The 72,089-nt window shown below is 49.6% G+C and overlaps 1 protein-coding gene across 1 annotated transcript; it reads right to left on the reverse strand.

The window, feature by feature from the left end:
* Positions 1–403: 403 nt before the first annotated feature.
* Positions 404–26,701, reverse strand: LOC119972960 (dendritic cell-specific transmembrane protein-like). The gene is made up of 4 exons (XM_038810487.1): positions 26,594–26,701; positions 11,890–12,926; positions 8,898–9,185; positions 404–767 (listed from the first exon to the last, which is right to left on the reverse strand). The coding sequence occupies exons 2-4, from the start codon at positions 12,904–12,906 to the stop codon at positions 702–704; spliced, it is 1,371 nt and encodes a 456-aa protein (XP_038666415.1). The 5' UTR covers positions 12,907–12,926; positions 26,594–26,701; the 3' UTR covers positions 404–701.
* Between the last annotated feature and the right edge of the window lie 45,388 nt (positions 26,702–72,089).

Raw genomic sequence — 72,089 nt, forward strand, 5'->3', positions numbered from 1 at the left:
ACAAAACACAAATATTTATCACTCACAATTATGCAGCAATCACTTGACTTCATATCTAAAGACAGTGCATGAAATGTTTTTCACGTAAGAAGAAGAATTAGTTCACAAATGTTGTTTCCACCACTTCATCGCAACTCTGGGCTTCAACTGTGGCATCTTGGCTGAACGATTAATGCAAAATTCCTGAGTGTGGTATTTAAACAACCTCATTAATCAGGGGCTGGTTTAGCTCACTGGGCTAAATCGCTGGCTTTTAAAGCAGGCCAGCAGCACGGTTCGATTCCCGTACCAGCCTCCCCGGACAGGCGCCGGAATGTGGCGACTAGGGGCTTTTCACAGTAACTTCATTGAAGCCTACTCGTGACAATAAGCGATTTTCATTTCATTTAATCGAATTGGGCAATCACTTTTTAAATAGCACACGGAGGAATTTTACACAACGGCATGAGCCAAGAGGCTAAAATTGAAGGTCAGGGCAGGATGTTTCGGCCGCGCCCGCCGCGAGATCGCCACAGACAGGACGGGTCCCTGTAAAGGTCCGTTGACCTCGGCGGGAAATTTCTGATCTCTGGGGGCGCGGCCAAATAATTCCGCCCATAATCTCACCGACTCTCAGCATTTTCCATTTAAAAGCTGACAGGTGCTTTATTGCCCGGTACACAGGCTTTCATCAGTCAGCTGATGCCGTCATCCTTGCAGTCCTATTGATTATTTTCTGTCTGTTCAATTTTCAGCTTCATTTTGAAGATGGGAAACCAAAAGGAGACCTGTTGGATTTTTAAGAAGTCAACATTTATGATTAGCCGGCTTTCTGAGACATCAATGCATTACAATCCAGCATTACGAGTCAGGCACTGAAACATATAATTTGGAGATTAAATAAGAGAGCAGGAGTATTCCTTTGTGAGGTTGCTGGAGGCCATCAAAGTCAATCAGTTTCCCGCTGCATCACTTTCACTGGAGTATTAAAGTGTGGCTTGTGGCGGAGGAAAATTCAACTGTTGCTTTCAAAAGGAGATTGAATGATTATCTGAAAAGATAATCATTTTCAAGGCTCTGGTGAAAAGGCAGGGGAGTGGAATTCGGTGAGTTGCTCCCGCAGAGAGACAGCACGAATAGAGCATGCTGACGGCGGAGTGAGCGGGGATCGCAAAACCCTGCAGACAGCGATGGGACTGGAAGGGAGGAGGGAGGGTTGGAAAATCCCACCATGAATCCTTGAACCCACAGCACCGAGGGAAGACACAACTTTTCACCAAGGCACACGAAGGGTGTTGCTCCCCATTCCCTTCCTGGTACCTCGCCTACCCCTGTCAGGTTATTGAACATTTTTCTGCGCAAGACTCCAGTTCAGGAGCTGAGAGAGGAGGAACTGCCAGCTCACTCTAAATGACAGAGTTTCTGAGGTTTCCTTCCGAGCGGAATGCACCATTCTGTCCTTTTCCTTTTCTGCATTTCATCCAGGAGAACCTGAAGGTCAGGTACTGCATCCCAACCTCTGAACTGCCGTGCACACTACTGTTGGAGATTTAGGGCACGATTTAATCACCACATTGCACCCAGCGCAGATCGGGGTGCGCCGGATGAATAGCGGGAAAGGCCAAAATTGAGAGGCGTGCCGGACACAAACCATTTTGCAATTCACCTGACACGCTCCCAACTTCCGGATCTCACCCAAAGGTGACGTGAATATCATTAATCCTCATTTGCATTTATTTTGTTAGTGAGATTGAAGTCGAATGCAGCAGCCTCCCGGGAATTTCCCCACTCCCCAACGAGAAATCACTTTGATGCCGCAACTCAAGGAGTGACAGGACCATAGAGAATGTTACCAACAGTCAAACACTAAAGAGCTGGGGATCCTCTCATGACCAAAGGGTAAGTGTTTGGATCAGGGGAGGGCACCGGAGCACGGTCTCCCTACTGTTCCCGGCAGGGGTCTGGGGTCTCGAGGTTCCTCATGTGGCTGGGAGTGAGGGTGCAGAGCAGGTTTTGCCAGTACTCTTGAGAAAAGGTGGGTCATGTAAGGGTGTGTTTGGGGGACTTGGGGGTCCCGGGATGGAACCTTAACTTATTGTCGCTCTCTCGCCTTCTCCAGTTTCTTAGAGATATAACGATGTTTGCTGGTGTGGATCCCGCGGAGGCTCTGCTCACGATGCTGGTGGTCGTTGAGGTGGGCCAATGCCAGAGAAGGCAGCAGCGACAATACAGGCTGGTGGTGGCACCTGAAGACCCTGCCGCCCATCAGGCTGAGGATGGACCCAGCGATGGCCGAAGGTCTACAGGCATCGTTGGTCATTCAATGAGATGATGGACACCATGTGCTGTAGAAGACTCCGCCATAGAATAGAGGCAGTATGGCACCTGTGCTATATCCTCGTGGACCTGGTACTCTGTGGAGGAGGAGGACACCCATTTCCGATGGCCGTGGCGGTCACACAGCTCTCAACATTTATGTCACCGAATCATTCCAGGGCTAGAACGGGGACCTGTGCTGCATTTCACAATCTACAGCCCACAGGTGCATCCAGTGGTCTGATGTTCTGTGTGCCCCGGCATTGGACCTTATCACCTTTGAGCTGGACCAGACCCACCAAGATGCCCGGGCTGCAGGATTTGCTGCCATCGCCGGGATGCTCCAGGACCAGGGGGCAATCGATGGCAACATGTCGCCTTACAGGCACCGGACAGTCATGGAGTGCCCTATCTTATCAGGAAGGGTTTCCACTCATTGTTCAGATAGTGTGTGCAACCACTGCCTCTGCATCATGCACGTGTGTGCCTGCCACCCGCGGAGGTGTAACACAGATACACCCTGGGGCACTCGGAGATCCCCGATGTCTTCGAGGACCATTCCAGAATAACGGGTCAGCCCGTGGGAGACAAGTGATACCTGCTGAGGTCACGACTGATGACACTAGTGTAGAGGCCTGAGACCAAGATGGACACCCTCTATAATGAGCTCACTGTTGAAAATGCAATTCCGATGCCTGGACCACTCTTGTGATGTTGTGCAGTACACCCCCCCCAGAGGGTCTCCTACTTTGTGGTGGTCTGCTCTGCCCTCCACAACCTAGCGATATGCTGGGGGAGGAGGGACATGAGGTCTTGTCTGAGGAGGGGGAGGAGAAGGCGGACCAGGAGGGGTTGGAGGCTCAGCCCGAGGTGAAGCTGGAGAATGAAGGATAGGTGGTGGCAAGGGTCCGACATGCCCGGAGGACCAGGGAGGACCTCACCACCATTTCCTACCTTATCCACACCCCCTGAATCTCCCTTCTCCCTTCCCCCAATCCTCTCCCCACTGCATTTCCATCTCCCCCCCCCCCCAATACCCCCTCTTAACCAATTTCCCCCTCCCCAGTTCCCTCCTTCCCCCATTCCCCCTCCCCCAAACCTCCGCCTCCCCATTGCCTGGCAAACCCCATCACATTGCCGGCTCCCTGACCATCCAGTTCCACCCTCCAAGGGCCGGTGTAACATCACTCCAGTGTGATGGGCCATTGTTGGCACTGTCAGCAAGTCATTACACAAGGCAGGACAGTGATGATAACCCTCTGTGAGAAAAGCTCTGGTGTTCCTCAATTTCTGCTAAAGTCTGACTCCTGCCCTTCTGTTGACAGCGTGCTCACACCCATCCTCTGAACGGGATCATACATAGAAACATAAATAGAAAATAGAAGAAGGAGGAGGCCATTGAGCCCTTCTGACCTGCTCCACCTTTCATTATGATTATGGCTGATCATCAGCTTCAATACCCTGATCCCACCATCCCCCATATCACTTGATCCCTTTCACCCAAACAGCTATATCTAATTCCTTCTTGACATTACACAATGTTTTGGCCTCAAGTACTTTCTGTGGTAGTGAATTCCACAGATTCACCGCTCTCTGGTTGAAGAATTCTCTCCTCACCTCAGTACTAAAACGTTTACCTACTTAACCATGATTTGCATTGGCACTGAGGGGGGCAGGGCCTACACACGTCGGCAGGTTCAGCTCCTCAGAGATTGGTGCACCATTTTTAGCGTGCACCCCGATCTCAAAGTTAAGTGACAGGCCCACTTCCCCCTCCCCGCAGGGATATCGTGACCCCACTATGGACAAGGGGAACACCCCAACCCTTGGACATAGAGGGGAAACTTCCCTCCCACCATTAAAAGTTCCATGGGCATCATGGCGATCCAACCACCTACTCATCCTCGCCGGCATCGGCCACCCCCACCCGTTCCCACCAAGTGAGTGACACTCTGCTACGGGGTCGCCAAAGGCCTTGCCCCCCTCTTCAGGCCCCCTTCAGTCCCCCCCTGGATAGTGCCAACCTGGCAGTACCAACCTGGTCTATTGTCCGTTTGTGGAGACCAGTAGTGATTTGTGCCAGCGTCACAGCACGTCGATGGGTGGGAACTTAATGATTACCTAGAAGATTTGACATCAAGCTGACTTTACATCTATTTAAATGCATGGTGATCAGGTTCACGACCTCGCTGGGCATAAACCTGATAATGCCTGCTAGTTGGTCTTTGGAACATCGACAACCGCTTGACGCCCACTGTAAATCCCGTTTCAGGACTCTCCCGGCATTTTCCTGAAATAGCAGTGGCAATCTGTGCCGGGGGCAGTGCCAGGGAAGGGCCCGAATGGGAGCTCCATGGGGGGAGGGCTGGCGGTGATGATTGTTTGTGATGAGGTAAGGGGGTGATCTGCCAATGGTGATTGTCGAGGGGTGGGGGACAGGTGGTTGGTTGGCACGTGTGGTGGGGGGCATCTTCTGGTGGTGATTGTTGGGGGTGGCAGCCCCGGAGACCTCGTGGATGTAGCCTGGATGCCGTTCGGCTAGAGCATTGGTCAATTTGCCATCTGCTTTCTGTTAGTATCCTGCACTAAGAGTCTGCGCCCTGCCAGAGTGACAGTGTTAACTACGCCCACTCACCACCCACAAGACTCGCGATTCTATGAGAAAAACCCCCACCACGTTTTTCTCGCCGGGCATGACACTTCGCCACTTTTTGGAAAGATTCCGCCCAATGAATGAAATTAAGAGAAGAACAAAGCTCTGGAAAACAGTTTGGAAGGGGCGTGACAAAGCCATAAAGCGGCAAATGGCAGCAAAGGGAATAAAAGACAATCTGGCTTAAAGATAAACTGTTGGAGGGAAACGAAGCCAGGTTAAATCTGGAGAGTGATGAGAAAGGATGATAAAGTTACAGCGAAATGAGAAGAGTGAAGAGCAATGACTTTGGAAAGTTGAGCAAAAAGTTAGATCAGAGGGATGGACAGGAGAGAAACAAGCCCGATGAAAAATGTAGAGCGATAAACAGAACTGTGAAAACAACATGAGTTAAATGAAATATGATGGACAGTAAGAAAAAACAAAATTGAAAAATATACAAAGGAGAATCCAGCTGGTAGAGGGATGAAAAGTTCATGTAAAAGTGAGAAAGATTCTGTGAGTGAAATAAAGGCTAATGTACACTGGAAAGGAAATAAATAGCAGCGAAAAACATGGTGATTGATCAGTAAGTTCCCCCTGCCAGCAAGTTGCTGTGTCCTGTCTCCTTGTGAGAAATCCATCAGGATTCCTGCTGCTTACTTCATGGATCAGGTGGCCGAGGACATCACAAAGGTAAATCAAGGGCGGGATTCTCCGTTCCCCGACGCCAATTTCGTAATCGGCGATCAGGAGAATCCCTTTTTACAAACGAATTGGGGGCGGTATCTGTTTTCGGATGCTCCACCCCCTCCAAAATAGCGTCATCGGGGGTACGCCGCACACCACTGGGACGGCCTCAGGACATTGCCTGAAGGCCCACCTCCAATGCTCCGCCCCCGATGGGCTGAGTTCCCGGTGGCGCGGCACACGTGTGCTCTCAGTTTTCGAGAACCTGGCATGGCAGCTGCGGACTATGTCTACTGCCGCCACAGTCGGGGGGGGGGGGGGGGGAGCCGTGCCGCTGGCCAGGGGGCACTTCGACAAGGGCTGGGTGACTGGTGGGGGTGGTCCGGGGGTAACGAGGGAGTGTCGGGGGGGGGCACTATCTGGCAGGTCGGGTCCGCACGAGGCCATCGGCATGTTGTAAGGGGCGATCGCTGCAGGTCGTCACCGTGGGCATGCGCGGCCACGGATCCAGCAATTCTCCAGCCATTTATTTTGTAATAGCCATGTGTTTTATGTGGCATGACTGCTAGCCCCTCACCGGTCGGAGGGTCGGTGCAGGAGCCTCGCCGATTTTTTCATCATAGAACTAGACACTTACTCGGGACATAGCCTCAAAATCGGAGAATCCAGCTCCAAGTCTATTCAACACCACTGTAAATGTTGAGGATGGATAGAGGGAAAATTGGTATGTGCCGTAACTCTGATCTCCAAAATGCATTTGATAAGGTCATACACAAAAGCTAAGAGTTCCTGGGGTTGAGGGTAATTTATTAGCAGGGAAAGCCACTGGTTAACATACAGGAGGCAAAGTGTCAGGATAAATGGGATATTTTCAAGTTGGCAGGCTGTGATGAGTGGAGTGCCAAACGGACCTGTGCTGGGGCTGTAGATATTTACAACCGGTCCCAATTTTTGTCAATTGCTGATGACACAGAGCTAACTAAGTGGGAATATTTCACAAGTACCATTAGTAAAAATAGAAAAGGGACTGTTGATGTCTACTCATACAAAGAACACAAAGTTAGCGTGCAGATACAGCAAGAAATTCGGAAGGCAAATGACATTTTATCCTTTAGCACAATTGCATTGGAATACAAGAAGTCTTGTTACAATTGTACAGAGCTCTGGTGAGACCACATCTGGAATACTGTGTGCAGTTTTGGTCTCCCTATCTCAAGAAGGAGGCGGTACATCGAATGTTCATGAAATTAGTTCCTAGGTTGAGAGGGTTGCCCTACAATGAGATGCTCAGTAAATTGGGCCTATACTCTCTGAAGTTTAGATGCATGAGAGGTGATATCATTGAAACATACAAGATCCTGAAAGAGCTTGACAGTGTAGAAATGGAAAGGTTTTTTCACTGGCTGGGGAATCTAGAATATGGGGGCAGAGTTTCAGGATAAGTGGTCGATCATTTAAGACGAAGGCCGGGATTCTCTAGCCCCATTATCAGTGGGCATTGTCACGGGTGGGATAAGAAACTTTGGCTAAATTTAACCGGCTTTGGGCTATACTCCAGGTTTTCCCATCCACCTCACGACAATGCCCTCTGCTGGCGGTACTGGTAAATCCCAGCCAAAAATGATGAGGCATTTCTTCACCCAAAGGGTTGCGAATCTTTAGAATTCTCTGCATCAGAAGGGTATGGACATTCCATCATTGAATACAATTAAGGCTGAAGTAGACGGATATTTGCTCTCTCAGCAATGTGGGAATAGGTGGAAAAGTGGAGTTGGGGCAGAAGATGAACGATGATTGTATAGTACGATGGAGCAGCCTCAAGGGGCTGAATGGTCTGTCCCCGATCCTATTTCTTAAGCTGTAATGTTGAACAACCTGCTGACTTACTGCCAAAGTTGATGTATGAATAATGTTCATTGAGAGTTAGTTATTGATTATTATTCCCCAATTCTCCCTGATATCATCAAAAGGTAATTGGCACGATTCGGCGGGCTCGAGTTAAAGTCCGCCGAATAGCGTGTTTAGCAGAATGTTTCTCTACGGAAAGACTCCGCTATTCAATGGCACTTTACTGTTTTTTTTCTGGCCTCAGGGTGGAACTCCTCATCGAGGCCACTCTTTAAATAATTTCCTGCACTGGCGTACTGAGCTCGATAGTATAGGAAGACTACTCACGGATTGAGGCAGCATTTCTTTTTTTTTAAATTTAGAGTACCCAATTCATTTTTTCCAATTAAGGGGTAACTTAGCGTCACCAATTTACCTACCCTGCACATCTTTGGGTTGTGGGGGTGAAACCCACGCAAACACGGGGCGAATGTGCAAACTCCACACGGACAGTGACCCAGAGCCGGGATCGAACCAGGGACCTCGGCGCCGTGAGGCAGCAGTGCTAGCCACTACGCCACCGTGCTGCCCTGAGGTGGCATTTCTAAAGGCAGCCCCCGATCTTTCAACCCTGCCTCTGTGGCCCCACCACGACTTCAGGACTCTCGCACTTCACCCAATGTACGTCTTAGGAGCATAGAATTCATACTTTTCAGAAAGAGGCCATTTGTCCCATCGAGTTTGCATCAACCCTCTGGAAGACCACCTGGGCCCGGCCCCTGGCATGGGCAACCTGGCATCCAGGCACTGCAAGCCTGGCACCATAGCAGTTCCCTTCCAGCCTGGCCATGCTAGGGTGGCACTACCAGGGTTCCCAGGTGACACTTTTAAGGTGCCAGGCTGGCAGATGGAGGCCCGGTGCCAGGGGGACCGTCAGGGTAGCATCCTGCCCTATCCCTGACCATCTAGGGGCCTCAACCTCCCAGCAAGACACCCCCCCCCCCCTCCCCCCCCCAAGGTGCCATGACAACTGGTTCACGACTTTGTGAACCACTTCCAAACGGCGGCCAGTTGAGGTCCTGGTGGCGAGGCTGGTGAATCCTGAGCCCCGGATGAATTGGGTGAGCGCATATTTATGCTCATTTAAATATGCAGACCTGGATCTCGCCCAGCGAGGGCGAGATCCAGATCGCGACATGCTACGTGATTCCATTGAATCTCGCAAGATGTTTTGAGCAACGCGAATCTCAATCTCGACCTCTTGCAAGATTCAACAGCCTCATCCCAACATCACGTTGGGCGCGTCAATGCTGTTGAATCGGGCTCAACATTCCGGAATTGGAGGAGGTAAAAGGGAGGAAAATAAACCACACAGCAAAGTTCAGGGGAAGAAAAATCAAACAGCGATTAAACAGTAATAAATAGCAACTTTGCATTTTTATAACTTTCTTACCGAGTTAACTGCAGCCTTCAGTGACTTCTTGGTATTGCATTTTAATATTCCTGAAGATCTTTTCCTTGTTATCCTATCATACAAAAAGTACACTCGATCCCTTTGAGCGTCTGGGTAAAATGACGACAAGACCAATATTTTTAGCGTTAGAAGTTTAGTGGAAAGCAAAGTGAGCAACACAAGGACTGAGCTTATTTGAGCAAGTGGGATCCATACTCCATCAATAGTAAGGGTCGTGTGGGGAAAGCAGTCACTCTTGAATAAAGGTCCTTCATAAGAAACACCTGCCTGTTGAAGATAAAGGGAACAAGCAAACCCATTAATTTACAGATATCCCAGAGTATCCTCAGCAGGAAGTATAGAACATAGAACATAGAACATAGAACAGGCCCTTCGGCCCTCAATGTTGTGCCGAGCCATGATCACCCTACTCAAACCCACGTATCCACCCTATACCCGTAACCCAACAACCCCCCCTTAACCTTACTTTTTTTATTAGGACACTACGGGCAATTTAGCATGGCCAATCCACCTAACCCGCACATCTTTGGACTATGGGAGGAAACCGGAGCATCGGGAGGAAACCCACGCACACAGGGGGAGGACGTGCAGACTCCACACAGACAGTGACCCAGCCGGGAATCGAACCTGGGACCCTGGAGCTGTGAAGCATTTATGCTAACCACCATGCTACCCTGCTGCCCCAATGTGAATGCTTTGGAGAGCGTGCAGAAGAGATTCATTAGGAGGTATTATGAGTTATGTAGAAAGGTTGAGAGGGCTAAGAGGAGATTTGTGAGAAGTGATAGGTTTAGATAGAGTAAATTAAGAGAAACTGTTTCCAATGGCTATAATGAAAGGATGAAGATTTATTTGATTGGCAAAAAAACAGAGGTGACATGAGGTAAAATGTCCTGAGCAACAAGTAGTTTGCTTTTTGAATGCAATACCTGATAGGGGGGAAGTTCCAGGCTCAATAATAGCTTACAAAAGGAAATTGCATGAATATTTGAATGAGGCAGAATTTCAGGGATTATGGGAAAGAATAGGGAATGGAACCAATTGGATTGCTCGTCGAAAGAACTGGCACAAACCCAACAAGCCTCTTTCTGACAGGTAGTGGGGGTGGGGGGCAAAAGAGCCAGCCACCTGAATTGAGGACAGAGACCCATTCAAGCAACACTGATCCCTCAGAGTGGCAATGATTGTGACCCCTGTTTTAATCCCTCATTCGCAGCCTTGACATGGACATTCACCAGAGCATTGCGTAACGACAAAACTATTGCGCAACCGGACAAGCTTGAGGACCCTCCTTTGAAACGTGGCCCACTCAGAGGAGAAGCCACCCAAAATCCTAAATTCATCTCATGTACTCACTGAACATTCACCCTTATGTTTAGCCCAAACAGCACAGCCTTGGACAGCCTTGGAATGCAGCTAATGATGATCACACCCCCTGGGGTGACAGCAAAACACTCAGTCACCTGGCCGATGCTGCTGCAAGTTGGTCGTGTGAGCCAGGGAGGGGTTGGGGTTTGTGGTGAATGTTCATGCACATCACACACTGGGCGTCATTTCAGGGCCCCAGTGCTCTCTGGAATGCGTAAAAAGGCCTTGAACCCACAATCGCAAACGGAAAGTAGATGTTTGGCGGCTAATTCTGACTCTTGCATGTTTCTCATTAACACTGCAGTGAGGAGACCATCAGGAAGATAGAGCCCGGTGTTAGCACTGCCTGCATTATTGTCTGGGTCACCAAACGGACCAGCAGAACCCTCAGGGCTAAGGGGCAGCAGATCCTCCTGCGGACACAGAGGATGATCCTCGGAGAGCTGTAATGTGTAGGTGCCATGCTGGACCCTACGTGTACAGACATTACATGTGCTATCTGCAGAGTGAGACCCAATGTTTAATCATCATAGTTTAATCATAGAATTTACAGTGCAGAAGAAGGCCATTCAGCCCATCGAGTCTGCACCGGCCCTTGGAAAGAGCAGATGGTTCTGCATGGCAAGAAATCTGGTGACTCACATTTTCCACATTCTGTACGATTTGGCATCTCAGGGACTTGGAGAGCATCCTTTGCCAGGGGCTGTGACAGTAACCACTGCCCTCAATTCCTACCCCAGTAGCTTCTTCCATTCACGTGGCACCACCCCTCACTCCAATATTAAAATTGGGGCTGCAGTTTCTCATGGATATTAGAATGAACTGCCATTAGGAGCAATAATTGCAATTCTTGTATGCAGAACATTGTTTATCCGATTGAAAATGTGCCGGCTCCGAGATAAATTACATTGAAACATAGAAAATAGAAGCATTTCAGCCCACCCTATTGTTGCTGGCTGAAGACGAGCTACCTGTCCTAGTGCCGCTCTGCAACACTTGGTGTGTGACCCTTCAGGAGCATATCCAAGAATGTTTACATGTGGTGAGGGTCTCTGCCGCCACCAACTCAATCAGTCGGTGAGTTCCAAATCCTTTAGGTGGAATACATTCTCCTCAAATCTAATCCTTCAACTAATCACTCTAAATCTATGTGCCTGAGGGATATTGTTCCATCTCATCCACTCAACCCAGGTCCCTATAATTTTACATACCTGAATTAAATCTCCTCTCTGCCTCTTCTGTTCACTATTCAATCTATTCTCGCCGCCAAGGTAACTCCATTCCTGGCAACATTTTGTTCATGATCTTGAGACAACAGCGTGAAATGGCTGATCTTGGGCGCTGAATTTCCCGCCCGCCATCGGCCTATGCCAATGTCCGGGAAAATCCCGCCCTTGCAATTGAAATGGGAACCATTCAGATTTTTTGGGCTCCCCCTCACAAAACATGAGCCCATAGAACCATTGGGTCATCTTTCCTGGCAGGCGTTGGCCACCTTACAAACTGTACAAATTAAATAGATTCTTATTTTCAGAATACATATTTCAAGCAATCGCCACTCAAAACGCAATCTGGATTTTCTACTTGTTCTAGATGCACTTACTTGTAAGGAAAGACCAAGTGTCATGTTGGGTAGAGATACAAAATGAATTCTTATTGAAGAAATGAGCAGGTACAGTCCATAATCAATCAATATTATTATCGCCCAAAGAAGCGAGTTAGCAAAAATAGGAGTGAAGAATTTCAAGGTGATTTTCTGTTCCTTTGTTGTTAATCGCCACGATGGGATCTTGATGAAACATTTCTTCTCCTTTTTAGTGAGTGGAAACAAAGGAGGCTCCCCTTGGTTACATTTCCTTTCATCCATCTCCACAAATTGTTTCGTAATGAATATATTTTCAAACTCAATATTGTGCAAGTACTTTCTGATATAGAGACCAGTGCCTACTAAAACGAACAAAATACCTAATGCGGTCACAGAAACCTTGGAAACCATAAGCACCGTGTCAAAAGTCAATATCAGACGTTGACTGAGGTTCTCCAGCTGATGGCTGGTTACATTGAGATAGTTTTGCAGTTCTTCATCCATTCCCTGTGTTACAACAGGGTTAGGAATTTTAACATGCACTTTTTTTCCTGCATCCCTTAGTTTTTGGGGTAACCATTCAATGATTTCAACATATCTTTCCAAAAGAGATTTGATAGATGAGATTTTATCCACCAGGTAGCAGACAATGCACTGTGCCAATCCCCTTAAATTGTGAAAGCTGTTTTGAGCGCAATTGTAAAGCACCACGCCGGTGCCTGCTGTTATCAGAGTGTTGCGGCCTTGCTTTGTCCCACAGGAAATGAGGAATATCAGAATGAAGCACCTGAGATACTTGGAAAGAAACAAAGCTCCGGGAATGACTGCAGCAAAGGCTCCACACGCTGACAGTGCCACCAATAGGCTGCATTGCAATGCTCGCAAGGACATGTAGAGGATGCCACTGGCCCCCAGTCCCATCAGAAGACAAAGTGAAATAAGACATAGAACGTTCTTCAAACCAGATTTTCGTTCTGATGCAAACAGGCCCCAAAGAATTTCTAACTGTTGTTTTATTACCTTGAGCAGACTCATTTTTGTTCAAATGATGTTCTCTGTAAATCCAACAGAAATCACATTAGAAAAGGCATAAAATGAAAAATTAAGCACAATAGTGTAATTTTTTGTGAATTTTATGAATACTCTTCTAGTTCCAAATTGATTTCCAGTGGGCACACACAGCTCTGATGTGAAGCCTTATTAATAAAAGGGTTCAATACTCTTTGTTGTTCATATTGCTCAAAAGTGCACTGAGCATGCAAACCATGATGTCAATCAGTGCTCAATGCCAATTTGATGCCAGTGCTACCATCTTGGAGCTCCGTGCACCAATCTACACTCTCACCTAACCTCATTTGGCTGAACATGCATTTGAGCAGCATTAAGGAGTTCCAATTGCTTTATTTAAAAGGAGAAGCAACTACTTATACTGTAGTCAGGTGCAGGTTGATTTATTTTGGCTGTTTCTACAATTCTACCCATGGTTTTGCTACTTTCCACCGTTGATGCTAAAGGTGCAGTAATAATAATCTTTATTGTCACAAGTCGGCTTACATTGCAATGAAGTTACTGTGAAAAGCCCCTAGTCGCCACATTCCGGTGCCTGTTCGGGTACACGGAGAGAGAATTCAGAATGTTCAAATTACCTAACTGCACGTCTTTCAGGACTTGTGGGAGGAAACCAGAGCAGTGAGCCTTGTTTTTGAATAATGTACGACAGACAATGAGACTGATGTCACACAGAGCTGGACAAGCTGCTTGAAGAGGGAGGAGTAGGATGAGAAGGGTGCGGTGATCTTTGCGAGGCCTTTCCAGGATGGAAGGCGTAGTGATCACAAAGACACACAAAGCTCTTTTGAAGAACCAAACTAATTTTATTAACACTACTAAATTTGAGTTTGACACTTATTCTAAATTGCAAACATACATATAAGAATTAAGCTACACTCACTAACACTATCTACTAACTATAACTATTATATCTTAACTAGCTCTGCGATCCATTATGAACCGTGGCTTTTTCAGCTCCATCTAATCTCCTCCCCCAAGCTCAAGAGCCAGTGCAATTTATAATACTGTTCCTTAGCTCCCTCTAGTGGCTAGCCTTAACATAACATTAACTCTTCACATGCTGTACATTTGTACGATGTCACAAAGGGTCTCAGCAGGAGGTCAATGAGGCTGTTGAGAGAGTGTCTCTACCTGACCTTTAGCAGTGACTAATGTTTGAGGTCATGAGATCATTAGTGAAATTTGCCAACTATTGCAGGGCAAGGGATCACATTAACAGTGGTTGTAAATATGACCACAGCTCTGAACCTTGATGTGTCTGGTGCCTCCCAGCCTGTCGCTGGAGATAGTAGTATCATCTCACAATTTGTACTCTAGCAATGCAGAAAGAGTTCTCTCTTCAAAAGGAGATAAAAGTGGGACTGAAGGGGTTAAGCATAAAAAATAGTTGAAGGCAACTCGGCAATGACACACAACAGGAATAGGAAACAGTTCAGGCAAGCAAACCACAAAGATTCTTAGTGGGTGTTTGAAACAATGATCCCATACTGCATGCTGAGAAGGATGTGGCCCAGCAAATGTGAAACCAGGAAAGAAGGAACTGAGGCCGAAGACATCTGCTAAGCATGTAATCGTGAATAAAACCTGGGGGCGGCACGGTGCCGCAGTGGTTAGCAATGGTGCCACACGGCGCCGAGGACCCAGCTTCAATCCCGGGTCACTGTTTGTGCGGATGTGCGGAGTTTGCATGTTCTCCCCATGTCTGTGGGACTCACTCCCACAACCCAAAGCTGTGCTGGGTAGGTGGATTGGTCATGCTAAATTGACCCTTAGTTGGAAACATTAAAAAAAACTTAAGATCCTAGTTTCTAACTGTAAAAGTTAAGAAAGGGCATAATGGTTGTTCTACTTACTCAGTTTTATGGGCAGTACGGTGGCACAGTGGTTAACACTGCTGCCTTTCAGCTCCAGGGACCCGGGTACAATTCCGGCCTTGGGTGACTATCTCAGTGGAGTTTACGCTTCCTCCCCATGTCTGCGTGGGTTTCCTCCGGGTGCTCTGGTTTCCTCCCACAGTCCAAAGAAGTGCAGGTTAGGTGGATTGGCCATGCTAAATTGCCCTTAAAGGTTAGATGGGGTTACTGGGTTACGGGGATAGGGTTGACTTAAGTGGGGTGCTCTTTCCAAGAGCTGTTGCAGACTTGATGGGCCGAATGACCTTCTTCTGCACTTTAGGGATTCTATGAAGTGCAAAAGAACTGTGTAATCAGTGGGCTGCATGACAAACCACTCTGTATATTGTGCGATATAGAATGTATATACGTTTGTAGCTTTGAGTGTAAGCTAGCTCGGACTGTCCAAGGTAGTCTCTACCTGTGTAAGCTTGAATAAATTATCAAAACCTGTCCTCCCTTCTGGTGGTGACTGAGTTGACCCACAGCAATCTCACAACTTGCAGTCTACTACTGCAGAAGGAAGGTCACCAAAGTACCCCATTCAAAGAGAGGTCATTTAATTCCCTTTTTCCATGGAGAAGCAGAGATAGCAAGTACCAGAGTTTGCAAGATTTGTAGGCTGGTCCATGGTGTAGAGAGCCATTGACTGCACACTGCTTCATTGGTGTAATACATCAACTACCGTGTGCTGGAACCAAAAGGGATGCTACTCTCTCGAAGTGTAGCTTCTGTGTGACGGCAGGCAGGACAAGGCCTCTTCTCCTGGCAACAGTCATTGGTCTTTCTTTATGTGGCAATCTATCTTTCAGCCAGCACCATAAACAACAGGGTGGCTACTGGATGACAAGAGCTATTTGCCGACAACATGGCCCATGTCTCCAGATCACGACTCCATGTGCATGTGCCTGGAATGCATACAATGATAGCCATGCAACACGAGAAATAGAAGAGAGCAGACCAATGATATGTTGAAGCATCCAGTTTGGCTCTCTCTGGAAAGCTCTGCATTATTTGGCTGGGCAGGGCTCAACATCTATGGTAGGATGTTGCATAAACTCGCCATCATGAGGGAATAGTCCTTGCGACCAACTACAGCTGTGATGCTGACGTGTAGGAGGACGAGGAGGAGAAGTTGGAAGAGGAGTGGGTAGTTGGGGAAGCTGGAACCCAGATTGCCCAACCTGCACGTGAAGAACAAATTCAAGTGCGATACCAGTAACCTCAATTCTCAATTCGTCAGTTGTCCCACGTTCCCCACCTTCACTCTGTCATTGACCATTACACTATCCTCTTGACCGCAATCTAAAATGTAAAACCAACATAAAGTAAACATTCCGAACTGAAGTTATAAATTGTATTATGCTTCAATGGTCAAATGGATCAAATCACCACTGTATATCCCCATGTACCTGTCTAACATTTGCCTTTGCCTGTACCTTGGCCAATGAAAGACACTGGGCGGATTCTCCTTTTGTGAGACTAAATATACGCTGACGTAGAATTGGTGGACTTTCACGACAACACAACTGGCGTCCAACTAGGACTGATTCCGCTACTGTTAAGGGGCTAGCACCCAAGCCACATGGAATACAATCGATTCTAATGAGAAACCGTGCTGGTTTCGCCAGTTTCGCAATAGACACTCAGGAGGCTGACCAGCTGCAGCCGCATATACACACTTCACTCCCCACCCACACCACCCAGCCAACAAGATGGCAGCAAGACGAGCGGCACCAAGATTTGGGGATGCCGAGCTCAAGACCCTCCTGGACACCGTGGAGGAGAGGCGGATAACCTTGTACCCCAGCCAGGGAAGGAGGCTGCCAGCTGCCGCTGTTCGCTGACTTGCGCAGGTGGCAGAGGCTGTCAGCACTGTGGGCAACGTTGTCCAAACTGGCCACAGTAGTGCCAGAAAAAAACTGCACAACCTCCTCAGGGCGGCCAGCATGTGTAGGCAGCATTGTGCCCCTGGCACCAACCCCCGTCCCACACACCCGTAGCCCGACTCTTCCCCCCCCCCCCCCCATCACCACCCCACCCCGACCCGGAGGGCAGGCAATTCGCCCTGCAACCCCCCATCCCGGCCGCCATGGCCGGGTGCCCTTACCACTGAGGCCACCAGCTACCCACTCCCTGGGCTGCATGCATCGGACTGTCTAACACTGTTGCTGTTCCCCCGCCCCAGGAGAAGGCTGCGTACAACTGCCAGGAGCAGGACTGACAGACCTGCGGCCCCTCACTGTGGCTGACCAAAGAGTCCTGGATGTGGCCGGCAGCCCAGAGGAAAGGGAGGTCGTCGAGGTGGAGTTCGGCCGCGGGCGACAAAGTGAGATCCTGCTGGTTGTGGTTCCCCGTGACACGTGTCTCAACCCCCACCAATACCACCCCCCCACCACCCTCACTACCCCCCACCACACCCTCTCACTACACCACCCCAACGCCACCCCCCCACCACCAACCTCACCCCCACACCACCCTCACTACCCCCCACCACACCCTCTCACTACACCACCCCAACACCACCCCCCCACCACCAACCTCACCCCCACACCACCCTCACCCCCCCCCCACCACCCCAACACCACCCTCGTCCTGCACCACACCCACCCTCACCCACATGCTCACCCCCCTCCCCCCCCCCCCCGGCCCGCGGTCTAATCATGCGTCTCGTCTTGTGTCTTGCAGGACCTGCTGGTGATGGAGCCGGTCCATTTGGTGTCCCCCATCCCCAGCCAGTGCCAGAGCTGGAGCAGGATGAGGGTCATGGGGAGAGGGTCACCGGGTGGGGGTGGAGAGGGGCCAGAAACAAGGATAGGAGAGTGGCGTTCAGCAGCACGCTTTTTTAAATCACGGAATTTATTGTTTTGTGCATTCCTGCACATGTAGCTGCTTCTCTTTGTGTCTAGCTCTGAGTTGTCATATATTAGAACATTAATATTATCTAACTGCCGGCAAAACTCTGGTGATAATCAAATACTTTCTCTTTGTCAGAGAATGTTCAGAGCTTTTTGAAAAGTACATAGAACATACAGTGCAGAAGGAGGCTATTCGGCCCATCGAGTCTGCACCGACCCACTTGAGCCCTCACTTCCACTCTATCCCCGTAACCTAATAACCCATCCTAACACTTTTGGACATTAAAGGCAGTTTATCACGGCCAATCCACCTAACCTGCACGCCTTTGGACTTTGGGAGGGAACCGGAGCACCCGGAGGAAACCCACGCAGACACGGGGAGGACGTGCAGACGCCGCACAGACAGTGACCCAGCCAGGAATCGAACCTGGGACCCTGGAGCTGTGAAGCAATTGTGCTAACCACTATGCTACCATGCTGCCGTGCAAGTTCTATTTAACCCCTGAGCTACTGAGGGCATGTGGGCTCAGGGTTAATTGGCTTTAAGTGGTTCATGAATTAACCTAACTGACACCCCACTGCCAGTGGGTGAGATTCCCGCCTTGGGCCATTCCTGCCCAGGCGTAATTGGGAAGTTTTCCAGAGACTGGAAATCCAACGTGGATACCATCCCCTGATTCTCCCGGACTCTCTGTCACATCACGCTCATTTTGTCAGCCTCCACTGAATTCAGATCCCCTGAACCAATATTGCTACAATTTTCTGTGGCTTTAAAAGAACAGGGGTGCGATTTAACCACCGCATTGCACCCAGCGAGTGTCTGGACGTGGCAATAAATAGCAGGAAAGGCCAAAATCGAAAATGGCGCCGAGTGCGATTCAGCTTGCTATCGCTCCCAATGACGAGTTTCGGATCTCTCCCAAATATGGCGAGCATATCATTGATATGTCCTGAATGATGACAGCAATGCTGAGGCTGAGACCCAATATAACGCAGCCATGTTGCCACCCATGCTATCATTGAGCGGTGCATCACACGGCTCAAAATTCGGTTCTGCTGCCTGGACCACTCTGCTGGTGCCTGTAGTACACTCCCGGAGGCTCTCTCGCTTTGTCGTGGTCTGTTGTGCACTTCAAAACCTGGCACAACAGCTGGACGATATGCTGGAAGAGGAGGTGGAGGAGAGACATGCGGCCTTGCCTGAGGAGGAGGAGGTGGACCAGGATGAGACGGAGGGCGACCCTGGGGAGGATCTGCAGGAGGACAGCTGGTGGCAAGGGTTCAGCGTACCAGAGGACCCAGGAGGCCATTATCCTCACCCAATTCTCATAGGAAGAGGCTCTAACACTCCCCACTACCCGCTCCCCACTGCCCCCCCCCACAATACCTCCCCCCAAGCACTCTTTCCCACACAGTTCCCCTCAATCCTGTCCCCCAATTTCCCTCCCCCTCAATGGCTCCTCCCCCAAATGACCTCCCCAATCCCTCCTTCCCCAAATCCTCCCTATCTCTCCCAATTCCCCACTCACTTCCTTACCAACCCCGCCAATCCGAGACTGATGCACGATCAATTGCTCTAAAGACTCAGATTGGTACAACTGTGGCTTTATTACAGTCAGATGCGTGGCCTCCTACTGCAGCTGGCGAAATGGCAGATCAGAGGAGGAGACGCATATTCATATGGCTCCTTGTGGACGGAGCTAGCCGGCACCGCCTACCGATGAACCTGTAGTGCAGGTCCTACCTTACATCCCCTAATACAGGTGCACACAGTGGTTCACCACATTCACCCCTTGTCAAAAATGAGTCCAGCGGGGGTGGCAAGGAACTATATACAATGTTGCAAATAATTTACAGTGGGGGAGGGAAAAAAATGTCCATTTTGACGGTCCGGTGCCCGTCAGAGGTTCAGTCGATCCGGTGATTTGACGCCACGCGGGTAGTCCCCTGCACTCTGGGGGCCCCCTTCGCCCACAGACCGTACTGAGTGGGTGCTTGCAGCGGTTCCTTGTTTCGAGCCCTTGGTTGTGGCACTTTGTGGCCCTGTTCCTTTTCTGGCCTCTTTTGTCCCTTTGTCCCTGCATTTCCCCTCCCTGGTCTCTCGCTCCCTGTGTGCCCCCCCCCCCCCCCCCCCCCCCGTCTCTTAGGTTTGCACTGAGTGCTGAGCTTGTGGCATTTGAGTGCTACAGTGAGAGTTTGGTGACTGAGGGAGTATAAGGGTTATTTAAAGTCTAGTATTTCTTTTATTTAGTTAATTAACTTAAAAGTTGCTGTTTGGTCTATAAGAAGGTGAATTTTGAATCAGCTTTAAACAAGGTTCTACTTGGACTTACTTGCAGCTGGAGCTTGTTAATTAGTTAATTGCATTAGGCCAGTTTTTAGAAGCTAGAGTCACAGTATAAATAGGGGCTAGATACAGTGCAGACTTTGTTTGCACTGAGTGCTGAGCTTGTGGCATTTGAGTGCTACAGTGAGAGTTTGGTGACTGAGGGAGTGCTGAGCTTGTGGCATTTGAGTGCTACAGTGAGAGTTTGGTGACTGAGGGAGTGCTGAGCTTGTGGCATTTGAGTGCTACAGTGAGAGTTTGGTGACTGAGGGAGTGCTGAGCTTGTGGCATTTGAGTGCTACAGTGAGAGTTTGGTGACTGAGGGAGTTAGGTGAGGAGGGAGTAAGGTACTCCTTTCATTTAATTTCCTATATTTATCAAAGAGCGTGAAGGGAACCAGGAGTTTAGAGTACAGCTGACTGGGAGCAGAGTCGGAGGGCGGAGGTCCAGTTGGTCCACAGGGCAGCTAATTCTGTAAAGTAAGAGGGGATGGAGGCTAGGGCAGTTGCATGCTCCTCCTGTAGGATGTGGGTGGTGAGGGATACCACTGGTGTCCCCGCTGACTATACCTGCGGGAAGTGCACCCAACTCCAGCTCCTCAGAGACCGTGTTAAGGTACTGGAGCTGGAGCTGGATGAACTTCGGATCATCCGGGAGGCAGAGGGGGTCATAGAGAAGAGTTACAGGGAGGTAGCCACACCAAAGGTACTGGACAAGAGTAGCTGGGTTACAGTCAGGGGAAAGAAAACTAACAGGCAGACAGTGCAGGGATCCCTCGTGGCCATTCCCCTTCAAAACAAGTATACCGTTTTGGATGCTGTTGGGGGGGATGACCTACCGGGGGAAGGCCCCAGCGGCCAGGTCTCTGGCACTGAGTCTGGCTCTGGGGCTCAGAAGGGAAGGGGGGAGCATAGAAAAGCAATAGTAATAGGAGATTCAATGGTTAGGGGAATAGATAGGAGATTCTGTGGTCGCGAGCGAGACTCCCGAAAGGTATGTTGCCTCCCGGGTGCCAGGGCCAGGGATGTCTCTGATCGTGTCTTCAGGATCCTGAAGGGGGAGGGTGAGCAGCCAGAAGTCGTGGTGCACATTGGTACCAACGATGTAGGTAGGAAAAAGGGTGTGGAGGTAATAAACAAGTTTAGGGAGTTAGGCTGGAAGTTAAGGGCCAGGACAGACAGAGTTGTCATCTCTGGTTTGTTGCCGGTGCCACGTGATAGCGAGGCTAGGAATAGGGAGAGAGTGCAGTTGAACACGTGGCTGCAGGAATGGTGTAGGAGGGAGGGCTTCAGGTATTTGGATAATTGGAGCGCATTCTGGGGAAGGTGGGACCTGTACAAGCAGGACGGGTTGCATCTGAACCAGAGGGGCACCAATATCCTGGGGGGGAGGTTTTCTAGTACTCTTCGGGAGGGTTTAAACTAATTTGGCAGGGGAATGGGAACCGGATCTGTAGTCCAGCAACTAAGGTAGACGATAGTCAGGACGCCAAAGCACGTAGTGATGCAGTGGGGAAGGTAACAATGACAAAGGAGAGTACTTGCAGGCAAGGAGATGGGTTGAAGTGTGTATACTTTAATGCAAGAAGCATCAGGAATAAGGTGGGTGAACTTAATGCATGGATCGGTACTTGGGACTACGATGTGGTGGCCATCACGGAAACTTGGATAGAAGAGGGGCAGAAATGGTTGTTGGAGGTCCCTGGTTATAGATGTTTCAACAAGATTAGGGAGGATGGTAAAAGAGGTGGGGGGGTGGCATTGTTAATTGGAGATAGTATAACAGCTGCAGAAAGACAGTTCGAGGGGGATCTGCCTACTGAGGTAATATGGGTTGAAGTTAGAAATAGGAAAGGAGCAGTCACCTTGTTGGGAGTGTTCTATAGGCCCCCCAATAGCAGCAGAGATGTGGAGGAACAGATTGGGAAACAGATTCTGGAAAGGTGCAGAAGTCACAGGGTAGTAGTCATGGGCGACTTCAACTTCCCAAACATTGAGTGGAAACTCTTTAGATCAAATAGTTTGGATGGGGTAGTGTTTGTGCAGTGTGTCCAGGAAGCTTTTCTAACACAGTATGTAGATTGTCCGACCAGAGGGGAGGCCATATTGGATTTAGTACTTGGTAATGAACCAGGGCAGGTGATAGATTTGTTAGTGGGGGAGCATTTTGGAGGTAGTGACCACAATTCTGTGACTTTCACTTTAGTAATGGAGAGGGATAGGTGCGAGCAACAGGGCAAGGTTTATAATTGGGGGAAGGGTAAATACAATGCTGTCAGACAAGAATTGAAGTGCCGAAGTTGGGAACATAGGCTGTCAGGGAAGGACACAAGTGAAATGTGGAACTTGTTCAAGGATCAGGTACTGCGTGTCTTTGATATGTATGTCCCTGTCAGGCAGGGAAGAGATGGTCGAGTGAGGGAACCATGGTTGACAAGAGAGGTTGAATGTCTTGTTAAGAGGAAGAAGGAGACTTATGTAAGGCTGAAGAAACAAGGTTCAGACAGGGCGCTGGAGGGATACAAGATAGCCAGGAGGGAACTGAAGAAAGGGATTAGGAGAGCTAAGAGAGGGCATGAAAAATCTTTGGCGGGTAGGATCAAGGAAAACCACAAGGCCTTTTACACATACGTGAGAAATATGAGAATGACTAGAGTGAGAGTAGGTCCGATTAAGGACAGTAGCGGGAGATTGTGTATTGAGTCTGAAGAGATAGGAGAGGTCTTGAACAAGTATTTTTCTTCAGTATTTACAAATGAGAGGGGCCATATTGTTGGAGAGGACAGCGTGAAGCAGACTGATAAGCTTGAGGAGATACTTGTCAGGAAGGAAGATGTGTTGCGCGTTTTGAAAAACTTGAGGATAGACAAGTCCCCCGGGCCTGACGGGATATATCCAAGGATTCTATGGGAAGCAAGAAATGAAATTGCAGAGCCGTTGGCAATGATCTTTTCGTCCTCGCTGTCAACAGGGGTGGTACCAGAGGATTGGAGAGTGGCGAATGTCGTGCCCCTGTTCAAAAAAGGGAATAGGGATAACCCTGGGAATTACAGGCCAGTTAGTCTTACTTCGGTGGTAGGCAAAGTAATGGAAAGGGTACTGAGGGATAGGATTTCTGAGCATCTGGAAAGGCATTGCTTGATTAGGGATAGTCAGCACGGATTTGTGAGGGGTAGGTCTTGCCTTACAAGTCTTATTGAATTCTTTGAGGAGGTGACCAAGCATGTGGATGAAGGTAAAGCAGTGGATGTAGTGTACATGGATTTTAGTAAGGCATTTGATAAGGTTCCCCATGGTAGGCTTATGCAGAAAGTAAGGAGGCATGGGATAGTGGGAAATTTGGCCAGTTGGATAACAAACTGGCTAACCGATAGAAGACAGAGAGTTGTGGTGGATGGCAAATATTCAGCCTGGAGCCCAGTTATCAGTGGCGTACCGCAGGGATCAGTTCTGGGTCCTCTGCTGTTTGTGATTTTCATTAACGACTTGGATGAGGGAGTTGAAGGGTGGGTCAGTAAATTTGCAGATGATACGAAGATTGGTGGAGTTGTGGATAGTGAGGAGGGCTGTTGTCGGCTTCAAAGAGACATAGATAGAATGCAGAGCTGGGCTGAGAAGTGGCAGATGGAGTTTAACCCTGACAAGTGTGAGGTTGTCCATTTTGGAAGGACAAATCTGAATGCGGAATACAGGGTTAATGGTAGGGTTCTTGGCAATGTGGAGGAGCAGAGAGATCTTGGGGTCTATGTTCATTGTTCTTTGAAAGTTGCCACTCAAGTGGATAGAGCTGTGAAGAAGGCCTATGGTGTGCTAGCGTTCATTAGCAGAGGGATTGAATTTAAGAGCCGTGAGGTGATGATGCAGCTGTACAAAACCTTGGTCAGGCCACATTTGGAGTACTGTGTGCAGTTCTGGTCACCTCATTTTAGGAAGGATGTGGAAGCTTTGGAAAAGGTGCAGAGGAGATTTACCAGGATGTTGCCTGGAATGGAGAGTAGGTCATACGAGGAAAGATTGAGGGTGCTGGGCCTTTTCTCATTGGAACGGAGAAGGATGAGGGGTGACTTGATAGAGGTTTATAAGATGATCAGGGGAATAGATAGAGTAGATAGTCAGAGACTTTTTCCCCGGGTGGAACACACCATTACAAGGGGACATAAATTTAAGATAAATGGTGGAAGATATAGAGGGGATGTCAGAGGTAGGTTCTTTACCCAGAGAGTAGTGGGGGCATGGAATGCACTGCCTGTGGTAGTAGTTGAGTCGGAAAATTTATGGACCTTCAAACGGCTATTGGATAGGTACTTGGATTAGGGTAGAATAAGGGAGTGTAGGTTAACTTCTTAAGGGCAGCACGGTAGCATTGTGGATAGCACAATTGCTTCACAGCTCCAGGGTCCCAAGTTCGATTTCGACTTGGGTCACTGTCTGTGTGGAGTCTGCACATCCTCCCCGTGACTGCGTGGGTTTCCTCCGGGTACTCCGGTTTCCTCCCACAGTCCAAAGATGTGCAGGTTGGGTGGATTGGCCATGACAAATTGTCCAAAATTCTATGATTAACCTAGGACAAAAGTTCGGCGCAACATCGTGGGCCGAAGGGCCTGTTCTGTGCTGTATTTCTCTATCTATCTCCCTTTTCCTTCCTCCCCTGTATACCCCTCCTCTGCCCCTCTATCCCCTATTCCTGTCCCCGTTTGCTCTCCCGACTTTGATGGGTGATCCCCCCCCTCCCCTGCCTGGCGCCTTCCCCCCTGTTGGGGGTGCACTGCGGCCCTGCTTTGTTGCGTGCCCCCGTTGCTAGCTTTCCTGCTAGTACGGTGGCTCCCCTCTCGGAGGTTGCTGTCCCGCTTCTCCTCTGCCTGGCCTCTACGGTTTTCTGCCCGCTCTTCCCCCATCCTATCCTGCACCCCTCTCGCCTGCTCTCCCTTCTCCAATACTCTCGTTCCCTCGTGCTGGGGCCTGGCCTCCCACCTGGAGCAGTCCCTTGGGCAATGGGTTGTTTTTTGTTCTGGGTGTTCCTGCCCGGGGGGGGGGGGGGGGGGGGCTGGCTTTGCCTCGCCCCTCCCCACCCCCCCGTCGGCATATCGTTGCCCCTTTCCAGGGGCCCCTCGTCCCTACCTCCCCTGGTGTTTTTCCAGCCCGTGCTCCTCAACGAACCTATTCGCCTCAGCAGGGGCTGTAAAGAAATATTCCTTGTTTTGGTATGTGACCCAGAGTTTCGCTGGGTACAGCATACCAAAACGCACTTTGCTCCTGTAGAGAGCTGCTTTCGCTCTGTTGAACTAAGCCCGTCTCTTAGTTATGTCTGCTCCAAGATTCCCATAGACTTGGATGGCGTGCCCTTCCCATTTGCAGGCTCTATTTTCCTTGGCCCAGCGCAGGATTGTCTCCCTATCCCGGTACCGGTGCAGTTTGGCTATGACTGCTCTCGGTTGTTCCCCTGCCTTGGGAAAGCGTTCCTCCCCACTAAGTTGCCCAGCATCGCAGCCACGTATGCTGTGGGGTTTCTACCCTCGGTCCCCTCTGGCAGGCCCACTATCCTAACATTTTGCCTTCTCGAGCTGTTTTCCTGGTCATCTACCCTGCCCTTCAGGCTCCTCTGTGTTACTTTAACCTGGTGTTGTAAGACTTCTTACTGTGCTCACCCCAGTCCAACGCTGACATCTACACATCATTTGATATTAAATAGGTGGTTGTCAACCAGTTTCATGCATGTACCATTGCCGCCATAGTTTGGACATGTGATTGACCATCATTTTGCTTTACTGCCATTGACGGAGTTCCCAGTCAAACTTGGGATCTCCAATAGCGAAGGAAATCTATGATACATTGGTAGACAGTGCTGCTTCAACATAAACCCAGTGCTGAAAGATAAGCAAAGAATTTTAGCAAATAAATACTAAATAGGTGGAAATATCTCTTAGTTTTTAATCATGACCATCATTTTTAGGTTCAGCTTGTAGTGAAATGGTTCCACCTGCAACTCCCACATCTAATTATTGATGAACTGGCAGTTGTTTGGGGTGTAGTATCACTAAAGTTTTAATTAGCCAGTTTTTCAAGAAGAAGAACAGCTTGCCTCTAATGTAGCACCATCACAGGGGACTGAGGAGTTTAGGGCTTGAGTTCTAACGAATAGATATATGCGAGAAAGCTCTATGATCAATGGTAGAGCAGCGGCTGTATTGTAGTCCAGACTCAGAGAGGACAGGTCATGGTTTGGGATGTTGGGCTAAAATAAAGCTGCAGAGGTTCAGAAGGACGGGGCTGCGTGAGGGATGAGAATGAGGGTTTAGTTTTCATAGAGTTAATGGAAAACCAATATCAATTTAATCTAGCATGGGACGTCAGAACTGTAGCCGGATTTTGAGCTCGAGAAGCCAGCGAAGGTCATTGGAGAGGTCTAGTCCAGAGGTAATAAAATCACGGTGAAGAGTTTGAGAACTGTCGGTTTTGAAAGTTAATGAAGGACAGAACTTAAAGACCCCTGTCTATTAATAAGATCAAAGCTAAAAGTTGATTTTCAATCATCGAACAGAGTAATCGTTTGTCATTTTCATAAAAAGGTTTACTTACCAGCTGCTCTGAAGAAACACTCTTGGTATTACTTGTTGCTTGATATCGCTTGATACATCAGAGTCAATGTCACAGTTGGACTGCTCTGCGTCACAGGCTTGGGTGCAGTGACTAGATCACAGTTGTACAAATTGATGCAAACCAACTTGATATGTTCTATTTATAGAGAGAGCGAGGGGAAGGGCTTCTCATTGGATAAAGAAGGGCAGCTGATATCCTCTTGAGAATTAAGTCATGGAGTGAAAGACAACAAATAGGCAAAGGACTGTTGCTGGAGCAGATATTGAAAGAGGGTTTAAACAGGGGCAGTAGGAAGTTGAAAATTATGGCATTGTTAAAATAGATTGTAATGAAATAGCCAACTTGTCTAGAATAACAGATGACATTTATAAGAATAAACATATTGCTTTCGAAATGTTTATAATCTCTGTTATTTTTCTGAGTTCTATCCTTAAATGGCAACAGGCAAAAATGAAATCTGTGATAACCCCCACAAGGACACTGGGATTGCTGATTGATCTCTCCGTGGGGTTCGTAGAATACGGGTTCCCGTGGTGAGCGGACGGAGGCCCACCCAGCTGGACTCGTTAATCGGACCTTTAAATGTAGCTCCCAGACCCAGACAGCCAGTCCCGACAGTCCTGGGCGGGGTCATTTGTTTTTTGTGCCGCGGTAGCTAGTTTAAAATAAACTAGCTTGCCCTCTCGTCCCGCGTCTCCTGGACTTATTACATTGGCGATGAGGACCAAGCATGGGATTCTGAGCAGCCTTTTCGAAACTTCCCGACGACAACTCCGGTAAGAAACAAAGCAAAAAGAAAAACCTAAAAATGTTGGGAAGCTCGAGCCTCATGATGCAGATGTGGAGGACTGACCCCAGGAGACCGAACACCTGCGCTACTTCTTCCGCTCCAATGATATAGAAGGGGATGACAGACATAAAATAATCCCTTTGACAGCATGTAGGGTCTCACCATTCAGCATCATTAAAAGTTTAACTTTTCTTAACTTATGAAGGAGGACCCTCATACAGAAAAGTCAGCATTGCCAGCGATGGCTCCTCACTCACCACCAACTCAATGTTTAATCAGGACTTTCTGGCATCTCAAAAGATGGCTGGATAACCCACAAATACTAGGGAAGCCACAAGGCTACGATAAGTGTGGCCAAAGGTCATGGCCCAGGCAAGGTTACCAGAATCAGCAGTATGCATGAAGCCAAAACCACCAAAGATCCAGGCCTTGCAAGTCTATCAACCCATAGAGGACAAAATGATGTAGCTAAACTGCATCATCACCCTAAGTTTGCACCGATAAAGATAACACTCCTGGTCAATGGCCATTCCTTATAAAGGGACGTGGATACGTGATTTGCCATCTCCATTGTTGGGGAACAGACCTTCCGGTGTCTTCAGATGGGCATCTTGCCCCTATGCCTGCGAGGCACCAGGCCAGTTTGGCCACATTTCCAGGGGAACCTTTGAAGTTCACAGAATTACACATGCCCATTGAGTCTGCGTCGACACATGTAAAACATCTGACCTGTCTATCTAATCCCATTTGCCAGCACTTGGCCCATAGCCTTGAATGTTATGACGGGCCAAGTGCTCATCCAGGTACTTTTTAAATGATTTGGGCAACCCGCCTCTACCACCTTCGCCGGGCAGTGCATTCCAGACCGTCACCAGACTTTGGGTAAAAATGTTTTTTCTCACATTCCCCCAAGCCCCTTATCTTGAACTTGCGTCCCCTCATGACTGACCCTTCAACTCAGGGGAACAGCAGCTCCCTATCCACCCTGCCCATGCCCCTCCTAATCCTGTACAACTCGATCAGGCTGACTCTGCTGAAATGAAAACAACCCAAGCCGACCTTCATAACTTCAATGTTCCATCCCAGGCAACATTCTGGTGAATCTCTTCTGCACCCCTTCCAATGTAATCACATCCTTCATATAATGTAGCGACCAGAACTGCACACAGTACTCCAGCTGTGCCCTCACCAAAGTTCTATACAAGACCAACATTATCTCCTTGCTTTTGTAATCTATGCATCGATTAAAAAAGACAAGTCCTATGGTAACCTGGTAACCTGCCCTCCCTCCTTCAGAGATCTACGGACAAACACGCCAAGATCCCTTTGTTTCTCGGAACTTCCTAATGTCATGCCATTCATTGTTCACTTCCTTGTCAAATTATTGCTTCCAAAATGTACCACCTCACATTTTTCATGGGTTAAATTATGCGGACCACTATGATTCCGGTTACCTATGGACAGTAGATGGCCCAACGCCACTCATAGGTGTACAAGAACCAGGGCCCAGGCTCTTGGGAAAAGATTAGCTCCAGAGGATCCATATGTATTAGCTACAAATTTTTAAACTGCGAAACAGTGGATTGTAAGAGGTCGTTGCAAATAGCCCCAAGGTATTCCAAGAAGACCGTGGTCAAATAAAGGGAGCAAGGGCAAAGATTTATATGGACCCCGATGCCCCACACAAATACTTCAGGACACTGATAGTCTCATACACTTTACTTACCAAAGCAGGGACTGAACACAAGCGGTTAGAGAGCCTTGGGATAATACAACCAGTGCAGATCGAAGAGTGGGCTGCACCAGTAGTCCCTGTCCTCAAGCCCGACAAGTCGGTTCACCTTTGCGGGGATTATAAACTAACGGGTAATAAAGCCTCATGTTTAGATCGGTACCCCAAGTTCCGCAAAGAAGATCTATATGCAAAACTAGCAGGGGGTCAAACCTTCACAAACTAGATATGAGCCATGCCTATCTCCAGCTTGAAAGAGATGAATCATCCAGAAAGAACGTCACAATTAGCACCCATAAGGATTTATATGAATATATATACGCCTGCCCTTAGGAGTCTCGCTGGCATGTGCCATTTTTCAACGGGTGATGGAGAACATTATTGAAAGAGCTACCGAAGGTGGCAGTATATTTAGGCAATGTACTAATCGCAGGAGCACCGCACAAGAACACACATTGCCAACGCGGATGCCCTGGGGTGCCTTCTGCTGCCCACAAGCTTGGCACCTCTGCCAGCATTGGAAGAAGTCACCATGATCTTGAACTTCCCGGATACATTGCCAGTATCTGTGAAACAGATTCAAGCGTGGACTCAAAAGGACCTACACTGGCAAAATTGTGCCATATGATCCTCAGTGATGGAATCGGAGGACATCCCAGGAAGTCCTTCCTCACTAAACAACAAGAGCTGTGTGTAGATAAAGGCATCATCCTGTGGGGAACCTGAGGAGTCAACCCCCCCAATCCTGATGGAATTACACAATGGACACCCCGGGATATCCAAGTTGAAAATGCTGACAAGGAGCCATATCTGGTGGCCCGCACTGGTGACAGACATCTAGAATCTGGTGAAGCAATGCTCCTTGTACCAGGGGAACCAGACGCTCCCACCTTCAGGCTCTTTCCACCCATGGCTAGAAGACCATGCGTATGAGTGGACTTCGCTGGCCCGTTCTTGGGATCGATATTAACAATTCCAACTCGAAATCATTAGAAGTCCTCCATGACTTCTCATGGAACAGTAGAAAAACTCCGGCAAAGTTTCTGGATCCATGACATATCAGAGATCCTCATATCCAATAATGGTACACCCTTTACCAGTGGAGAATTTCAAGCATTCATGAAGTCAAACAGCATTAAACAAATCCCAACAGCGCTGTGCCATCCAACATCTAATGTGCTGGCCAGAAGGGGAATTCAGACATTCAAAACTGGAATGAAGAAACAGCCTGATGGTTCCCTGGGTGCAAAATTGGCCGAGTTCCTCTTTGATTATAAAACCATGCCACACGCACGACGGGAGTCGCACCAGTGGATTGTTAATAGGACGACTGGGCACCAGGCTCAGCCTGATGTTTTCCAACATGGGCGGGAAGTTGAAGTCAAAGCAGGAGACCCAAAAAAGGAATTATGATACCAGAAAACCCCAAAGGACCTTCATAACAGGAGATGCCATCAACGTGCAGAACTTTGGAGATGGCTCCCTATGGATCCCAGGAGTCGTGCTGGAAAAGACTGGCCCGGTTTCTTTAAAAGTCAACATCCAAAAGAAGGCTATGAAATAATACCAGGACCCCCTGAGAAGCAAGGAACCCACTCCAGAGGAGATGATTTCATCAGAGATGACGTCCTTAGCAACCAATGCTAAGACCTCCGGCAAGGGGGCTCAGCCTGTGGGGGGCCCGAGAGTCGCTCCCTCCGAAGATGAAGATTTGAAGTCCGAAATGGAGAATGAGGAGATTGATCCTCCGCTGGAGATCAACACCAAAGGAGAGCCTCCATCTGTGGCCCCCAGCTCTCAACAAGGAAGCAATGATCCCCAGTCCGCCCCCCTCACCCCCCGGATCTGGCTCCACCTGCTGCCAAATCAAGGCCTTGTGCCAAGCAATGAAAGAAGCCTCATCACCACGGGAGTGAGGGGGATGATTCGGACTTGAGCGGAAGGGATGCAATAACCTTCACGATGAGCATGGAGGATCGCTGATCGATCTCCCCATGGGCTTCATAGAATATGAGTCCCCGTGGTGAGGGGGCGAAGGCCCAACCAACTGGGGTCCGTTCGTGGGACCTTTAAATGTAGCTCTCAGACCTGGACTGGGAGTTGGCGATAGTCCTGGCCTGGAACGTTTGTTTGGCGTGCCGTGGTAACGGCTTTATTTTCAGTTTAAAATAAACCAGTTTGGCCTTTTGCCCCACATCTCCTGGAATTACTAGGAAAGCAAAGTTAAAATAGCAGAAAATATCTGTTCTGTTATTTTGCAGATTATCATCAAATTATTATTTCTGTGAATTCATCAAGTTCCTGTTTTTATTGAATCTTCTAAGAGATTCTCAGAATCGTTTCTGTAATTTTCTGCTCTTGCACCATCATTCGTCGGAAGAAACTGGATTAACAAATGCTTCAGATTGCTATTATTAAGTGTGCTTGTTGGAGCATTATTCTCACCCACTTTATGTCGGCAAATAGGTTGAAGGAAGAGTTGCGTGAGGGACAACCCTAACACTGCCACCTGGTGGTTCAAGCTTTAATTCCACTTATCCCTGAAATTCACCAACAGAACAATAGAAATCCCAGAAAATGTCCTCCTCCATTCAGAGACATAACTGATTCTTCAGGTCGTAACAGAGTGTCAAAAAGCACAGGTGTTATGCGATCTCTGGACTGTAATATCACAGCTTCAATTCAGGATTTCTTGTGATGAAGTCAGTTTTGCACAAACCTTAACCTCAAAGTGCTTCATTCAATTCTGTCAAGCAAACGGCTTTGTCCTGGATGGAGTTGAGCTTTTTGAGTGTTGTTGGAGCATCACTCATTCTGACAAGTCTGCAGTATTCCTGAATTTGTAGATGGTGGACAGGCTGAGGAGCCAAGAAGTCAATCACTTGCGTAGAATATAAGAACAGCAAATAAACTTGTACTTATAGCGTGCCTTTAACACAATTGTTATATTATACTATTATATTTTTTTATTTATTCATGGGATGTGGGCATCGCTGGCTAGGACACCAATTATTGACCAATTATTAACCGTCGCTGATTGTCCTTGAGAAGCTGGTGGTGAGCTGCCTTCTTGAATCATTACTGTCTATAGTACCAAAGAATGATAGAAAGGTTACAGCACAGAAGGAGGCCATTTGGCCCATCTTGTCCATGCCGACCCAAATACACCCAGATGCCCTTTCTAATCCCATCTTCCTGCACCCATCCCATAGACCTGCAGCTTACAGCACTTAAGGTGAAAAATGAAATGAAAATCGCTTATTGTCACGAGTAGGCTTCAAATGAAGTTACTGTGAAAAGCCCGTAGTCGCCACATTCCGGCGCCTGTTCGGGGAGGTTGGTACGGGAATCGAACCGTGCTGCTGGCCTGCCTTGGTCTGCTTTCAAAGCCAGCAATTTAGCCCTGTGCGAAACAGCCCCTGATCCAGATCCTGGTGCAGATCCAGGCTCATTTTAAAAGAGTTTAGGGTCTCTGCTTCCATCACCAACTCTGGCAGTAGGCGTAGGTAAATCCACTGTGCTGTTAGGTAGGGAGCCCCCATGATTTTGACCCAGTGACAGTGAAGGAACAGCGATATCTTTCCACGTCAGGGTAGTCCTATTATTAACATAATAATAAAATTAATGTAACATCATTAAACTATTATATTATACTGGTATAATGTTTCAAGGAGGGTCACAAAAATGTTACCAAACAAAATTTTATACCAAGATTCATAAGGAGATATTGATATTAAGACTCTTTAGAACCTCTACCCCAAGGAGCAATGGAGGCCAGGCATTGAAAATATTCAAGCCTGAGTTAGACAGATGTGGTAAACATGGCAGGGCACAGGGTCTCTCTCTATGCGGACGATTTGGAGGGATGCCGGTTGGGGGGGTGGGGGTGGGGGGGGGGGGGGGGGGGGGGGGGGAGAGAGAGAGTGACCAATTAGGAGAATTTGGGCGATTTTCAGCTGTAAGCTAAATATGGGAAAGAGCGAGATGTTTGTGATTCAGGCACTGGGGCAGGAAAGGAGGCTGAAGGAGCTACCTTTTAAAGTGGTTGGGAAGAGTTTTAGGTATCTGGGGATTCAAGTGGACAATGATTGGGGGCAGCTTCACAAGTTAAATTTGGGCAAAGCAGTGGATCAAATGAGAAGGGATTTTTGTAGATGGGACATGCTCCAACGGGCGCTGGCGGGGAGGGTTCAGACAGTGAAGATGACTGTCCTTCCGAGACTGCTTTTCTTTTTTCAGTGTCTCCCGACTTTTGTCCCAAAGGCTTTTTTCAGAAGTATGAATGTGGATGTATTAAGGTTTATATGGGTGGGTAAAACCCCGAGAGTAAAGAGGACACTCCTGCAACGGGCCCGCGGGGAAGGGGGATTGGCTCTCCCGACCTTTATTCACTATTACTGTGCTGCCAACATATCGATGGCCAGGAAGTGAGTAGTGGGGGAGGGGTCGGTCTGGGAGCGGACGGAGGCAACATCCTGCAAAGGTACGAGTCTGGAGGCTATACTGACGGTGCCGTTCTCGCTGGTTCGGTACTTCACAAGTCCTGTAGTGGTGGCAGCCCTGAGGGTGTGAGGACAATGGAGGCAGTATATGAGACTGGAGTCAGTGTGGCCACCAATCTGTGACAATCCCCAGTTTGTCCCGGGGGGGGGCTGGATGGGGGCTTTAAGGTATGGTAGCGGGCAAGGATTGAGAGGCTTGGGGATCTACTCATCCAGGAGGGCTTTCCGATCTTGGAGACATTAGAGGAGGAGTTTGACTTACCGGGAGGGAACGGGTTTCGGTATCTTCAAGTGCGGGACTTTGTACGGAGACAGGTCCCAGGCTTTCCTCACCTCCCCCTGAGGGGACTACAGGATGAAGTGCTGTCAAAAACAGGGGTTGGAGGTGGGACGGTTTCGGAGATATACAGGGAATTGTTAGAGTGGGAAGGGGCCCCTATCAGAGAGGTGAAGAGGAAGTGGGAAGAGGAGCTAGGAGGGGAGCTGGAAACTGAACCCAGGGGGGAAAAGCCTTAAAAGGATAAATGCATCCTCGTCCTGTGCTAGACGCAGCTTGATTCAGTTCAAGGCAGTCCACAGGGCCCACATGACGGTAGCTCAGATGAGTAGGTTCTTTGAGGAGGTAGAGGACAGATGGGGGCGGTGTGGGGATAGCCCGCCAACCATGTTCATATGTTTTGGGCATGTCCGAAACTGAGGGAATTCTGGCAGGGATTTGCAGATGTTATGTCAGAAGTCCTGGAAGGTAGGGTAACTCCGAGTCTAGAATTAACAATCAGCTCCATTCATAGGCATCAATTTGTTTTGGGATGGCCCCGATCAAGCCAGACTTTCTGGCACCCAGAATTTCTGCCATTGCCTTATATGGCAATAGGTTACGTGCGAACAACACCACCAGAGATGGACACTTGGGGGCGGGCCCCAGTGTCCTACCAAGCCGTCATTATCTAATCCATTGGGTGTTGGGACTCCCTCCTCAAGCCTCATTGGCCAAAAGCCAGAGACGTTCTGGAAAGGCACGAGGAGGGGTATCAGAATCAAACCCCCAAACCTCCCCGACTCTATTCAGAGGCAATCGAGACGTCTGACCAGAGGCGGATGGAAGCAGTGTGCAAGACCCACCTTCGCAATGAAGAAAGACCCTGAGGAAATCGAGACTCAGAAAATCCCATGGCTCAACCAAGTCCATCAACATGGGTAGCATAATGAAGCTTGGGAATCTTTAGCATATGGTTTTGGGTTAATGTAAGGGTAAATATTGTTGTTGTTGAATAAAATTGGCTTGATTTTATACTTGTGTTGTCCTTTGTTCTCCTTACTAATAAAGACATCTAGGTAAAACTTTTGATTAAAATACTGGCCGAAGTATCTGAGATTTTGCTGATACAACATTGGCCCCCAGATGGGACTTGGATAAAAAGTGATCTTGTTGATCTGAAGTCGAACCCACCGACCTTGTATTCTCCAACACTTCGTCTGACCCTGAATTAAAGGGGCAAATGCCCCTCGCAACGGCCAGTATTAAGCGAGTGAAAGACTGTACAGGATTCCGACAAGTAAATTGAGCCACAAAACCAGGTGGCTCTCACACGAGGTGACCAAACTACGTATTTAGATCTACGTATTTAGTCGAGGGAATTGGGTAAACCCTGTGGGAGGGAATTTAGTGCAAACCAGACCCCTATCCCAATTTATTCCCATACACCCTAGAACCCTAGAAGGATGGAATTAGCCAAGCCCATGGGAGGAAATCCTCCGCGGTTACTTAAATAAAAATAAAAAATAAAAAGTTAGAGAGTCCAATTAATTTTTTTCCAATTAAAATGCAATATAGCGTGGCCAATCCACCTACGCTGCACGTCTTTGGGTTGTGGAGGTGAAACCCACGCAGACACGAGGAGAATGTGCAAACTCCACATGGACAGTGACCCAGGGCCGGGATCGAACCTGGGACCTTGGCGCCGTGAGACCACAGTGCTAACCACTGCACCACCACCGTGCTGCCCACTACTTAAATAAACAATGACCCAAGTGGGTGGAATGGGGTGACACTCCCAAATTGTTGGAGTTACGCCCACAAGGAGGTTGGTAAACAAGTTTCCAAGATCAGCAAGGGTTTCGCGATTGACAGATGCCGAGAACAGTGCTTTCAACCCTTTTTGCCTGGGACCCATTCTTACCAACCGGCCATCCTCTGGACCCACGCCAGCCAACTTTCACGACCCACGCTGCCCAAACTTTGCGACCCATCATTTTTGCTTACCTTTAATGTGAACCTGCTTGGCCCTCACCATCTCACTTGCTTTGTCATTCAATGTTACATTTCTGCTAAGGACTCCAGCTGATGATATACATTTTCACTGCATTCATTGAAAAAAATCAAGCAGATTGTCCTCGAACTCGCCATGCCTAATCTTCAAATGCCTTTGAGGTTTTGAGGGTTTTAATCTTTCATTTGCCAGTGCTTCCCTGCAGATACGTGCATTGGCACAATTAATAAAGCCATACTTCAAGAAAACCTCTTCATTCTGCTTTGTTCCTGATTTCAGCTTTTTCTTAATGGCTTGTTCACCAGAGGCTCTGGAGCTCACACCAGTACTACTGGCACCTACACAATTGAGGAATCTCTCTCGTGCCAAGAGCGCATGACCTGCTCCGTGCCACTGCTTCTGGAAGAAAGACTCCATCGATTTTCAAACGGATCTGCTCCTGGGTCAGCATGTTGACATCAGGACGAGGCGGTCTGCCTCGCTAGGCTCTGGGCCTGGGCGCTGCTCAAGGGACAAGCATTTTTGGGATGGCCGGCATTTAAAAAAGCCGGCTGCGGCATTCCCAATCGTGGCTGTTGAGCACCTCTTCCCGCGATCGGGAACGCTGTGACCGATGACCTCGTGACCCTCCCGACACCCGCCCACAATCCCCCTGAGTTTGAAAATGACCAGCCGAGTAGAGCTGAAGTGCGATAGAGAAGCCCAGATTACTCAGATGAAGCAAGACAGAGAGACTCAGATCACTCAACTAAAACAGGACCTGGTTGGGGCTGATGCTCGCATTCAGCAATTAGAAACAGAGGTAGGAATTAGGGAAGAAATAATCCACGGCAATATAATACACATGAGCCGCTTCCAGGTTTTGTATGATAAAGCTTGCCCAAAAGCTCAAGTTGCTGTCTCAGCTCTACAACTGCGAGAGGTAGTTAAACAATTTGTTTTAAAATTTAGAGTACCCAATTCATTTTTTTTTCCAATTAAGGGGCAATTTAGCCTGGCCAAACCACCTACCCTGCACATCTTTTGGGTTGTTGGGGGGGGGAAACCCACGCAAACACGGGGAGAATGTGCAAACTCCACACGGACAGTGACCCAGAGCCGGGATCGAACCTGGGACCTCAGCGCCATGAGGCCGCAGTGCTAACCACTAGGCCACCGTGCTGACCAAAATTAAACAAAAATATAGCAACATGCAGACTTCAGTGAAGGTTCTGGACAAAGCAGGGAAGGAAATAGAACCCGCGCATGATTGAAAAACTAAAGTTCCAGCTAACTATCAAGAGGGGTGTGATGTGCGCCTTCACGTCAGAATTCGGGGACAGTGACCCAGGGATAGGGTGGGAGGAGTTACAGGAGAATGCCTGCGAATATGCGGCGACTGATCCCGATACGATCTGGGAACCAACCGCACCGACCGAACTGACCCCTTCCCTATGAATCTGGTTGCCAACAACTGATGGGACGGACAGAATCCCAACGTAACTCACGTAACACCAAACACGATGACCCAACTCACCGACATCAGCAAGGCAATCGGGGTGTTAGAATCCACCGGAGACACAAATGTCCTTTTTGAAAGCACAGCCCAACAAAGAATATTAAACGGCCCAGACAAATGAGAAGAAGTTAAACTCATCATGATGTGTCTAAGCCCCGTAATCCATTCTACCCTACCCGACCCCCAAACCGTAGCCGGGGAACCCTACCAGAAATGAAGGCAGCCGTGTTAACTGCCGTAGGATGCAATAGGGAGGACCGTATAACTCAACAACTTTTAGTAGAAAAAGGGAGAACATCCAACGACATATACCATTTAGCTCTGGAACCAATTTATTGGTGTTTTTAGTCAATTAAATCGAGTTCAATTAAGACCCACACTACCGATCCATATAGATCCGGATCCTGATTGCACATGCCACCGATCGAAGTCAGAAAGCATGTGAAAATTTCGTCCCAGCCAACAACACCCACAATGAGGCATGAGCCATCCGAAAAAATTACGTAAAGGAGATAGGCACGCCCAAACCCACAAAACCAGGAAAACGGAACCCCGTCCGCCCGAACTTGCATCCCATCCTGTTATGGCTTAATGAAAACTAAATGAAATGAAAATCGCTTATTGTCACGAGTAGGCTTCAATGAAGTTACTGTGAAAAACCTCTAGTCGCCACATTCCGGCGCCTGTCCGGGGAGGCTGGTACGGGAATCGAACCGTGCTGCTGGCCTGCTTGGTCTGCTTTAAAAGCCAGTGATTTAGCCCAGTGAGCTAAACCAGCGATTAGCCAAGGGCCTGGAAGAATTTTCCAAACAGGAATGTGTGGTGCAATATGGCGACAATCTCCTCCTCCGAGTATTTTGGCAAAGCTATTGGGGGAGGGGGACGATACATCCTGATCTGAACTGGATCGGGCTCATTGGTCGTGGAGGCCTATACCAAAGGCAAGTGAGCTGCCAAGAGTAGTGACTCTGTGCTTCCATAGGTACAGCGTGAAGGAGAAAGTTCTGTGCTGGGCAAAGCAGAAGCGGGTGGTGCAGTGGGCTGGAGCTGGTATACGCATATACCAGGACTTTACGGTGGAGCTGGTGAGGAGGCGGGCTGCCTTCAGCCGGATGAAGAAGGCACTGTACATCAGCAAGGTGCAGTGCGGCATAGTATATCCAGCTGAGTTGAGGATGACCTACAAATCCAAGGACTTTTACTTTGGGATGATAGAAGCAGCGGAGGAGTTTGCGAAGGCAGAAGGACTGTGGCAGAATTAAGAAATGCTTGTACTGATGTAGCCTCATGTAAATTTATTTTTTCACTGTGTGTTGGTGTATGTACTAAATGAGTCGACGCTGTATATATTTGGACAAGGGAAGAGATGTGATTTTCATTTGCAATGATGGTTCTTTGGGGCTTGGGTGTGTATGCGGGTATGCAGGGGTTGTGTGCTAAAGGAGATTTCTTGGTTTTCCTAGGACCGGGCAAAGAGGAAGGAGACCTGGGTGGGGGCCTCCACGCTGGCCGGTTTAAGCCGGCCAGTGAACAGAAATGAGGTGGGGTGAGGGGCTGCGGCCATCGGAGCCTGCTAGAACAGGTTTCGGTGAGTCTAGCCGGGCTGAAAAGTTGGAGGAAGGAAGGAAGTTGCGGGGAGGAGTTTACAAGAGGAAGTGGGGGGGAGCAGTCTGGGAGGGGGGTGGGGGGTGTCTACAATTCATGGGTGAAATTCACGGTACTCTTTCGGGGATTGGATGGCGTTGAATATTAGAGGGGGTGACGTTGGGGGGTGGACTGTATATGTCAATGGTGACCATAGGCGATTCCTGATTCCTTTTTCTTTTTTCATTTTTTCCCGCCTTGGGAGAGTGTGTTTTATTTGATGCTTATATTGTCAGGTGTGTCGTTGTTTGGGGGTTCATGGGAGGATGGGATCGCTGTTGTTAATAAGGGGATTGACATTGTATTCGTGACCGTTTACTGTTTGTTGGTGGGTGTAAATTCTGAAAGAAATGTGAAAAAGGAGAATAAAAATATTTATAAAAAAGAAAATAAACCATGCCCCCTCCGAGGCACATGACACTGGGACCCTTGGAACTGCTTAGTGAAATGAGAACCAGTAGAGCAGTGGATACCTGGTAGTCAGTGTCCACCCATGTAGATCCCCACCCCAGAAGACGTATCGGGACGTCGCTGTCCAAATGCAAACAGCCGTTTTCCGTCCATTCCGATGCACAATTTGTGGAAAGGGTTTGCCAACGTCCCACATTAGTCAGTTTTGACCGGTTATGCTGTGTCATCACCCTTTCAGAAGCAGCAGCATACAGCGGAGTCTCAAGCTGCAAGCACCGTCGGATTGAAGTTGATGAACTCGAACTCAGAGGATGTGTCCAGCTCCACTGTTTAAAGTGACAAACCTCGACACAGTGGGCGGGCTTCTCCGTTTTGCCGGCTGGTGAATGGGGTTTCCCATTGTGGGGCAGCCCCACGCAGTCGGCAAACCCCCGGGCTGCTGGCAAAACGGAGCATCCCGACGGCGGAGAATTCAGCCCATTGTTTTTGGGAAGGTACTGCCAGCCAATCGAGGATAGTCACCCTGTCGGCAGCCCTCTCATGATGGCAATCAGGAGAACACTCCTCAATTTCACAGAAGATGGCCTCTATTATTCTCGCCCATTATGCTTTCGCAAACCAATGTCCAATTGACTGCCGAGCAGCTTCTAGCTGTGCAGGTCTGCGTCCGCTTAATTATTGATAGCCATCATCGCCATCTTCTTCATACATAATTTCCATCATCGTCCTCATAACAATAATCATAAGTCACTAGTCCACACTCCCCCATTCATCACTGAGCAGTTTCCAGCCATGCAGCTCTGTGTACCCAATCCCTAGGTTGACACCCACTGATTAGTATTCATCATCATCATACCTGTATGCACAGCTTCCAGCTGCCAAAGTCTGCGTCTCATGCATACTCTCTAGTATGAAATTCATCTTGTCACCCAACGCCCCCAGATATCGACTGGTGGTTATCATCGTCATATATACATGGCTATCTTGTAAGCAGCTCCTCGCTGTGAAACTCTGCAACCTACGCATGCCATTTTGCATGCGACTCTTCCCGTTATTTTCTTCACACACAGCCTCTAGCTGTACAACTCGGTGCCCCACATAGGCATTGTCATAATATACATCCAGGTATATGATGGTGCGCAGACAGGGAGTGATTGACACACAGGATGACCAGTGAGCACACAGAACACAGCAGCCAATCACCAGACAGGACACGACCACTATAAAGCCAGAGGGCACCAGTTTTACCGCGCTCTCGGGATCCAGCCTCTGAGACAGTCAGAGCTCGTGAGCAGCAGCTAGAACAAACACCATGTGGTAGTCAGTTAGTCTGGTCAGGTTAGCCTCAGGTCTCCAGTCGAGTCAGCATAGTGTCAACCCACAGTTAAGCATGTATTATAGTCAGTTGTTCAATAAAATCGGGTTGCATCTCATCAAGTGTTGGAAGCCTGTCTCTCTCTCTACACTGCATCAAACGCAGTCCACATAGACCCAGCTTATCCAACACATCAGGCATCTTGTAATTTGATAAACTCTACACTCCACGCATGCCCTGTGGTGTGCAACTTATCCCGACACAGGAAAAGCACCCCCCTTAAACAGAGATTTATTAACAAATCCTGCTGGTGGCACTAGCCACCATCCCAAAACAAGAAAGCCCCCTTACATAAATAAAAATATTGGTGTGGGGGGGGGGGGGGGGGGGGGGGGGGGGGGGTGTTCCAAAGACATTTGGTGGGAAGGGCAATGAAAACAGAGATCAGGTATTATCGCATAATAACAGTTGCTACCTTGATCTCTTTTATAGAATGAATTACATATTCCTATGCTACGTGGGACTCTTCACTGCAGAATGGTCGCAGGAGCACTGGACTACAGACGCATTATCGGTAGTAGATAAGAAGATTGGTCTACTGTACCCCGGATAAAGAGTTAATGCAGCACTTGGTCACAGGAAATGCGATCTGGCATCACAAAAGAATGTACTAAGAACTTTGGTGTACGTGTAACTTTATTTATTTTGCATGTATCATTTGAAGCATGCAATTTTTCTTCAATGTACTGGTTTCATAGAATTTACAGTGCAGAAGGAGGCCATTCAGCCCATCGAGTCTGCACCGGCTCTTGGAAAGAGCACCCTACCCAAGGTCAACAACTCCACCCTATCCCCATAACCCAGTAACCCCACCCAACACTAAGGGCAATTTTTGGACACTAAGGGCAATTTATCATGGCCAATCCACCTAACCTGCACATCTTTGGACTGTGGGAGGAAACCGGAGCACCCGGAGGAAACCCACGCACACACGGGGAGGATGTGCAGACTCCGCACAGACAGTGACCCAAGCTGGAATCGAACCTGGGACCCTGGAGCTGTGAAGCGATTGTGCTATCCACAATGCTACCGTGCTGCCTATTTTGGTCTTATTGCTGTTTATGTATTTATTTTCTTATGCATTTAATTTATCCAAGTTTTCTATTTAATTTATGATTTTGGTATGATATGAATGTTGGGTTAGAGGGATAGTATTGTTTGCCCAAGATTTGGATACTTGCCTGCCCGATGATTGGGTCACTGCCTGTGCAGAGTCTGGACGTTCTCCCCCAGTCTGCGTGGGTTTCCTCCCGGTGCTCCGGCTTCCTCCCACAAGTCCCAAAAGACGCGCTGTTAGGTGAATTGCACATTCTGAATTCTCCCTCTGTGTACCCGAACAGACACCGGAATGTGGCGACTCGGGACTTTTCACAGTAACTTCATTGCAGTGTTAATGTAAGCCTACTTGTGACAATAAAGATTATTATTAATAACATCCAATACAGGATCATGCATACCTAAGTTAGAATAATTACATTAAATGCAAATTGGGCACGGCGCAGATCTGGGCGCACTGGTTGAATAGCGCAAGAGGGTAAAATCGAGAATCATGCCAGGAGTGAACTATTTTGTGATTCACCCAACTCACTCCCGATGGCGAGTTCCGGATCTCGCCCCAAAATGTTGAGAATATCATTAACCCTCATTTGCATTCATTTCAATCTCATTAACGAGATTGAAGTCGAATGTAACAGCCTCCCGGGAATTACCCAACTCCCCAACAAGAAGTCACGTGAGTGTCATTTAGTACTCCTTTTCAAAAACGTGAAGTTGCACAATGGCCGCTGAGGGGAAGTGGGTAGCCATTTTGATTTTCTGGCAGGCAGCTCAAGGATACTGGATACTCAGGGTGGGCGGAGGAGGGAAGGGCTGAGGGAGGGTGGTGGGTACCCCTTCGGAGTGCTGGGCTTAGTTGGGAGCTGTAGCGTTCCAAGTTGGGGGCCGCCCCTGGGCCAGGGGAATGAGGGGCTTTGTGCCTGTGAGGCCTTCAATCCATTTTAAAATATTGTGGAGACCCATAACAGGGCAACCCAGCTACTGCCTGTCTGTTCTAGCAAACTCTTCCAGGACAGAGCCCTGCTGCGGTTTATATCCAGAAATTCAATTTCACTCCCTTTGACTGTGAGCAACTCCAAGCTTCACAGCTGAAGGTTATTTCAAATGAGGAATTAGCCTTGTTAGTTGTAAAAGAACTTCACAGCTGCAGATTGTGTTTGCTGCTTTCTCCTGCTGGTGGCTGCAGATGCCAGGAGGCTGCTGTTGCTGTTTCCTTCCTTTTCTGCAGCCAGAAAGAAGGACAATCTTTTCTAAGACACCTGGGTCCTAGAACACCGGGCTCAGGGGGACATATGGGTCCAGAAACAATTCGGTTTGAATCAAGAAGACGCTGCGGGACCTGGTACATGACATTGTTCCAAATGGGCCACCTGATGACAGTGTTGAAGAAATGCTTTTGCAGATTGCTGGTGCTTTTGTTGCTGGTGTGGTGAGTGCTGCCTGTAACAGGCACATCACTGCGGGTTAAACACGCTGGAAGTCAAGGATGTTCAGCTGCACCTTGAGCGCAGTCACATAGTGGTTAGCACAGTTGCTTCACAGCTCCACGGTCCCAGGTTCGATTCTCAGCTTGGGTCACTGTCTGTGCAGGGTCTGCATGTCCTCCCAGTGTGTGCGTGGGTTTCCTCCGGGTACTCCAGTTTCCTCCCACAGTCCAAAGCTGTGTGGGTTAAGAGGATTGGCCATGCTAAATTGCCCTTAGTGTCCAAAAAGGTTAAATGGGGCTTACTGGGTTACGTGGATAGGGCAGATACGTGGGCTTGGGTAGGGTGCTCTTTGTATGGGCCAGTGCAGACTCGATGGGCCGAATGGCCTCCTTCTGCGCTGTAAATTCTATGATTCTATGAATATGTGGATTTGGTTCCGGTGAGATTGGGATGTGTGGGAGGGTCTGCACAGCTCCGGCTCCTGGACGGAGAATGACACTGATACGTGGAACAAGCAACACACTGATGGACGGACCATTTCTATGACATTGTTCTGGACATGACAACACATTCTCAGGCATAACCTCCGTTTATGTTGAGGAACCTGTGAGAGGTGATACCGTTTTTGTTTTATTTATTGAAAATGAGCTGATGGCTGCAGATGCCAGGAGGCTGCTGTTGCTGTTTCCTTCCTTTTCTGTAGCCAGAAAGAAGGACAATCTTTTCTAAGACACCTGGGTCCTAGAACACCGGGCTCAGGGGGACATATGGGTCCAGAAACAATTCGGTTTGAATCAAGAAGACGCTGCGGGACCTGGTACATGACATTGTTCCAAATGGGCCACTCATGTCGACGCTATCACCAAGAAAACACAACAGCGCCTTTACTTCCTCAGGAAACTAAGGAAATTTGGCATGTCCACATTAACCCTTACCAACTTTTACAGATGCACTATAGAGAGCATCCTCTCGGGCTGCATCACAGCCTGGTATGGCAACTGCTCGGCCCAGGACCGCAAGGAACTTCAGAGAGTCGTGAATACCGCCCAGTCCATCACACGAACCTGCCTCCCATCCATCGATTCCATCTACACCTCCCGCTGCCGGGGGAAAGCAGGCAGCATAATCAAGGATCCCTCCCACCCGGCTTACTCACTTTTCCAACTTCTTCCATCGGGCAGGAGATTCAGAAGTCTGAGAACACGGACGAACAGACTCAAAAACAGCTTCTTCCCCACTGTCACCAGACTCCTAAACGACCCTTTTATGGATTGTCCTCATTAATACTACACCCTGTCTGCTTCATCCGATGCCAATGCTTATGTAGTTACATTGTATATATTGTGTAGCCCTATTATGTATTCTCATGTACTTTCTTGAATTCTGTTCAATTCCCTTTCTTCCAATGTACTGAATGATCTGTTGAGCTGCTTGCAGAAAAATACTTTTCACTGTACCTCGGTACACGTGACAATAAACAAATCCAATCCAATCCAATCCAATCCAATATATCTTTGTATTGGTACAAATATGGAACGGTGATGTTTCCTTGTTGTTTAATGATTAGTGTAATATGTGGAATGTTCGGTAGTTGATTTTCGAAATTTTGTTCCTGTTGACCGTCTAATTTTAAAAAATTCTCAACCCTCTAGTGCGTCTTTGATGGCCCACATGCCATCTCTCAGAGGATGACTAATCCATTGCATATCCAGCAAACTTTGATGCCTGAACATTGTGCCTGAACTCTGCCAACAATCAACCGCTAAAGAGCAGGGCTTCACCACTGTAGGTCTTCTCATGACCAAAGGCTAAATATGTGGGTGAGCACAGCACGGTCTCCCTAATGTTCCCAGCAGAGGTCTGGGGTCTAGGGCCTTCTGGTGTGGCTGGGGGTGAGTGTGCAGAGCAAGGTTTGTCAGCACGACTGGCTCGCTGGAGGGCGCTCTGAGAGAAGGTGGGACACATAAGGGTGGGGGAGGTTTTGGGGACTTGAGGGTCCTGGGGTGGAAGCCCTAACTGATTGTCAGTCTCTCTCCTTCAATTTCTTCCAGATAAAATTATGTTTGCTGGTGTGAATCCGCAGAGGCTGCTCTGCTTGTTGCTGCTCTACTTTCCTTCAGTATTTACGAATGAGAGGGACAATATTGTTGGAGAGGACAGTGTGAAACAGACTGGTAAGCTAGAGGAGATACTTGTTAGGAAGGAAGATGTGTTGGGCATTTTGAAAAACTTGAGGACAGACAAGTTCCCCGGGCCTGATGGGATATATCCAAGGATTCTATGGGAAGCAAGAAATGAAATTGCAAAGCCGTTGGCAATGATCTTTTCGTCCTCACTGTCAACAGGGCTGGTACCAGAGGATTGGAGAATGGCGAATGTCGTGCCCCTGTTCAAAAAAGGGAATAGGGATAACCCTTGGAATTACAGGCCAGTTAGTCTTACTTCGGTGGTAGGCAAAGTAATGGAAAGGGTACTGAGGGATAGGATTTCTGAGCATCTGGAAAAACACTGCTTGGTTAAGGATAGTCAGCACGGATTTGTGAGGGATAGGTCTTGCCTTACAAGTCTTATTGAATTCTTTGAGGAGGTGAGCAAGCATGTGGATGACGGTAAAGCAGTGGATGTAGTGTACATGGATTTTAGTAAGGCATTTGATAAGGTTCCCCATGGTAGGCTTATGCAGAAAGTAAGGAGGCATGGGATAGTGGGAAATTTGGCCAGTTGGATAATGAACTGGCTAACCAATAGAAGTCAGAGAGTGGTGGTGGATGGCAAATATTCAGCCTGGAGCCCAGTTACCAGTGGCATACCGCAGGGATCAGTTCTGGGTCCTCTGCTGTTTGTGATTTTCATTAATGACTTGGATGAGGGAGTTGAAGGGTGGGTCAGTAAATATGCAGATGATACGGAGATTGGTGGAGTTGTGGATAGTGAGGAGGGCTGTTGTCGGCTGCAAAGAGACATAGATAGGATGCAGAGCTGGCTGAGAAGTGGCAGATGGAGTTTAACCCTGACAAGTGTGAGGTTGTCCATTTTGGAAGGACAAATATGAATGCGGAATACAGGGTTAACGGTAGGGTTCTTGGCAATGTGGAGGAGCAGAGAGATTTTGGGCTCTATGTTCATAGATCTTTGAAAGTTGCCACTCAAGTGGATAGAGCTGTGAAGAAGGCCTATGGTATGCTAGCGTTCATTCACAGAGGGATTGAATTTAAGAGCCGTGAGGTGATGATGCAGCTGTACAAAACCTTGGTCAGGCCACATTTGGAGTACTGTGTGCAGTTCTGGTCACCTCATTTTAGGAAGGATGTGGAAGCTTTGGAAAAGGTGCAAAGGAGATTTACCAGGATGTTGCCTGGAAGGGAGAGTAGGTCTTACGAGGAAAGGTTGAGGGTGTTAGGCCTTTTCTCATTGGAATGGAGAAGGGTGGGGGGCGACTTGATAGAGGTTTATAAGATGATCAGGGGAATAGATAGCGTAGACTGTCAGAGACTTTTTCCCCGGGTGGAACAAACCATTACAAGGGGACATAAATTTAAGGTGAATGGTGGAAGATATAGGGGGGATGTCAGAGATAGGTTCTTTACCCAGAGAGTAGTGGTGGCATGGAATGCACTGCCTGTGGAAGTAGTTGAGTCGGAAACATTAGGGACGTTAAAGCGGCTATTGGATAGGTACATGGATTAGGGTAAAACGATGGGGTGTAGATTAATTTGTTCTTAAGGACAGCACGGTAGCTTTGTGGATAGCACAATTGCTTCACAGTTCCAGGGCCCTAGGTTTGATTCCGGCTTGGGTCACTGTCTGTGCGGAATCTGCACATCCGCCCCGTGTGTGCGTGGGTTTCCTCCGGGTGCTCCAGTTTCCTCCCGCAGTCCAAAGATGTGCAGGTTAGGTGGATTGGCCATGATAAATTGTCCTTAGTGTCCAAAATTGCCCTTAGTATTGGGTGGGGTTACTGGGTTATGGGGATAGGGCGGAGGTGTTGACCTCGGGTAGGGTGCTCTTTCCAAGAGCCGGTTCAGACTCGATGGGCCGAGTGGCCTCCTTCTGCACTGTAAATTCTATGATAATCTATGATTAATCTAGGACAAAGGTTCGGCACAACTTTGTGGGCCGAAGGGCCTGTTCTGTGCTGTATTTTTCTATGTTCTATGTAAGGTGAACAGATGCCAGAGATAGAGGCGCTCACCCTGAAGACCCAGCCACCCATGAGGCTGAGAAGAAACTCAGAAGGGGTGGCAGTGTCTCAGTAGAGAGACAGTGAGGCATCGGTGCCACAACCTCACAGACCTGGCATCCCATGGAGGAGGAGAACACCATCTCTAGGTGGCCGTGAAGGACACTGCAGCCCTAAACCTTTATGTCACTGGATCATTCCAGGGCTTGAGCGGTGACCTGTGTAGCAAATCAAAATCTACAGCCCACAGATGCATCCGGGGGATGAGGGATCTTCTGTCTCTCCGGGCATCCAACTATATTACCTTCAAGCTGGACTAGGCCAACCTAGATGCAGGATTTGGTGCCATCGCCGGGATGCTCCATGTCCAAGATACCATTACTGAGACTAGCTTTATATTGCTGGTTGATGAATTGAGTTTAAATTCCGGCAGCTGCCAGAGTGGGATTCAAATCTGTGTCCCCAGAGCATCAGCCTGGGCCTCTGGATTACCAGCCCTGTGACATTACCACTACATCAACATCTATCCATCTTCTGTGAAGTCCACTGTCCGCACATGGCACAAACCCAATATTCTGTGAAAAATAATCGAAAATGATGGAAATGCTCAGCATAACTGGCAGCATCTGTGAAACAGAGACTGGGGGCAGAATTCTCCGCCTTGCACCACCAGCAGTGGACTTACCAATGAGGCGGAGAATCTAACGCCGTGAAGAAAATGGGATCAGCGCTGGGCACCGATCCATTTCCAATGCTCTGGTGGGATTGAGGTTCGCGCCCCCACCGAGCGGGAGGCCACAATCTTTTCTGGGGCCTGCGTGATTCTCTGGCCCTCCTGAGGGAGAATCGCTATTGGTCTTGACAAAGGTGGCCCTGACATGGTGGACCTCGTAGTGGGCCAAGGGGGTAACTCTTAAATGGAGTAGCCCCAAAGTCCATGCAAGGGCCACTCTTTCCCCTCTCAATGCAACACCTGCTCACTCCACCCCCACCAGACCCTCTCACTCCCCCCCGCCCACCTCACCAGAGACCCCCGAAATAAAGAGACAGCCCCAGAGAACCTGCAGAAAAGAGCCCCGTGTCTGGAAGCTAGAGAGCAGTCCAGACATAGGCAGTGAAAATGATTACTACTTTAACACTCACCTGGGCAATACACCTGATGGCTCAGGCACAGGAAGCAGCACCCGTCAATTCCTGGAAAGAGAAAAACTGTCAGTTCTGTTTTAATCTCCTCAAATCTTTCACCTGCAAACTTTTCATTGATTTCTCTTTGATATATCTTTTACTAGGCTGTGATTAACAGCTTCAGCACACCAAAGCTGTCAGTATTGTTCCATTCAACTTCCTTCATGTTTGAATATTCACAATGTTTATAAGCATCAAACTTTGATGGTCAGCTCCTGGGCCACTTCAAATGGAGTTAAGCGCTGTCAATTTTAAGGTGACCAATTCAAAATCACTCAAACACACAAATCAGTTGCAATTCAGCTCCAGTGGGACAACATAGACTTTGGACTGGATTTTTCATTTGCTGACGCAGAAAATGCGCTTGGCGAATGGCCGGAGAATCCAAATTCCAGACGACATCTGGGGTGGCGCCACTTCCACAATGCTCCGCCCCCTCCAAAGTGGTGTACTCGCACGTATCAACAGCCTCAGGACATAGCCTAGCCCACCCCCCCCCTCGATGCCCCGCCCCAACCGGGCGAGTTCCCGACGGCGTGGGTCTCTCATGGTCTCACCAGTCGGAAACCCGAGCGGCCTCCGCCATGAAGCACGGCACAGCGGCTGCAGGCCGCTGCCATGCGCATACACACCCACAGACCCGGAACTTCTCCGGGGCATATCGGCAGCTAGAGCTGGGTGCTCTACGCTGCCTTCCTGCTAGCCCCCATTAAAACGGGAAATTTGTGGCTGTTTTGCGCCAGTTTTCCCCACCGTTCCCATGCCGGCCCTTTGATTCTCCATTCCTTCATACCAGCGGGATTCTCCGTTCATTCACACTGGTGGTATTCTCCGTTCCTGCTGCAGTAAATGGAGATTTGGCTGAGCACGAGATTCTCCATCCTCACTGACAGTGGTAACAAGGCGGACTCCGATGGAGGATACCGCCCATAGTCTCCCAAACGGAGAATTTCACCCAGGGAGTTTCGGGCGGGACTGGAAATTCCTGCCAAAAGTCAATGGACTTCAGGATTGTCCCCAAATTTTCTGTTCTGCCCGCGAAGGTCCTGCCACGGGTGATAGCGAAAACTCCTGGCAAGAGTTAACGGTTCAGGTCAGTGATCTTTAGTCAGTTCTGAAACAAGTTAAAGATGTAACGGGTTTAAGCAAGTACAGAGGCAGGGAAAAGATGAAAGGGAAGAAAGTTAAAATAGAAGTGTGATTGGATAGAAAGAGGAACAGATTAAGTGATGCAAAATGATGCAAAGCCAAAGTGGGTGGTCTTGCGTCAAAGACAGCACGGTGGCAAAGTGGTTAGCACTGCTGCCTCACAGCGCCAGGGACCCGAGTTCAATTCCGGCTGCGGGTGACTGTGGAGTTTACACTTTCTCCCCGTGTCTGCGTGGATTTCCTCTGGGTGCTCCGGTTTCCTCCCACACTCCAAAGACGTGCAGGGTAGGTGGATTGGCCATGCTAAATTGCCCAGTAGTATCCAAAACGTTAGGTGGGGTTACAGGGACATTGTGGGGGCATGGGCCTAGATGGGGTGCTCTTTCCAAGAGTCAGGGCAGACTCAATGGACCGAATGGCCTCCTTTTGCATTGTAGCGATGCTATGATTAGAATTTTTTTAAAGAAGGTGGGCCTAAGGGATGTGTAAAAGAATAGCAGAATGTCCACCAACAACTGCCATTGGAAAAAATAGGAGCAGAAGCTATGATCTAAAATAGTTTAAATTAATGTTGCGTCTCGAAGGATGTGAAGTGTCCATTCAAAAGATGAGCGGCTGTTCCTCAAACTTTCCAAATTCTCAAGGCTCCTCAGCAGTTTTGTACACAATGTTCTGAGATCCTGAAGCATGCAAATCAGGAAGCTGTCAGGTTTGATCTTGTTATGTTTTTGGGGGTTTCATTTTTACTCACACTATAAACAAAGAATAACTAGGTTGCCACACCGTAGGTTACTTAACCAGTTGTCAGAGTTTATTGCAGAGAAGTTGGTGCTCACAGTGTAAAATGGAGCAGGAGGGAAAATCTCCCAAGTGCCTCTGATGATGTCACTGCGTAATCACGTGACACATGATGCAGAGAGGCATTGGTTACAATACACAACATGCCGCCTCCTTTATTCCTGCAGTGCGACGACAAATGTTAACAAAGTTAACTTAATCTTTTACTCATAGTGAACAGTGATGATGTAGCCAAGTATTGGGTGGCACGGTAGCACAGTGGTTAGCACTGTTGCTTCACAGCGCCAGGATCCCGGGTTGGATTCCCGGCTTGGGTCACTGTCTGTGCGGAGTCTTCACCCTCTCCCCGTGTCTTTGTGGGTTTCCTCCAGGTGCTCCGGTTTCCTCCCACAAGTCCCAAAAGATGTGCTTGTTAGGTGAATTGGACATTCTGAATTCTTCCTCAGTGTACCCGAACAGGTGCCGGAGTGTGGCGACTAGGGGATTTTTCACAGTAACTTCATTGCAGTGTTAATGTAAACCTACTTGTGACATGAAGAAAGAACATTATTATTATGTAATTATATATATATTGGTAGGAGCGTGTTTTCGGTGGACGTTGGTTCTGCTCAGGCAGAATCTGTGGTTCAGGAGTGTTTGTTTTCACACTCTCGGCAATTTGTTCCACATTTGGTTGAGGCACATCAGCTCCAGCTTCTCCAGATGCTGTTGGTTCACCTGTTGTAGAATCTGAATTTGAGTCGTGATCAGAGGTTCAGGGATTTCCCAACCTTGAGTGTCAGATGTTGGCCTTGCAGATACCAACTCTGAAAATTCTCTTTTTGAAGCGAGGATTTGATTGGTGTGTCTCCTCCAAACTCTCTCGTCATTGGTTTACACCATATCAGAAATATATTGCGAGTATTGTGGCAGTAACCATCTTCTCGGGTGCCTAGGTGGTACTGTCAGTCTGTCAGGGCACTGCAAGCCTGGTGGTGCCTGGATGGCATCTTCCCTGTGCTGGGGATTGGGTCCGGGTGTCCTGTCCCTATTATGTGGGGTATGGGGGTGGCTCGATGATCTACTTATAGGTGTGTTGGGGGGATCTTGAGATTACAGAACCGACCTCTTCTCGCACTGGTAAACGGAACTCCTCAGTGTTGGAAATAAGACTAAGTGCAGCCTTGGCAGGGTGTTCCCCACTGAGCCCTGTTAGGTAGCGGGATCTTTCTCGGCGATGCGAGTGCCGGGAAACCCTTGGCTAAATGTGCTCAACACAGGGCTCTGTTTCATTTCCCCTAATTTACGCCCATTATCATTTTCCTGGGCCGTGGGAAGTTTCTGTCCTGTCAATCCCACATTCAGAAATTTTTTCATCACAGGCAGCTGAACTCACAGGCGAGGCTGGCTCCTCAGAGATCGGCCGCCATTTTTAAAGGGTGCCCTGAGCTTGAGGATCCCTCACGTGCTCAACCCCCAGGCAATGTCACCCCCGGCACATATGGGCATTACCCCACATCCCACCCAAGCGAGGACCCCCTGCCCTGGTGAGGAAACAGGAGCACCCGGAAGAAACCCACGCAGCCACGGGGAGAATATGCAAGCTCCATACAGTCACCCGAGGTCAGAATTGAATCCGGGTCCTTGGTGCTACGAGGTAGCAATGTTAACCACTGTGCCACCGTGCCACCCCAGGACCTGACAGCCTCTGTGCAGAGACTGACAGGTTGAATGGTCAGAATTTAATCTGTCACTATTCTCCAAGACGCTTAAAACTATTCCAAGGTAATCAGGCACGTATCTCGACAGCTTTGGGCCTCCTGCCAACCTGAGTCCAACAGCCCTCCAGGACCGGCAATGCCACTGGGGTCAGTGGATCTGCTGTTCTACCTTGAGGATCATCGATGGATCCCAGATGGAAGTGAGTATGGGTAAGATGGGGATCGTGGGGAAGGGGTTGCCAGCAAGGGGAGACAAGAGGATGTTGGAAGCAAAGACTAGGGGTGGCTTCCTGCAGGACATTCCTTTCTGATGTTGAGTCCCTCAGTCGGACACAGAGTGCCCATGGACAAGGGAATCACCCAGTTGGCTGCTGACAAACCCAACGTGGTTTTCTGGCTGGTCTTCTTGGATGGCAAGTTCCCCCACCTGCTGCTGGTTAAATACCAGGTGCGATGGGATGAGGCCCTCCAGGTGGGCAGGCCACCATGCCGAAAGTATTCCTGCCTCAGACCTGATGCGTCAGGAAGGAGAATGCTGGGATCAGCACGCTGCACCCTACCACATGATCACACAGAGCCCCACACCTGCCTCTGAACTTGTCTCCATGAGGGCACCAAATTTTTGTTCAGTATTTGAGGTCTGTGATGATGGTTGTGTTATCTTTACTCCCCCAGCAAGGTAAACCTACCCAGTCAAACCTATTATGAGCTTAAAACCTCAACGAAGATGTTTTATATCATTAAAGGAATTTATTCAACTTTATGGGCTATAAACTGGGTCATAGAACATAGAACAGTACAGCACAGAACAGGCCCTTCGGCCCTTGATGTTGTGCCGAGCTTTGTCCGAAACTAAGATTAAGCTAACCCACTCCTTGTCATTCTGGTGTGCTCCATGTGCCTATCCAATAACCGCTTGAAAGTTCCTAAAGTGTCCGACTCCACTATCACAGCAGGCAGTCCATTCCACACTCTAACCACTCTCTGAGTAAAGAACCTACCTCGGGCATCCCTCCTATATCTCCCACCCCGAACCTTATAGTTATGCCCCCTTGTAACAGCTACATCCACCCGAGGAAATAGTCTCAGAACGTCCACTCTATCTATCCCCCTCATCATCTTATAAACCTCTATTAATTCGCCTCTCATCCTCCTTCGCTCCAATGAGAAAAGCCCTAGCTCCCTCAACCTTTCCTCATAAGACCTACCCTCCATTCCAGACAGCATCCTGGTAAATCTCCTTTGCATCCTTTCCAATGCTTTCACATCCTTCCTATAATGAGGTGACCAGAACTGCACACAATACTCCAAATGTGGTTTTACCAGGGTCCTGTACAGTTGCAGCATAACCCCACGGCTCTTAAACTCAAGCCCCCTGTTAATAAATGCTAACACACTATAGGCCTTCTTCACGGCTCTATCCACATGAGTGGAAACCTTCAGAGATCTGTGGAACTGAACCCCAAGATCTCTCTGTTCCTCCACATTCCTCAGAACCCTGCCATTGACCCTGTAATCCACATTCAAATTTGTCCTCCCAAAATGAATTACCTCGCACTTATCAGGGTTAAACTCCATCTGCCATTTTTCGGCCTAGCTCTGCATCCTATCAATGTCTCTTTGCAGCCTACAACAACCCTCCACCTCATCCACTACTCCACCAATCTTGGTGTCATCAGCAAATTTACTGACCCACCCTTCAGCTCCCTCCTCCAAGTCTTTTATAAAAATCACAAACAGCCGAGGGCCCAGCACTGATCCCTGTGGTACACCGCTAGTAACTGGTCTCCATTCTGAAAATTTTCCATCCACCACCACCCTCTGTGTTCTATGTGATAGCCAGTTACTTATCCAATTGGCCAAATTTCCCTCTATTCCACACCTCCTTACTTTCTTCATGAGCCGACCATGGGTAACCTTATCAAACGCCTTACTGAAATCCATGTAGACAACATCAACTGCTCTACCTTCGTCTATACACTTAGTTACATCCTCAAACAATTCAATCAAATTCACGAATCCATGTTGACTATCCCGGAATAAGCTGCATCTTTCCAAATGGTCATTAATCCTATCCCTCAGGACCCTTTCCATTAACTTACCGACCACCAAAGTAAGACTAAACGGCCTATAATTACCAGGATTATTCCTATTCCCTTTCTTGAACAGAGGAACAACATTCGCCACTCTCCACTCCTCTGGCACTATCCCCGTGGACAGTGAGGACCCAAAGATCAAAGCCAAAGGCTCTGCAATCTCATCCCTTGCCCCCCAAAGAATCCTAGGATATATCCCATCTGGCCCAGGGGACTTGTCGACCCTCAGGTTTTTCCAAATTGCTAATACATCTTCCCTCAGAACATCTACCTCCTCCAGCCTACTCGCCTGTATCACACTCTCATCCTCAAAAACATAGCCCCTCTCATCGGTAAACACTGGAGAGAAGTATTCATTCAGCGCCTCTCCTATGTCTTCTGACTCCATGCACAAGTTCCCGCTACTGTCCTTGACCGGCCCTAACCTCGCCCTGGTCATTTTTAAATTTCTCACATAAGAGTAAAAAGTCTTGGGGTTTTCCTTGATCTGACCCGCCAAGGACTTCTCATGCCCCCTCCTAGCTTTCCTAAGCCCTTTTATTTTAGCTCATTCCTTGCTACCTTGTAACCCTCAAGCGACCCAACTGAACCTTGTTTTCTCATCCTTACATACGCTTCCTTTTCCCTCTTGACAAGACATTCAACCTCTTTTGTGAACCATGGTTTCCTCACACGGCCATTTCCTCCCTGCCTGACAGGGACATACCTATCAAGGACACGCAGTATTCGTTCCTTGGACAAGCTCCACTTTTCATTTGTTCCTTACCCTGACAGTTTCTGTTCCCATCTTATGGTCCTAATTCTTGCCTAATTGCATCATAATTACCCCTCCCCCAATTATAAACCTTGCCCTGCCTTATCGCTCTCCATTGCAATAGTGAAAGACACCGAATAGTGGTCACTATCTCCAAAGTGCTCTCCCATAAACAAATCTAACACTTGGCCCGGTTCATTGCCCAGTACCAAATCTAATGTGGCCCCCCCTCTTGTCGGCCTATCCACATATTGTGTCAGGAAACCCTCCTGCACACACTGTACAAAAACTGCCCCCTCCGAACTGTTCGACCTATAGAGGTTCCAATCAATATTTGGAAAGTTAAAGTCACTCATGACAACTACCCTGAGACCTCCACACCTATCCATAATCTGCTTTGCAATTTCTTCTTCCACATCTCTATTACTATTTGGGGGCCTATAGAAAACTCCTAACAATGTGACCGCTCCTTTCCTATTTCTAACTTCGGCCCATATTACCTCAGTAGGCAGATCTCCCTCGAACTGTCTTTCTGCAGCTGTTAAACTATCCTTGATTAACAATGATACTCCTCCACCTCTTTTACCACCTTCCCTACTCTTACTGAAACATCTATACCCCGGACCTTCCAACAACCATTCCTGTCCCTGTTCTAACCATGTCTCCATAATGGCCACAACATCGTAGTCCCAAGTACCAGTCCACGCTCCAAGTTCACCTACCTCATTCCGGATGCTCCTTGCATTAAAGTAGACACACTTCAACCCACCTTCCTGCCTGCTGGTACACTCCTGCGACCTTTATACCCTCCTCAGTACCTCACTACTCTCAACACTGACTTCTGGACTACAGCTCGTTTTCCCATTCCCCTGACAAATTAGCTTAAACCCCCCCGAAGAGCCATATCCCAGAATATTGGTGCCCCTCTGGTTGAGGTGCAAACCGCCCTGTTTGTACAGGTCCCACCTTCCCCAGACTGTGCTCCAATTATCCATGTAACTGAAACCCTCCCTCCTACACCATCCCTGCAGCCACGTGTTTATCTGCACTCTCTTCCTGTTCCTCAACTCGCTAGCACGTGGCACCGGCAACAAACCAGAGATAACAACATGGTTTGTCCTGGCTCTCAGCTTCCACCCTAGCTCCCTAAATTCCTGTTTTAAATCCCTGTCCCTACTCTTACCTATGTCGTTGGTACCGATGTGTACCACGACTTGTGACTGTTCCCCCTCTTCCTTAAGGATTCTGAAAACACGGCCCTGGATGTCACGGACCCTGGCACCTGGGAGGCAACATACCATCCGTGAGTCTCTTTCGTTGCCATAGAACCGTCTATCTGTCCCTCTAACTATCGAGTCCCCAATAACTAATGCTCTCCTGCTCAGCCCACCTTCCCTTCAGGGCCACAGGGACAGACTCAGTGCTGGCGATTCGGTCACCGTGGCTTCTCCCTGGTAAGCCCCCCCCCCCCCCACCACCAGTATCCAAAGCGGTATACTTGTTACTGAGGGGAACGACCACAGAGGATCCCTGTACTGACTGCTTCCTCCCAGCCCCTCTCACCATCACCCATCTATCTTCATTCTTCGGAGTAACTACATCCCTGAAGCTACTATCTATGACCACCTCTGCCTCCCAAATGATCCGAAGTTCATCCAGCTCCAGCTCCAGTTCCCTAACGCGGTTTCTGAGGAGCTGGAGATGGGTCCTGAAATGAAATGCCCTCCTTTCTAGGAGTTTCCAAATCAGCAAAATTATCTCAGAGTAGAATATATCTACAAGTATATCATAGCAGGAAAATATTTTTAAGTTTGCCATTACCAGCACTTACTATCCAAACAAAAGAATTATCGGATATTGTTATCTCTATGTGGGCTAATGAGGATATAAGTATGAGACGACAACTCTTTTATACTTGTTTTTAAATATTTATTTAAGCATCAATTCTAAATTGCATTATGGTAATGAAAACTATATCATAGAATAGATGATAATTAAAGCTACTTATAACACAACAATTCTACTTAAGATCACATGTAATTTTAAATCCACCTTAATAAACAATTTGGATATTCAAAGAAACATTGATTTGAAGAAGATTATACTTACAATCCAATATAATTTCTGAATAGAGTGTTTGTTTTTAGTGGAACTCTTTGTGGAACTCAACCTTTTGTGTCCTAATACTGGCTGGCTTATGTTTCTGTCTGCTGTGTGTTTGGGTCTTGATTCATTTTTAGAGACCTATGCCTCTTGGGCTGGATTCTACAATCCACGACGCCGAAATTGCGTTCGGTGACGGGGCGGAGAATCCCTGATGACGACAAAATCGGGGGTGGTGCCGCTTTTGTAATGCTCTGCCACACTCCATATCCATGGCCTTAGGCCATTGCCTGAGCCCCGCCCTGCAATGCTCTGTCCCTGACCGGCCGAGTTCCCGACAGCGTGGGACTCTCATGGTCTCACCCGTCAGGAACTCAGCGTGGCGGCTGCAGACACAGTCCAGCGCCGCCAGAGTCGGGGGAGGGCCGATCTACAGGCAGGGGGTCTTTATTCAGGGCAGGGGCACTGTGGGGGGTGGGGGGGGGAGGCGCTCCGGGGCGCGCGTGCCGGCCGAAGGGGGAGACTATTTTTGTGGTCTGGGTCCGCGGGCTGCGTCTGCTATGAAGCCCGGCGCGGCCGCTGCAGGCTGCCGCCGTCCGCATGAGCAGCCAAGAACCCGGCAATGCTCCGGACTATATCGGCAGCTAGAGCTGGGCGCTCTATGCTGCCTGGCTGCTAGACCCCCCCCCCCCCCCCCCCCCCCCCCCCCCGGAGCAGGGAATCGGTGGCCATTTTGCACCAGTTTCCATGACGTAAAACACCACCGTTTCCACACCGGTGTGGGGCCAACAGAGAATCCAGCCCCTTGTCTCCGCAGCTCACGTTGGCATTGTTCATTATCTTCTACAAAAACTATATTAAAACAAGTCATTCATCTTTTAGCTGTGAATCCTTGCAGATTGGAAGTTTATTGTCTTGGGTTGACAGGTGTTTGGCTGCCCTACAGCAGTTATTTCAGGAGGTTCTGTAATTTCTGTTTCCGCAGCACGGTAGCATGGTGGTTAGCGTCAATGCTTCACAGCTCCAGGGTCCCAGGTTCAGTTCCTGGCTGGGTCACTGTCTGTGCGGAGTCTGCACGTCCTCCCCGTGTGTGCGTGGGTTTCCTCCGGGTGCTCCGGTTTCCTCCCACAGTCCAAAGATGTGCGGGTTAGGTGGATTGGTCATGCTAAATTGCCCGTAGTGTCCTAAAAAGTAAGGTTAAGGGGGGGTTGTTGGGTTGCGGGTATAGGGTGGATACGTGGGTTTGAGTAGGGTGATCATTGCTCGGCACAACATCGAGGGCCGAAGGGCCTGTTCTGTGCTGTACTGTTCTATGTTCTATGTTCTATGTTCTGGTGACTAGCCTTTTTAAAAAATCGATTTAGAGTACCCAATTCATTTTTTCCAATTAAGGGGCAATTTAGCGTGGCCAATCCACCCACTCTGGATTGTGGGGGTGAAACGCATGCAGACACGGGGAGAATGTGCAAACGCCACACGGACGGCTTCTGGTGGCGGCCATGGAGGGGTAGGTCGCACATTTGACAGCTCCCGCCTGTCATAGACCTTTGGACCTTTTTCCTCTGGGTTTTTTCGGATTTTATGGGATAAAGCAGTGAAGAGTGAGACAGTAAGGCGAAATCCCCCTCCGGTGTATGGAGAATTGGACCAGAAGTGGCCGTATGAGACGACAAAGTCTTATAAGGGAGACACAAGCAGAGCTGGTAACACGGGACAGCATGGCGGAGTGCAAGGGCAGCGGTGAGATGGCACAGTGGTCGACGTAGCAGCTGGTGAAGTTTTTCGAGGATTGCTTCGCCAAGCTGAAGGAGGACACGCTGGACCCGATTAATGCTTTGATTGATCAAGTGGTTCAGAATCAGGAAACCCACGGGAGAGCGATGCAGGAGGTCGAACAAACGTTGTCCGAGCACGAGGAATATATAACCGTGCTGGACAGCAAGATGGCGATGATGAACGACCGCCAGAAAAGAATGCAGGAGAAGCTGGAGGACCTGGAGAATAGGTCCAGGAGGCAGAATCTCAGAATTGTTGGCCTCCCTGAAGGCAGTGAGAGATCGGATGCGAGGGCCTATGCGACGGACATGTTGGAGAAGTTGATGGGGGCTGGGGCGTTCCCTTGGCCCCTGGAATTGGACAGAGTGCACAGAGCCCTCGTGAGGAAGCCCAGAGCTGACCGGTCAAAATCCAGGACAGGGAGGAGGCCGGTTGTGGCAAAGGAGTTGAAGGGTTTTATAGAACAGATGGGGGGAGAAGACCCCATGGAGGTTTGCACGGCCGAGAATGAAGGAGTTTTCCTTTTTATCACATGTCCACAAGGTGTACTCACGCATCGACTTTTTTGTTCTGAGCAGGGCCCTAATACCGAAGGTGGTGGATACTGAGTACTCGGCAATTGCAGTGTCGGATCATGCCCCGCATTGGGTGGATCTACGGGTTAGTGTGGAGAGAGGGCAATGCCCGCTATGGAGACTGGATGTGGGGTTGCTAGCGGACAAGGTGGTCTGTGGGCGGGTTAACAAGTCCATCCAGAACTACCTGGAAACCAATGAGATTGAGGAAATAATCAAGGGGCTGGAGGGCATGCAGTTGAGCAAGGCCCCGGGGCCTGACGGCTACCCGGTGGAATTCTATAACAGGTTTTCAGAGATATTGAGCCCACTGCTGGTCAGGACATTTAACGAAGTAAGAGAGAAGGGAGTCCTCCCCCCAACAATGTTGCAGGCCTCAATTTCATTGATCTTGAAAAGGGAGAAGGATCCGGAGCAATGTGGGTCATACAGGCCGATTTCTCTACTGAATGTGGACGCCAAACTGCTGGCTAAGATACTGGCCACAAGGATAGAGGACTGTGTCCTGGGTAATAGGGGAAGACCAGATGGGATTTGTTAAGGGCAGGCAACTCAAGGCCAATGTTCGAAGGCTTCTAAATGTTATTATGATGCCCTCAGAAGGAGAGGAGGCGGAGGTGGTGGGAGCACTGGATGAGGAGAAGGCTTTTGATCGGGTGGAGTGGGATTACCTGTGAGAGGCGCTGGGAAGGTTTGGGTTTGGTGAGGGCTTTATTGACTGGGTGCGGTTGCTCTATCAGGCGCCAGTAGTGAGTGTGCGTACGAACCGGCTGAGGTTGGGGTATTTTGAATTACACTGAGGGGCGAGGCAAGGGTGCCCCCTCTCCCCGTTACTGTTTGCTTTGGCCATAGAGCCATTGGCCATGGCGTTAAGAGCCTCTAGGAACTGGAAAAGGCTGGTTCCGGGGGGGGGGGGGGGGGGGGGGGGGGGGGGGTGGAGCACCGGGTCTCGCTCTACGCAAATGACCTGCTCTTGTACATTTCGGACCCGTTGGAGGGGATGGGGGTAGTAATGCGAACCCTGGGGGAATTTGGCAATTTTTCAGTGTATAAATTGAACATGAGGAAAAGCGAGATGTTTGCGATCCAGACAAGAGGGCAGGAGAAGAGATTGGGAGAGCTGCCACTTAGAATGGTAGGGAAGAGCTTCCGATATCTGGGAATCCAGGTGGCCCGGAAATGGGAGGCACTGCACAAGGTAAACCTATCCCAGTTGGTAGAACAAATGGAAGGGGACTTTGAGAGATGGGACATGCTCCCGCTGTCACTTGTGGGGAGGGTACAGACCGTGAAAATGACGATCCTCCCCAGATCTGTTTGTCTTTCAGTGCCTCCCCATCTTCATTCCTAAGGCCTTTTTCAAGCGGGTGAATAAGATTATTTCGGGCTTTGTGTGGGCGAGTAAAACCCCGCGAGTGAAGAAAGTGTTGCTGGAGCGCAGTCGGGAGGAGGGTGGGTTGGCGCTGCCGAACTTCTGCAATTACTACTGGCGGCTAATATAGCCATGATTAGGAAGTGGGTAGTGAGGGAGGGGTCGGCATGGGAGCGGATGGAGGTGGCGTCACGTAAAGACACCAGTCTGGGAGCATTGGTAACAGCACCTCTTCCGTTCTCGCCGGCCCGATACTCCACAAGTCCGGTAGTGGTGGCAGCTCGGAGAATCTGGGGGCAATGGAGGAGATATAAGAGAGTGGAGGGAGCATCGTTTTGGACCCCGATTTATAACAACCACAGGTTTGTACCGGGTAGGCTAGATGGCGGGTTCCGGAGTTGGCAGAGGGCAGGAATTAGAAGGATAGGGGATCTATTTATAGATGGGAGCTTTCTCAGCTTGAAAGCTTTGGAGGATAAATTTAAATTGCCAGCAGGGAATGGTTTTAGGTATTTGCAGGTGCGCGACTTCCTGAGAAAACAGGTGCCGGCCTTTCCGCTGCTGCCGCTACGGGGGATACAGGATAGACTAGTTTCCAGTACCTGGTGGGAGAGGGGAAGTTATTGGATATTTACCAGGAGCTTTTGGAGGCGGAGAAAACTCCGGCGGAGGAGATTAAGGGCAAGTGGGAGAACGAGCTAGGAGGAGAGATAGAGGCAGGTCTATGGGCAGATGCCCTAAGCAGGGTTAATACCTCCTCATCATGTTCCAGGCTTAGCCTGATCCAATTTAAGGTAGTCCACCGGGCACACATGACAGCGGCTAGGATGAGCAGGTTTTTCGGGGTAGAAGGTAGGTGTGCGAGGTGCGCGGGAAGCCCAGCAAATCATGTCCACATGTTTTGGGCATGCCCGAAGCTGAGAGGGTTTAGGCAGAGTTTTGCTAAGGCAATGTTCACGGTACTAAAAACACACGTGGTGCCGAGTGCAGAGGTAGCAATCTTTGGAGTGTCGGATGATCAGGGAGCTCAGGGGGGGCGAAAGGGGCCGACGTCCTGTCCTTTGCCTCCCTGGTAGCCCGGAGACGGATCTTATTATTGAGAGGGACTCAAAGCCCCCGAGTGCAGAGACCTGGGTTAACAACATGGCTGGGTTACTCAGTCTTGAGCAAATAAAGTTTGCCTCAAGAGAGTTAATGTTAGGGATCTCCCAGAGGTGGCAGCTGTTTGTCGACTTTCTCGGGGAAAATTAAAAATGTCAGCAGATGCAGTATTCCGGGGGGGGGCGCGGGGAGGGGAGGGGGGAAGATTGTTGTTGTATGGTTGAGGTGTGTGAAGATTGGGCTGGGGGGGGGAAATGTTTATTTTACCATGTTGATGTCATTGTTTTTGTTACTGTTATAAATACCTCAATAAAATATTGTTAAAAAAACTCCACACGGACAGAGCCGTGAGGCAGCATTGCTAACCATTACGCACCGAGCTGCCCTGTTGACTAGCCTTTTGGCAATAGTTCAAATGCTGCATGATATGTTTTTTTTTAACCTTGTTTAATCCAATTATCATCTCACTTTCTTCATGAAATGGGTCAGCTCCTTTACAGGATAAGTTTGAAATATGATAGTTTGAGTTCAGCCAGTATGGTGCTAGGAGCACCATAGCTTACATTAGTATTCTTTGATTTGGAGGGAAAAATTGATCCCAGGTTCTCACTCCTGCTGATATTTATCCAGTCATATCTGCTTAATGTGCCAAAGTATAAATTTGAGTTATGGATTGTATCTCATTATAAAGCTAATCTTTAGATTCTTGGAGGAGCCTCTTCTCGCAGAGGGTTCCCCATAGTGCAGTGGAATCGGAGTCATCAAATGTATAATAATATATATAATGTAATAATCTTTGTCACAAGTCGGCTTACATTAACACTGCAATGAAGTTACTGTGAAAAGCCCCTCGTCGGGTACACAGAGGGAGAATTCCAAATGTCCAACTCCCGAACAGCATGTCTTTCGAGACTTGTGGGAGGAAAGCGGAGCACCCGGAGGAAACCCATGCAAACACTGGGAGAACGTGCAGACTCCGCATAGACAGTGACTGTGATGAACGGTATTAATAACTGCCGTAAACGGTACCTCACCTTTAATACCTTGCCCCTTTAAGAGGCTTGGATCCTGGGGGACCCCGCCTCTGGCTACGCCCCCAGGAAGTCCACCTCTGGGGTCTCGCTTCCACCCTGGCTGACGACTCTGGGTCCAGTCCTACTTCAGAGACACGTGAGGAGCCTTAAAATGGATCCAATAGTCGAGAGGGTTCACCTGCTGCACGCAAACCCTCAATACGCCTACATCGAGCACCCCGACGGCAGGCAGGATACCGTCTCCCTGCGAGACCTGGCACCCGCTGGCTCTCCCACCGACCCCACCGACTCTCCCACCGACCCCGACGTTTTCCCCACTGCCCCCCCTTCTACCGACACTCCCCGCCCCGCACCGACCGCCGACTCCGATAGCGCCCCCCATAGCGCCCCCTGCCCCCCAGCCGGCACCGTCACCGATCACCCTAATCACCCCTGGTACCTTCCCCCCCATCAAGGTGGGCAAAGGCTCAGTCAAACGTGCCCCCGGATATACCACCATCGGAACCGACCGCATCCACGGCACCACCACCGGAGCAACGAAAGTCAGCACAGACGATCAGACCACCACAAAGACTGAACTTATAACTCCACTTCACACCCGACGGACTATGTGTTTTGTTTTTAAACAAGGGGTGAATGTGATGAACGGTATTAATAACTGCCGTAAACGGTACCTCACCTTTAATACCTTGCCCCTTTAAGAGGCTTGGATCCTGGGGGACTCCGCCTCTGGCTACGCCCCCAGGAAATGGTATACAGGATAAGGCTCCATGTGGTGAGCACACTTCTCTCGGATGCTGTTCAGTTCTCTGTAGATTAAAGCCTTTTGATTACCGACCTCGCTCTCGCGTCGTAATTGAGGGTGCCTCAATTTAATCTACAGACACATCAAGATGGACAGCGCTCTAAAACCGGAGAAACTCAACCTGGACGCCAGGTCGCCGGAAGCCCCGGAAATGTTTAAATATTGGCTCCGGTGTTTCGAGGACTATCTGGACTCCTCAACGACTGATGTCGACAACACTCGCAAGCTGCATTTACTACATGGCCGGGTGGGCCACCGACTCTCCGCCATGATCGAGAACGCTACGACCTATGATGCGGCGGTCGAAATACTGAAGAAACGCTTCATAAAACCTACTAACGAGGTACACGCCAAACATTTGCTCTCAACCTGCAGCCAGCGTTCCGGGGAAACACTGGACGAGTTCGTGGAAAGACTCACTGCGCTCGCGAGGAACTGCAACCACGAAGCAGTGACGGCAGAAGACCACAGGAACTTGCATATTCGCAACGCCCTTGTGTCCGGTATCAGGTCCTCGTACATCCGGCAGCGGCTCCTAGAAGACGGGGCAAAGGATCTCCAGGGCACGGTAACTCTCACCTCTTTTCTCAAAACGGCCCACCGTAACCTCTGTACATACTCCGCGGACCTTGCGATCCCCTCTCGATCCCCTCCAGACTCGGCCACGCTACAGGCCTGTGCCGCGCGGCGATCCGCTCACTCCGGGGGTTCCCCATGCTATTTCTGTGGGCAAGGCCAGCACCCACGTCAGCGTTGCCCGGCCCTCTCCGCGATCTGCAACGACTGCGGGAAGAAAGGGCACTTCGCTAAAGTCTGCCTGGCTGGGCCCAAAGGCCACAAACGAAACCCTCACCTGGCCCAGGAAACAAGCTCCCGGTCTCACAGACCCCGCAACGTGGCCGCGCTGCGGCCGGGCACGCCCACTTCCGACGCGTCATCGACCTCGTGCGAGTCATGGGAGCGGCCATCTTGGCGGTGGCCATCTTCGAAACCCGACACATTTGACCGGCAGCGGCGGCCATCTTGTGACTCCGGGCGGCCATTTTGTGAGTTCGACTCTGATGGCCCGCAACTAGGAGCGATCACACTCGATCAATCGCGGCCAAAGCACCTGCGGAACTCGATGATGCGGGTTCAAGTCAACGGCCACGACACTCCCTGCCTATTTGACTCCAGGAGCACGGAGAGCGTTATCCATCCAGACACAGTAAGGCGCTGCTCCCTGCGCACCCACCCCGACTCCCAAACTATCGCCCTCGCTTCGGGGTCCCACTCGGTACAAATCACGGGGTATTGTGTCGCTGACCTCGCAATTCAAGGCGCTGAATACACCCGATTTAAACTCTTCATCCTCCCTCAACTCTGCGCCCCCCTGCTGCTCGGTCTGGACTTTCAGTGCAGCCACCGGAGCCTGACACTGAAGTTCGGCGGACCCCTGCCCCCACTCACGGTCTGCAGCCTGGCGACACTCAAAGTTGCACCACCCTCCCTCTTCTGGAACCTCACTCCCGACTGTAAGCCCGTCGCCACCAGGAGTCGCCGGTACAGTACCCAAGACATGACCTTCATCAAGTCAGAGGTTCAGTGGCTACTAAAAGAGGGGGTCATAGAGGCCAGCAACAGCCCTTGGAGGGCTCAAGTATTGGTAGTCCGCTCCGGGGAAAAGCAGCGAATGGTCGTAGATTATAGCCAGACCATAAACCACTTTACACAACTCGATGCGTATCCACTTCCCCGCATAGCAGAAATGGTGACCCAAATCGGCCAGTATCGGGTATTCTCCACGGTCGACCTTAAATCGGCCTATCATCAACTCCCTATCCGCCCACAGGACCGCCCCTACACGGCTTTCGAAGCAGCCTGTCGGCTGTTTCACTTCCTCAGGGTCCCTTTTGGTGTCACAAACGGAGTCTCCGTTTTCCAGAGGGCAATGGTGATGGAACCATCAATTCAGCGAACACGTGTAGTTGGATCTGAACAGAGGCTTTAATACACTTACAACAGAGCCAGCCTATTCATCATTGAACTCCAGATGAACTGCAGGCTGGCTCTAAGGCACTGATCTTTATACATTGGTCCCAGGGGGAGGAGTCCAGTACAAACTCTCGCGTACTCCCAGAGCGACTCCCCCTGGTGGTCGGATAGTGCAACTGCACTTACAATGGTGGATAGTGAACATATATACACGGAGTTATATTGGCAACTATGTACAGCATACACTCCAGTCGCTGTGCACATAGCTGGGGAAACCGAACAGGGTGAAGACACTATGCAGGGCCCTAATGACTGTGTGGGAGGTCATATCGGGGCATGGGATGGCGAAGGGGAATCGGGAGAACTCGTCAATAATGTTAGGGAAGTAAATGTTTTTGTTAGTGGAGGGGAGTGGCCCTTTGAAATCGATCGCAAGGCGTTCAAAGGGCCTAGAAGCCTTGACCAGGTGGGCCCTGTCTGGTCTATAGAAGTGCGGTTTGCACTCCGCACAGATCGGGCAGTCCCTGGTGACCGCTTTTACCTCCTCGTTAGAGAAAGGCAGGTTTCGGGCTCTGATGTAGTGGACGAGCCGGGTGACCCCTGGGTGGCAGAGGTCATCGTGGATGGCTTTTAGGTGGCTGATTTGCGCGCTGGCGCATATCCCGCGGGATAGGGCATCCGAGGGCTCATTGAGCTTCCCCGGTCGATATTTGATATCGTAATTGTAGGTGGAGAGTTCAATCCTTCACAAACAATTTTGTCATTTTAATTTCGCCCCTTTGCGAGTTGTCGAACATGAAGGCGACCGACCGTTGGTCGGTAATGAGGGTGAACCTCCTACCTGCGAGGTAGTGCCTCCAGTGTCGGATAGCCTCCACGATGGCTTGTGCTTCCTTCTCGACTGAGGATTGTCGGAGTTCTGAAGCGGATAGGGTATGGGAGAAAAATGCAACGGGCCGCCCTGCTTGGTTTAAAGTGGCTGCTAGCGCTACCTCTGAGGCGTCGCTCTCAACCTGAAAGGGGGTGGATTCATCCACCGCCCGCATGGCTGCTTTGGCGATGTCGTCCCTGATGCAGCTGAAGGCTTGGCGCTCCTCAGCTGACAGGGGAAATAGTGTGGCCTTGAAGAGTGGGCGGGCTTTGTCCGCATATTGGGGGACCCACTGGGCGTAGTACTAAAAGAGCCCCAAGCACCGTTTGAGGGCCTTGGGGCCATGGGGGAGCGGGAGTTCTAAGAGCATGCGGTCTGGGTCTGGGCCCAGGACTCCGTTCTCCACGACGTAGCCAAGGATGGCGGAACACGCATTTCTCCTTGTTATATGTAAGGTTTAATTTTTGGGCCGTCTGGAGAAAACGGTGGAGGTTGGCTTCGTGGTCCTGCTGGTCATGGCCGCAGATGGTAACATTATCCAGATACGGAAACGTGGCCCGCAACCCGTACTGGTTTACCATTCGGTCCATTGCTCGTTGGAACACCGAACCCCGTTAGTGACGCCGAAGGGAACCCAGAGGAAATGGAAGAGGCGGCCATCGGCCTCGAACGCCGTGTAGTGGCGGTCCTCCGGGCGGATTGGGAGCTGGTGGTATGCAAACTTCAGATCCACCGTGGAAAATACCCGATATTGGGCAATCTGGTTTACCATGTCTGCAATTCTGGGGAGGGGATACGCGTCTAGGAGCGTAAAGCGATTGATGGTCTGGCTATAATCAACGACCATGCAGAATTTTTCCCCGGTCTTGACGACCACCACCTGAGCTCTCCAGGAACTGTTACTGGCCTCGATGATCCCCTCACTGAGCAGCCTTCGGACCTCCGTTCTGATAAATACCCTATCCTGCAGTCTGTACCGCCTGCTGCGGGTGGCTACCGGTTTGCAATCCGGGGTGAGGTTGGCGAAGAGAGGAGGGGCGGCGATGCGCAGCGTGGCAAGGCTGCAGATAGTGAGTGGGGGCAGGGGCCCGCCGAAGCTGAGGGTGAGACTCTTGAGATTACATTGGAAATCCAAGCCTAAGAGGAATGGCGCGCAGAGGTCGGGCAAGACATACAGTTTAAATTTGGAATAGCTAGCGCCTCGAATCGTTAGCGTTGCTGTAGTGCGGCCTTGGATTTGGATGGAATGGGAGCCCGAAGCGAGGACGATAGTTTGGTTGACGGGATAAATAGGGAGGGAACAGCGTCTTACCAGCTCTGGGTGTATGAAGCTCTCTGTGCTCCTGGAGTCGAAGAGGCACGATGTGTTGTACCCGTTGATCTGGACCTCCGTCATCGAATTTCTCAGATGCTTCGGGCGAGATTGGTCGAGGGTGACTGCGTTGAGTTGCGGGTCGCGTGGTGGGTGCCTGGGGGAGTCGAATTCTTCTGATCGGGCGTCCTGTCGAGTAGATGCCACTGCGGTCTGGCGAGCTTGATGCAGGAACACTGCGCTGAGTTGCGGGCAATGTGGTGACTGCCCGGGGAGGTCGTACTTCTCCAATGAGCTGTTTGTGTCTGGGGATGCAGCTAGGGCCCGTGGATCGCACGTGGAGGGTGGTGATGAAGATGGCATCCAAGATGGCGGCCCCCATGAATTGCACGTGGCCGGCCGCATGGTAGAGGTTTACCAAGATGGCAGCCCCCATGGATCGCACGTGGCGGGAGGGGGCGGAGCCTGAGCGTAGGCCGCAGCGTTACGGGCCCCGCGGGCCTGCTGGTGCTGGGGGCGATGTTTTTGGACTGTTGGGGTGTTGAGGGCCGGGGCCCTTCTGCCGAGGCACACTCTAGCATAGTGGCCTTTCTTCCGGCAGCTGCTGCAGGTCGCGGATCGGGCTGAGCAGTGCTGCCGCGGGTGCTGGCTTTGTCCACAGAAGTGGCAGGCTTGTGCAGTTGAATAACTGGTTTGGGGAGTTGAATAGTGGCAGGCTGGAGCAGTTGAATAACTGATTTGGCGAGCTGAATAGTGGCAGGCTGGAGCAGTTGAATAACTGGTTTGGCGAGCTGAGTAGCTGGCTGGGGGAGCTGAGTAATTAACTGGAGCAGCTGGATAGCTTGAGTAGTTGACTGGGACAATAGGGCCACCGGCTGTGGCAGCGCGATAGCTGGGGGACCTTGCGGCACAGGCTTGGGGGGTCCTAAGGTCAGGGGCCCATGCGGGGTTAGCGGGGTCCGCGGGAAACAAGCTAAGGCTGCGGAAGGAAACTTCCATTGTGATAGCAGCCTCTATGGTAGTCTCTAAGCCCTGGACCCCATTTTCTAATAGTTTCTGGCGTACATAGTTAGATCGAAGGCCCGCTACAAAAACATCCCGCACAGCAAGCTCCCTATGTTCGGCCGCGGTTACGGCCTGGTAATTGCAGTCATTTGAGAGATTGTTCAACTCGCGTGCAAATTCAGCTAAAGTTTCAGTAGACCGTTGTCGGCGAGTCGTGAACACATGGCGGGCAAAGACCTCGTTCATGGGCCTAATATACATTTTGTCCAAAATCGCCAGCGCTGCGGTGCAGGAACCAGCTGGATTTAGTTGTGTCGAAATTCTGTGGCTTACCCTCGCGTGCAGTAGGCTGAGCTTTTGTTCCTCCGTAGTTTCAGCGGTGCTGATTTTGGCCAGGTAGGCCTTAAAGCATTTCAGCCAGTGGCAGAAGGTTTCTTTTGCCTCTGCATCCTGCGGATCGAGTTCTAGACGTCCTGGTTTTAGAGCGGATTCCATGCTTTACTTCGGCAGCTTCTTAAGTGTATTAAATTGATGGAACCATCAATTCAGCGCACACGTGTAGTTGGATCTGAACAGAGGCTTTAACACACTTACAACAAAGCCAGCCTATTCGTCGTTGAAATCCAGATGAACTGCAGGCTGGCTCTAAGGCACTGATCTTTATACATCGGTCCCAGGGGGAGGATCCTGGGCGGAGCCAAGGGAGGAGCCCAGTACAAACTCTCACGTACTCCCAGAGCGACTCCCCCTGCACTTAATATGGTGGATAGTGAACATATATACACGGAGTTATATTGGCAACTATATATAGCATTGATCTTACAACGGGTAGATAACGAACATATTTACATGGAGTATTATTGGCAACTATATATAGTGTGAATTACATTCACCACAAATGGATCATATGGTGGACCAGTACGGCTTACGGGTACCTTCCCGTACTTGGACAACGTCACCATCTGCGGCCATGATCAGCAGGACCACAACGCAAACCTGAGGAAGTTCCTCCGGATTGCCCGGGCCCTCAACCTCACATATAAGAAAGAGAAATGCGTGTTCCACACAACCCGGCTAGCCATCCTCGGCTACGTCGTGGACAATGGGGTCCTAGGCCCAGACCCCGACCGCATGCGTCTCCTTAAGGAACTTCCCCTTCCCTGTAAGGCACTCAAATGGTGCTTGGGGCTTTTCTCCTATTACGCCCAATGGGTCCCCAGATATGCGGACAAAGCCCGACCACTCATTAAGACCACGTTTTCTCCCCTGACGGCTGAGGCCCAGTCGGCTTTCAGGCGTATCAAGGCCGACATCATCAAGGCCGCCATGCACGCGGTGGACGAAGCCATCCCCTTCCAAGTAGAAAGCGACGCATCAGACGTCGCCCTGGCTGCTACCCTCAGCCAGGCAGGCAGACCAGTAGCGTTCTTCTCCCGAACCCTCAACGCCCCGGAAACCCGGCACTCTACAGTCGAGAAGGAGGCACAAGCCATAGTGGAGGCCGTGTGACACTGGAGGCACTACCTAGCCGGTAGGAGGTTCACCCTCATCACCGACCAACGGTCGGTCGCCTTTATGTTCGATAACGCACATCGGGGCAAAATAAAGAATGACAAAATTCTGAGGTGGAGAATAGAGCTCTCCTCCTATATGTACGATATTAAATATCGCCCGGGGAAGCTCAACGAGTCCCCAGATGCCCTGTCCCGCAGCACGTGCGCTAATGCACAATTGGACCACCTGAGATCCATCCACGATGACCTCTGCCACCCGGGGGTCACCCAGCTTGCCCACTTCAAGCTACTTCTACCTACAACTTACCCTACTCCACAGGGGAGGTCAAGGCCATGACTAAGGCATGCCAGATCTGTGCGGAATGCAAACCACAATTCTATTGACCAGACAAGGCCCGCCTGATAAAGGCCTCTGGGCCCTTTGAGCGACTAAGTGTGGACGTCAAAGGGCCCCTCGCGTCCACCAACAGCAATATCTATTTCCTCACCATCATCGATGAGTTCTCCCACTTCCCTTTTGCTGTCCCCTGCCCTGATATGACCTTGGCCTCCGTGATCAAGGCACTGCGCAGCATCTTCAAAGGGAAGGGGCCTCACGGTAGCATGGTGGTTAGCATCAATGCTTCACAGCTCCAGTGGTCCCAGGTTCGATTCCCGGCTGGGTCACTGTCTGTGTGGAGTCTGCACGTCCTCCCCGTTTGTGCGTGGGTTTCCTCCGGGTGCTCCGGTTTCCTCCCACAGTCCAAAGATGTGCGGGTTAGGTGGATTGGCCATGATAAATTGCCCGTAGTGTAAGGTTAATGGGGGGATTGTTGGGTTACCGGGTATACGGGTTACGTGGGTTTAAGTAGGGTGATCATTGCTCGGCACAACATCGAGGGCCGAAGGGCCTGTTCTGTGCTGTACTGTTCTATGTTCACACTGTTTGGTTTCCCCGCTTATATCCACAGCGACCGGGGTACATCGTTCATGAGCGATGAGCTGCGTCGGTACCTGCTCAGCAAGGGCATCGCCTCGAGCAGAACGACGAGCTATAACCTGCGGGGAAACGGGCAAGTGGAGAGGGAGAAAGCGACAGTTTGGAAGCCTGTCCTCCTAGCCCTACAGTCAAGGAGTCTCCCAATCGCCCGCTGGCAGGAGGTCCTACCCGATGCCCTGCACTCCATTAGGTCGCTCCTCTGTACGGCCACGAACAAGACCCCTCACAATTGTTTGTTTATCTTCCACAGGAAGTCCACCTCTGGGGTCTCGCTTCCATCCTGGCTGACGACTCCGGGTCCAGTCCTACTTCGGAGGCACGTGAGGAGCCTTAAAACGGATCCAATAGTCGAGAGGGTCCACCTGCTGCACGCAAACCCTCAATACGCCTACATCGAGCACCCCGACGGCAGGCAGGATACCGTCTCCCTGCGAGACCTGGCACCCGCTGGCTCTCCCACCGACCCCACCGACTCTCCCATCGACCC

This window comes from Scyliorhinus canicula, chromosome 10 (genome assembly GCF_902713615.1).
Source record: "Scyliorhinus canicula chromosome 10, sScyCan1.1, whole genome shotgun sequence".
NCBI classification, from domain to species: Eukaryota; Metazoa; Chordata; class Chondrichthyes; order Carcharhiniformes; family Scyliorhinidae; genus Scyliorhinus; species Scyliorhinus canicula.

What these genes read in the sequence shown, in the direction of transcription:
- LOC119972960 (XM_038810487.1), bottom strand. Translation starts at nt 12,906, where the DNA reads ATGAGTCTGCTCAAGGTAATAAAACAACAGTTAGAAATTCTTTGGGGC. An exon ending in CACTTGGTCTTTCCTTACAA is followed by an intron (nt 9,186 to 11,889) that starts GTAAGTGCATCT and finishes TATCTTCAACAG; the next exon opens with GCAGGTGTTTCTTATGAAGG. An exon ending in TGAAGGCTGCAGTTAACTCG is followed by an intron (nt 768 to 8,897) that starts GTAAGAAAGTTA and finishes AAAATCCAACAG; the next exon opens with GTCTCCTTTTGGTTTCCCAT.